Genomic DNA, 71,717 nt, shown 5'->3' with positions numbered 1-71,717 from the left:
CCACAATAGTAAATAGAAAGGCGCTGGTATAAGTTTTGTTTTCTGAGAACAGAAAACCGCCCGGTGGATACTCTGCATCTTCCAGGATGGGTCCCAAGAATGGCTCAGCCAAGGTGTACTGCAGATGCTGCTGCAAAGGAAAGAAAGCAATTAATATTAGAATAACAACTACCCTTGTTCATATCGTCCTGTTCAAGCCTTTATTGGTCCCAGAGGGTTCAATTACAGCTTGCTTATATGAAGCAGGAGGGGGGGGTGTTATTTTCAACAGTTACATAATTTTTTTACCCCTTCATGCCAGAGTATCCTTGTCACGGTTCGGAAGCTGCATTGTATCTTATGTAACGAACATCTAGATGTAAAGGAAAATAGCTACATCTGGGGACTGTCTTTTGAGCATGTTGTCTGCATAGCCCTGGTAATACTTGCACCCTGATTCCTTCGCCGAGGGGCTGAGGGACAATTGTAACACAAAGGCAAATAAAATAACCTAAGTAATACTAGTAATAGCGCATGGCGAAAGCACCAGGGTCATTCCAGGCTGGTGGCAGACGAAGGTGTTCAGCAGTGCTTGGAAAATTCCCTCGCCCAGGGGATAGGCACATGGAGCAGGGGCCAGGGATGATGGGGTGGGGGAGGAGAACCAGGGGGCAGAGTGTTGAGGGCAGCTGGCTGCTTCTGGAGGAAAGCTGAGTTCACAGGTGGTTCCGGCCAGCTGCTCCTTTAAGCAGTTTTCTTTGCAAGTGGGGAAGGAAGGAGCAGGAGCAGGATGACGCAGGTGCTGCGCTTGCTTTCTCCCCATGGAAGGAAGGCGGCTGGGGAGGAGGAGAGCAGCCGGAGGCACTCCTGACTCTGCCGGGCAGGTATTTCCCAGAGCGGCAAGTAGGCGGCTCCTTCGGCTGCTAGGCATTGGGGGATTCCAGTCTGCAGGGAGCCTGGAACACGGGACTTCCTCCTGTGTGGTAGCACAGGCGAGGGAGCCGAGCACTGGGGGGCGGAGGGGCTCTAATAGCCCCGGGCTCCTCAGGAAGGCACATATGCATCCTGGGAGTCCCATTGGGTAGCGTGGGTATGTAAGAGACCTCCCCCCACTCCCTTCTTGGCCCCCGGCCGCGGCCGCCTGGCAGCAGCGAGTTTCTGGCGGCAAAGGCAACTTGGCGTCCAGGGAAAATGTCCCAAGAATAAGCAGCAAAGCTGCTTAATAAGCAGATAAGCTGGCACACCCAGGTGCGGTGCACCAGTACGAAAGTGGCCAACCGGGGCCTTACTCCTACCCCAAGTTGAGGAAGGCAGCTGGGACTCTGGCGTGCAGCCCAGCACCACCGGCAGGTGGGACCCTGGCACAGGGCCAGTGGCAGGAGCGCCCCAGGAGTGCAGGGCCCACGGCTGAGAGCCCCGGGCTCTGGACCAGGATCCCAGGGGTGCTGCAGCAGCCGGCTCACCCATAGCTCTTTTCCCTGCCCATGAGCAAAGCCCCCTTGGCTTCCATTTGGCTCGGAACAGGAGCAGCGCAGGCCAGGCCCAAGCCTCCAGCTTCCCATCCTGCACATCACCCCTCACCCCAGTCCCCTGCCCTGACTCCTGCCCTGACCCCTGCACCGCACCCCACACACACCCAGCCCCCTGCCCTGACCCCTGCACCCCACCCCACACACACCCAGCCCTCTGCCCTGACCCTGGCAACCCCCCAAACCCCCCAGCTCCCTGCCCTGACCCCGGCACCCCACCCCACACCCACCCAGACCCCTGCCCTGACCCCTGCACCCCCCACACCCCCCAACTCACTGCCCTGACCCCGGCACCCCATCTCACACACACCCAGCCCTCTGCCCTGACTCCTGCAACCCACCCCACACACACCCAGCCCCCTGCCCTGACTCCTGCACCTCACCCCCACACACCCAGCCCCCTGCCTTGACCCCTCCACCCCACTCACACACCCCCAGCACCTGCCCTGACTCTTGCACTCCCCAACCTCCTGCCTTACTTCTGTACCCCACACCCCCAGCGCCTGCCCTGACTCCTGCACCCCACCCCACACACCTCCAGCCTCCTCCCTTGAGCCCCCCCCCATACCCAGACCTTGCCTGGGCCCTGCACCCCTCCACATCCCAACTGCCCTGAGCCCTGCACCCCACTCACACCCCAACCCTCTGCACTGAGTGCTCATACACAAAAATCCTGCCCTCCCCCACATACCCCAACTCTCTACCCTGAGCTCCCACCCCCAAGGGAGGGGGTGGGTTGTGATAGGACAATACCTGTAAGAAATGTAAGTTACTTTCACTGCAGATAAGCAGTAACCTAATAGGAATTCCAGAGCAGGGAGGCTGGAACAATTCGTAGATTGGGGGTGCTGAGAGCTCTTGCACCCAACTGGGAACGGCGTATATGAGTCCCCCCTACACCCCCTTACTTCCAGCACCTGTGTCCTGGAGACGTGGGTAAGGAGGAGACACTGGAGGTGCAGTGGCTGATGTTTGCAAGGGGGCGTGGGTGCAGAAAGAGACCAGAATGTAGCACTAGTCAGCAACTCACTGCAGCTCTTACAAGCCAGGCTGTTTCCTGACTTTGCTCTCAGCAGCTTATCCCCATCCCCCATCCCCCTCGCAGCCTTTCCTCTACCTAAAGCCAACAATGCTCTGAACATCAGAGTGCAGAGTCGCTGCGCACAATGTGACTGTTGCCCTGCTCTCGCTCCTCCTGTAGCCAACTGCACACTCCTGTTGACAGAACAGGAGAAGCAGCCCTCGTGCTGCTCACAACAGCAGCAAATTAGCACAGCGCAGAGAACTAGAAGCCGCATTCCTTGATCAGTGTCCCATGAAGGCTGAATTCCACGCATGTCGTCCCTATTCATTAGTCAGAAAAACCTTCTACCCCTTTCAAACATCCTCTTCCTGGACTGGCTCGTCTCAAGTGTTCTGAACCTCAGCCAGCTCTTGTGTAACATTCATCTCTAGGAGCTCTGACTAACCAAACATCAGCTGATTCAACAACTCCCATAACAGACCGGCTACACCCCTACATGGCTTGCCTAAGATTTGCCATAGGCGGTTCCAGCCGCACAGTCCCAGGATCATGTTAAATCGTGCTTTCTGTGTTGCTAGAGTCCTGACTCCACAGCAGTCTGCCTCTTGTTCCAAGTGCTTCCCTGCCAAGACAATAAAGCAGTGAAGTCTGAAGTTTAGAAGAGTGCTGGCACAGGAGATTGGAGACATTACACAAATTAAAGCAGATTTGAAAGAAAATGGAAACCATTAAACTGATTGTTTTTCCAGAGCTTAATTAAAAGTAGGGAGAATGGTCGTGGCAAAGGGAAGCTCCGTACGCATCCTTGATACTGGATTTATTGGTCAGTTCTGGCTGAAAGCCTTCTTCCTTTTACAATCCAGTGGTGTAAGCCCTTAGCAGGGTCTACGTTGATGTATTTAGCGTTCACTTAAATCCCAAACCTTGACCTGCATGTCAATTTGAGTTAAAATATATTAAAAAAATACAGGTTGAACTTTTCCTGTAGGGCATCCTTGGGACCTGATCGGTGCTGAACCAGAGAATTTGCTGAACCCTGGGAGGTCAGTATTGTCTAGCACAGTGTTTCTCAGCCCTTTTTTTTTTTTTTTTTTTTTATAAAGTACCCCTTAAAAAAAAAAAAAAATAAGTGCCCCCTTTAAAAAAAAAATTCTAAGTACCCCCCAGTACCTACAATTTTCAGACACACAATTTTTTTTTCTACCATTGCAACACATTTGTTTAAACAACTTAAACATAGCCGAGTGGACGATGACATTTTGGGGTGTAAAAAGTACAAACATAATAAAGTGCTGTAAAACTTAAAACAAAAATTCAGTTTTCTCCAAATTTCAGTTGTGTTGATGTAGCCCCCAGACTTGTAAGGGTACTCGTACCACTGGTTGAGAAACACTGATCTAGCAGTATTACCAACACATCCACTGATTACTGGGCTCTTAGGAGACATTTAGGGGGGAAATTAGAGCTAAATAACAGCGCACAACACTGACAGCCAGGACTGGTTGTGGTAAACAAACTTTTTGGAACCATGGGAAACTTGGCCACATATCCGGCTAACTAAAATTATTCCAGATCACGGCTGTGCCGGACCAGAGAGTTCTGGACGAGAGAGGTTCAACTTGTACCAGAGATCAGGTTAAAGTGTTTTGTACGAGTAATATGTTTGGGTTTTACTTGCAAGAGCATGATCAAAGAGAACCAACTCCTGCTACATATTATCTCTCTGATGTGTGTAGAAAGCACTGGATGCCCTGAAATGCGTGCAAAGCCCACCAGATAGGCTGGGGCCCAGATCACAGTAATGATATTCCAGCAGATTCCCATGCTTCATGTGTACCACACAGCTTGACTGCTCTCTGCAGCAACCTGGGGAGGGAAGAGGTGGAAATGGAGTGGTGTAACTTGGGCCTGTGCCATGGCCCACTGGAATAAGTCAGGCTTTCATCTGAGTAACAGCCTGAGAGAAGAGTGCAGGATACAGCCCATAGGATGAAATCTTTCTTGGCAAATCAGACTGCTTTCACACTAGTACTTTGCAAATCCAATGCACACCCCTCACCTCCCCAGAATTTGAGCGCTCACGGTGACTCACATTTCTCAAACAAACTCCAGCATTGCAAAATTTGCAAGTGTTCCAGCTGGCGCAGGTATTTTTAGGGCTTGGGGTGGGTGGGTTGTGTGGGAGAAAAGAAGAAGGGACAGATTTTGGAGTGGGAGTGGCAGTTGTGGTGTGTGTGTGAGTGTGTGTGTGTGTAGAAGGACCCGGACTTTCTGTTCTGTGTGTGGCATAGCAAACGAGGTGGAGGGGAGACTAGAGGAGGTGTTTATGTGGGGGACAGGGTGGAAAGGGCAGACATGGAGCCAATGGTTTGAGAGGCCTCCTGTGTGAGCAACAACAAACTCTGGGACGGAATAGGAGAATTATGTAGTCACGTCTGTGCTGCCGAGGTTAGTGAAAAAGCAGTTGGATTTCTAGAGGAAAATGAACTCTAGAACCCTTTTCTTTCTCACCCTCCTCCGCCACTGCTGTGTGGGGGAATAACCAAATGCTTCTAGACAAACTTAGCAAGCTTAGTAAAGTCCATGGGAGAGCTGACAGCCTGCCCTGTGTAGAGGAGTGGGGATGAATGCCAATGAATTGCCAGTGTGCTTGTCGGGTTGAACTTGGAACTTTCCCTCAGAATCAGCTGGCAGAATCCTTTTTGTGAAAGGGTTGCCTGCATGGCTCTGCTGGGGCTAGAAATGGGGCTAACCCCCAGCACAGAATGCAGAGTATGCAGCAGGACACTCTTGCCCCACACTGCCCAGAGAATGAGCCAGGGAGGGGTCACAGCTAGGGCTGAGAAGGGTAGTTCAGTCTCCATGGTTTGTGACCAGGGCTGATGAAAAGACTTTGCTGGAGCCTGGGCAATATAGGGCGGAAGGGGAGCTTGGTTCCAGGACTCCCAGAAGGGATGTGGCCATGGGCAGATGGGGTGGAACGAGGCAGCACATGGACTGTGCCACACAGGGCTCCGGTGGCGATTTAAAGGGGGCCCAGAGCCCTGGGCCCTTTTAAATTGTGGGGCCCAGGGCAACTTTCCTCTTTCTCCTGCTCCCATCAACGGCCCTATTTGTGATGCTTGTCTATTAGGAACTAGATTGAAACCCACAAACTCATCACACCTGAGTCACTGAACAACTGTTGAATGGTAGAAAATGTTTATTATTATCAAGCTACTGGACTAGGGGGAAGAGTCCTGTTAATGGAATTTTTTCCTCTGAATTGCTGGCATGCGGTGTCCTAGGATTGTCCGTGTGCAAATATTTTTCACAGTAATTGCAAAGGGTTCTTGAGATGATTTGCGTGCAGAGCATGACAGAAATGTGGTGTTTTTATGGGAATATGACTGCTTTAACTTCCATGATTGTATCTTAGACACACCACTTGTGACACTGAATAGAGCCCTGCCCAATTCTTCTGATCAGAAAAAAGTGGTTTCAACACAGGGTTGTTCAACAAGGAAGTAAGGTGATAAAATCAGCCTTCCCATAGGTGTCTAGATATAATTCCACCTCCTTTAGCCTACAGATTTGTCTCTACCAGAACAGCAACCATATTAAAGGACTCTGATACAGTATCATTATATTCTTACGCAGTTAAAACACACAGTTTTCTTAGGTAGCGTAGGCAGGATCTAGTAATGCTGTAAGGGTGTTTCTAAATGGTGATTTGCCTTGACTAGAAAAAGCTGCATCATTTTTAAAAACCTTATTGTTAGAGAATGGCCAAACATATACAATAAGGGCCTGATTCTCACACTCGTTTTACCTGATGTGTGGTTTCATAGACTTCTTTGGATTTGAACTTGGGCATCGTCTCCACAGCATGAGGTCAACTCCTGTTAACTTTCCTTACTTCTCATGAGGATTAGGCGTACCATCATTCGATTTAGTGGGTCTTTTCTAGACCCACTTAATCGAATACCAGAAGATCAATCTCCAGAGCACCAATCCATGGCTAAGTATAGACTTGGCTCCATAAAGAAAACAAATTAGGATAGACAGTAAGACATTCTTCAAATACTAAGAACCAAGGCCAGCCCAAGGGTCCAATGCAAGCAGCCAGTCCCAAATTGTGGACACTGGACCATTAATGGCATATAGAAAACAAACTGTCACTGTGCAGACAGCTGCTGATCACATGGCATTGGCTCTTAGTCTCAGCTACCAAACTTTTTCTTAGCATTATTTTTCCAGGTAAGCATTTGCTGTGGTTGCCACAAGGATAGTAGCAGATCCTCAGTGGGAAGGGAGGTGATGTCCCTTAGATAGTCTATTCAGATGTGATCCATATTGTGCATTTACTGGAAAACTCTGGTTTAGTGATAAGGTAACACAGGCTGTGTCTACACAGCGGAGCTATTTTGGAACACATCTGGTTTCCCAAAATAGTTATTCCATGTCTTTAAGTGTGCCTGTTATTTTGAAATATATTTTGAAATAAGAAGCATGCTATTCCGGCATCCCTGTCACCCTTGTTTCACGATGGTTAAGGGATTAGTCGAAACAGCATGTTATTTCGAGGTAAGGGTGCTGTATAGACACAGCCAGGCTTTGTCTAGACTACATCCCTCTTTCAACAGAATGATGTAAATTAGACACTTCGAAATTGCAAATGAAGCGAGGATTTGACTTTCCCATGCTTCATTTGCATATTTGCGTAATGGCGCTCTTTCAAAAAAGCGCCATTTCAAAAGTAGACCGTGGTTTTACTTGGTTTAACCGAAAAGCCATGCAAGAAATCAGGTCGGATTCAGAGACCTGTCGATTTTAAGGCCAGAAGGGATCATCGTGATCATCTAGTCTGACTTCCTGCACGCTTCAGGCCATGGGCCCTCTCCCATGCACTCCTGTGACAGACCCCTAGCCCCCGAATTACTGAAGCCCTCAAATCATGATGTAAAGTCTCCAGGTTACAGAGAACCCACCATTCACACTGGTTTAAACTTGTAAGTGACCCATGCCCCCTGCTGCAGAAGAAGGCCAAAAACAGGGAGTCTGCCAGGGATCCAAGGGAAAATTCTTTCTTGCCCCCAAATATAGTGATCAGTTGGACCCAGAGCACTTCAGCAAGACCCACCTGCCAGACATCAGGAAAGGATTCTCTGAAGAAACTCAGAGCCTCCCCATCTAGTCTAATATCACCAGCCATTGGGGCTATTTGCTCCTCACGGTTGCAGCTCCACTCTATACTATTGTAATACTTACCAAGCTCAATCTTGAAGTCAGTTATTCCCCCCTCCCCCACTGCTCCTTTAGAAAGGCTGTTCCAAACTTCCCTCCTCTCACAAGTAGAAACCTTTGTCCAATTTCAAGCCTGGACTTGCTGAGGGCCAGTTTATACCCGTTTGTTCTTGTGCCAGTGCTGTTACTTAGCTTAAAGAACTCCTCTCCCTCTCTGGCGCTTATCTCTCTGATGGATTCAGGTATGCAAAGCTGGTGAGCAAGAGGATTGATGTTGCTAAGGGAGGGAACGAATCCTTGGCTCAGTATCTAAAACAAAATACGAAGCCCTCTGGAACAGCCAAACTGCACGGAGTTGAGCCTGGTTACAGCCGTGGTCTCTGCAGAGCCTTCTTGACCGGGGCTGGGGATGCAAGGGTTCAGTATGCAGGCTGGCCTGGGGAGAGAGGACTACCCCAGCCCTCTCTCACCATAGCAGCTTGGGGCCAAGTGAGAAGCACCTCTCCATGGCTGTTGTAGCTCCAGCAGGTACAGCTGAGGGAAGGGTGCATGTTCTCTCAGCTGGGGCAGATCCCGGTTCATCTGCCCCCTGCATTCCCCAGCCAAAGTGAGGAATGCAGCAAACTGTGCATTTTCCCCCACTCCCTGATGAAGGGGAACAACCAGCAGTGTTCCCATATGAATCAGGGGGAGGGAGGACAGCTGTGTCAGCTCCCCCTTCCTAAAGGGCACCTGGGGGTGGGAGGCTCGGGGCTGGGACAGTCCCAGAGAGGAGGGGTTAGGGTGTCCCCAACCAGTCCCTTTCACCTGCTTGGTGATTCTGTGTCTGTTCTGTTTGGTTTTATGAGATGCAATCCCATTTCAGGTCATCGCATTTTCCTGGCACAACCAAACCCTGACCTTTCTTTAAGTTATAATAAGAGGAAGCTGCATACTGAATCTGATGGTCCTAGCTCTTACTGTTTAGGAGGTGTTCTTGAAGGCTATGTCTACACTGGCATGATTTTCTGGAAATGCTTTTAACGGAAAAGTTTTCTGTTAAAAGCATTTTCGGAAAAATTGCGTCTAGATTGGCAGGACGCTTTTCAGCAAAAGCACTTTTTGTGGAAAAGCGTCCGTGGCCAATCTAGACGCAGTTTTCCGCAAAAAAGCCGCAATCGCCATTTTCGTGATCGGGCCTTTTTTGCGGAAAATAGTACTGTGCTGTTTACACTGGCCCTCTTGCACAAATGATTTGCGCAAGAGGGCTTTTGCCCGAACGGGAGCAGCATAGTATTTCTGCAAGAACACTGATGATCTTACATGAGCTCGTCAGCATTCTTGCGGAAATTCAAGTGGCCAGTGTAGACAGCTGGCAAGTTTTTCCGCAAAATCATCTGATTTTGCGGAAAAACTTACCAGTCTAGACACAGTCGAACAGAGACAGATGGACACATGGACAGACTCTCAAACTCTCTCAAATATGTAGTCAATTATGGTTAATTATATGAGTTTGGATAGCGTAATACATATTCCAAGGCCTTGGCCTAGCTTTTATCTGGCATGTGTGCTGTCTTGACAATATCTAGCTCTCATATAGACTTGTTCAGATAATAGTTCTTGAGGACAGGCCAAAGGTGATGTTTTCTTTTTGTTTTGGAAGAATCCTGGACCCTTCAAATCGCTATCAGAGCCTCAAGTGGCAAATGTGTAGCACTGCCAAAGCACTGCCTGGAGGAAGCTAGCCCTCAGTCCTGGCCCTTTTGCCCCAGGCCCGGTCCTTGCTGGGGGCCTGGAGTCCAGCCTCCTCCACCTTGCCGAGGGCCCGGCAAAGTCTGCTGGCAGCTGTAAGTGCGGTAGACCTTCCCGGTATCCCAGAACTCAGTAACTTGGACCCTACCTGTTCTACCTTATCTGTTTCTTCTTTGTCATAATTAGATTATAAGAACTGATACCAGATAATAATTCTACCTGAACACTTTAAATAAAGGTGAGAATTGATCCTGTCTAAATTGGGTGGATTTGTGACTCAGTTTTCCACCTTACACTGGGGGCCTCCATTGTGTTAGGTGCTGGGTAAAGGGAACAAAAAGATGGTCCCTGCTCCCAAGAGCTCACAGTATAGGCAAGCTCGGAGGCTGTAGTTGGAGATGATTATTTTATTCTTCCCCCCAGCTCGGGGGGAACAGGGGCCGTGTCTGAACATGGCATCAGAAAATCCACTTCGATGCTGTTTTGGTTCCTGGGGGATGTGGTGTATCTGTGGGAGACTTTCCTCTGAGAACGGTCTCGTTTGATGCGGTCAAAAGTAAACCCAAGCTGGCTTTAATAACAGCCATCAGATTCTCCTTACAACTCTTCAGTTAGAGGACTGGGTCAAAGAGTTTCTCCTGAGCTAGGCAGCAAGGCAAAGATATGGGAGGTTTCGAGGAGGAGGAGGATGGGCGACTTAGTAATGATTTAATTAACACAGAGAGCAGGTTGCAACATCCTTGTCTCTGTATTGTGGGATTGCCTACAAAGGAGGGCTGGAGAATTTTTACCTTTTAAAATCAGTTCTGTATGATCCCAGGATCCCCCCCAAACAAATAGCAAAATGTGAAGGCTGGGTCTAAACGACTTCCATTTCAGATTATGGCAAACATCCCTGCAAGAACCAGTGGAGTGATGTGCATTGAGCACCAGAAATGAAACCCCAAAATGGCAGCTACCTCTATGGTAAAAGAGAGTGTTTTCGCGACATTTTGAGGTACAGAGCACAAAACAGTGAGGGCTCGTCTACACTGGCCCCTTTTCCGGAAGGGGCATGTTAATTTCAGCTATCATAGTAGGGAAATCTGCGGGGGATTTAAATATCCCCCGCGGCATTTAAATAAAAATGTCCGCCACTTTTTTCCGGCTTTTAGAAAAGCCGGAAAAGAGCGTCTACACTGGCCCCGATCCTCCGGAAAAAGCGCCCTACTTTGAAGTAGGAATAAGAGCCTCCGGAAAAGGGCGCTTTTTCTGGAGGATCGGGGCCAGTGTAGACGCTCTTTTCCGGCTTTTCTAAAAGCCGGAAAAAAGCGGCGGACATTTTTATTTAAATGCCGCGGGGGATATTTAAATCCCCCGCGGATTTCCCTACTACGATAGCTGAAATTAACATGCCCCTTCCGGAAAAGGGGCCAGTGTAGACGTAGCCTGACAGTATTTCCTTGAGTCATCGAGCCTTGTGTAATGCAAGATCCCTCCTGATCTTCTGCTGGTCTGCACTCTGGAAACCCAGTCTCTAACAACTAAGCCATCAGTGGTAATGGCTGCTGTTTTCCTAGAAGGCTGGATGCTCCTACCTGTTATCAGGGCTGTTTCCCACTCTGGCACTCCGAGTGCAGAAGATGGGGCCTGGAAGAGACCTTGAAGCCTTTGCCTCTATAGGCTCCACTTACAGAAACTCCCCAGAGTCACAGGTTCACTGACTTTGAGGGGTAGCTGCCACCACCAAGTGAAACAATCCCCTTTCTTCTTGAACCCAGGAAGAAAGTACTTGGACTTCCTTCCCCAGGGGTAGCCCAAGCTTCTTTGCCACAAGAGAGCTTGAAAAAAGAAACAAAAGAAAACAAACTGTGTCTTTGAGAGCTAATCTCTCCGGCTAGGCAGACACACACTCCGACAGACCTCCTGTTTCTTTCCAGGATACAAGAATAAAATTATCACCTTAAAATGGTGATTTTATTAACAAAACAAAAAGATACACTTGATAAAGTATACTTGGTTGCTAGGTGTTATGGAGCAACTGAATAAAATAAATTAAAACACAGAGAACATCTCCAGGTACACTATTAGGGTACGTCTAGACTACAAGCCTCTTTCGAAAGAGAGCGTCTAGACTGCAACCTCTTCTTTCAAAAAAGTGAGCCGCTTTTTTGAAAGAGAACACCCAGGCAGTCTGGATGCTCTCTTTCAAAAAAGTGAGCCGGTTTTTTGAAAGAGAGCACCCAGGCAGTCTGGATGCTCTTTTTCGAAAAAGCCCAGTTTGCATTCAAGAATGCCTTTTTTTGAAAGAGCACTTTTGAAAAAAGGCGTTCTTCCTCGCGAAATGAGGAGTACCGCCATCGAAAGAAAAGCTGCGTACTTTCAATTAAATTTCGAAAGAACGCGGCTGTAGTCTAGACGCAGGTGAAGTTTTATCAAAAAAAGACTACTTTTTTCGAAAAAACCCTGCAGTCTAGACACAGCCTTAGATAGCGAATGGGGGAAAGTAGGCATAGATTCACACAGAGAAGTTTAACCAAACAACCAAAACAAAGAAAAATGCCCTGATGGCGACTAAATACACATTTTCCTTTTATTTACTCATGATCTCATCCTGGTTCAATCTACTTCCATGCCCTGAATTCCTTGTAAGCATGGTAATTCTGATTACTGCATGTTGCTCCCACCAGCCTTTCACTTAGAAGACCCACAAAGAAAGAGCAGGCAAGGTATCTATATGCAATTCAAATTTCAACAGTCTTTCCCATTGGTTTTTCTGGCTTTCTGCCAACACCCCCTGCTAGCTATTTGAGTTTAACTCTTTAGTCACTGGGTATTGACCAGCACTCTTCCTATATATCACACCCGTACTCAAGGTTCCCTCCAGAATGTTGTAGTTTCTATGATTCAAAGCTTGCTAGCTGCATTTCAGCTGCTTCCTTTCCTCAGCCTTTCTCCTCTTCCATTTTGTCATATAAGAAGCCATACGCGCGGCCTGCAGCCCAGAGGGCCGGGATGGAAGTTTCCATCCTTGGAGTACACAGCCTTGAATCCTGCAAATGCAAATACCAGATGGCCCTTATCGGACGCAGCCCATACAGCTGAGCTGGGAATGTAGTGAGGAATAAATCATGTCAACCTTGATTTCACTTCATGAGAATGCTAAGAGTGGCATGGGGCCAGTACGCGCACACCCAGTAAACAACTGTGATATAACTAGTGCAGGGAGTCCTGTGCCTGGTGAGTTTCACCAGGGACCTAGACCTCAGAGGGTGCCCTGGATTCCTCCAGCTGGAGCCACATCGACTGTGGCTCTTGAAGTGAAGATCAGGGACAGGACTCCCCGCGGTAGAAGCATTCCAAGTGTCTTTTACTTATATGCATTGCTCTGTACAGCATGCTGATGTGCACTCTGTAATAGCTGTATAACAACAATTCATCAACATTAACTCTGTAGTAGCAGTAACGTAGTGAGACTCATAAAACAAACTATCGCTAATCGATTCTGTGTTGAAGCGAATCCATAATCCTGTTCGTCCCTGGCCCTGTGAGTTGACACATTTCCGTCTTGTTAGTGCTTTTGATGGCTGGATCAGAAGCAGGTTTTACATGAGCTCTTTTCATTTCTCAAGACCCTTTCAGTCGTGAGCCTGCCTGGGATGGCCACTCAAACTGTATTTGACAACTGCCAGGAAAGGTGTCAGTTGTGGAGTCTTATCTGTTAGGAAGTGGGCTGAGGTGACAGGATGCTGAAGAGCTATTAGACTGCGGTGACTGGCCATTCGAATCAGTGCCACCTCAGGGCAAGGCTGGGAAAACAAGGGTAGTGACACCACATGAAAGGGATTTTCCCAGATTTTTGAGGAAACTGGCCTTTATTTGGCTTTATGTGCCAACCGCTTACTCAGAAGCTGTAGTGGTGCTAGAAAGATCCGTATTATCTTTCCCTGAGCATTAAGGGAGGATTTCTCATCTCAGCACTGCCCTGCCCTGGACCTCTCATTAGCAGGGCCTAGGAGACATGTTGGAGGTGCATCTCTGCTGTTACCATAGCCCTGACGCAGCAATGGCCCCTAGTGAGGGGACGAAGGCAGGGAGGAAACACACAGCGGCAAGGCCTCTAGACCTGCTCTGCCCAGCCTCTCGAATGCCCGTGTCACTGCACATGCGAATGCTCAAATTGCAGTTTGCTTCAGCAGAGCAGAACTCAGGCTCGCTCAGGGGAACTCGTGCAGGTTACATTCCCCTCCCCCAAAATCCTGACCTCCTGCCTTGGGAAAAATAATCACAGGAGCAGGACTTTCCATTGACCTAGAATATTAGATTTTGATCAGGACCCTGTGTGTTACACTATTAAAAACCAGAAGTGCCTTCATTAAGTAAGTCTGGAGGATGGCACATCATATATATAGTAGCCCAATTTCTGTGACTCTGTAACTCTGAAAAGCTGGCTGTTCCCTCTGGACGGCGATGTTGCCTCTTGCCGTGGCACTCGGCTGACTTCTGCGCCACTCAGCCGGGCCGCCGCACAGGAGCAAGTAGGGCAAGCGGCTGTTTGAGGTCCGCACTCCCCATGCAGCACCGGGGTGCTGCATAGGGAGAGCGGAGCCCAAATGGCCACTTGCACCGCTTGCTCCTGCATGGCAGCCCAGCTGAGTGGCGCAGAAGTCAGCCGAGCGCCACAGCGGGAGGCGAAGGGGGCAGGGCAGTGATGTACACGCCTAGGGAGTGGGGCCTGGACAAGCGTGCATCCCCGACGGAGACAGAGGAGAGTGGAGAGAGAGTGAGAGCAGGAGGAGAAGGAGAAGAGAAAGGGAGAGACGGAGAGAGAGGCAAAAGGCAGAGGAGAGCTGAGCGGGGGGGAGGCAGGAGCAGGAGGAGAGACAGAGAGAGAGACAGAGTGAAAGACTGGAGGCTCAGGAGAGAAGACCGATGTGGAGGAGAGACTTGAAAATCCCATCTTATGACAGGCTAATTGGCTAATTATCAATAATACAGTTATTGTTTCTTGCAATACCATGAGCAAATTCATAGATAATAGGAAGCAACCCCCTGCACTCTGCTTGCCGGGCAGTGTGTTCCTAATGAGGTAGAACTCGCAACATCCTGCCACAAACTGCCACATGCTTTCCGGCAGTCATGGTACCAGCTTAAACTAAATATGGCTCACAGGGTAACTACAGCTTGGAAAATGACTTTGCCAGGCTTTGTCTGAAAACAGTAACGATTTAATTAACACAGAGAGCAGATTGCAACATCCTTGGCTCTGTCTTTTGGGATTGCCTAGAAAGGAGGGATGGAGCGTTTCTACCCTTTCAAATCAGTTCAATACAATCCTTTTTGCTGCAATGAATGTGATCGGATGTCGGAATAGTTTAATAGTCATGTGGTTTTTAAATGGTCAGCCTGCCCGTGCTGCAATTGGAAATGATGTCTCTCTGTTACATAGGACTTAGGATAATGGGGTTAGCATGGATGGTGGATGAAGCTACTGCCTGGGGAGCCACTCTCCCCAGCCTGTGTCCTGCCAATCTTCCACCCTTCCTTCCCCACCCACGGCTCTCTCCCCACTGTCTTCTCTCTGCTCAGCCCTTCCAGCCAAATCACTGAACCCAAATGTAGCAAATGACATTTGGGAAAAAATCCCACTCCTTTACAATTTCTTTCTAAAGAAAATGGAGCATGTTTTCCACTGCATGCCAGATGGTGATGACTGGACATGCATAAAATACTTACTGAAAAGCACTACATTTAGAAATAAAAAATGCCAGTCACACATTTTTTTATATACTCTAAAGTTTGTCAAAGATTTATTTGCAAAACTTTGTAATAAGGGCAAGTCAGTTGTCCTGCTGAATACAACATAAAATAATATGGAATAAAAGATGTAACCCTTCCCTGGTTTACATTTTCTTTATCAATATTTCTAAGCTGATTTTATATTTTAAATATACTCTTAAAAGGCTTCATAAAGTAATCATTCCAGATTACTACATATTTAAATTCATTGAAACAAAGACATTATTTTAAATAATCAATCAGGGCAGTTCAGTGTCATAACAAAGTTAATAACAAAGGTCAAGAAAAGGGGAACACTAATTTATCATGTGATTTTCATAAGACATGTTTATGAAATGTCTTTAGATATTAATGTTAAAAAATACAGTTCCAACGATTTTAGGCATAAGAAAGGATGTTATATCTTAGTAAGGTACTGACCTGGGTGGAGGGTTCCTTTAAAATTAGCTCAGTAAATAGTCAGAAGTAAAAAGGAAACTCATTTGTCCAACTCTCTGGAAGAAAACGAATGTTGTCCCTTTAAGGGTTTTCTTCAACAGATGGCATGAAAGGAGAGAAGGGAAGGCTGGGAAGACTTTGGAAGCAAGTTTTTGTACTAAAACTTGTATTAACATTAAAATGTCGATTTTCGATCAGAATGGTCATTTGAAGAATTTACTTAAAAAACTATATATCTGAAGATCCAAGCATTGAAGGCCAAAGCTGAATTCGCAGACTGCGCATCTAAATATTTATGCAAGGATGTTTTAGAGCTGTGATTTTATAATCTTCAGCAACAAACTCATGAAATATTTAAAGCAAATGTTAAACTAAGGCCCTGTAGTCGTAGTAATGCACAACTGTGTCAGTAAATTCAGGGCTGGCACATGCCTTGTAAATGGTTTCATTAGCACTTAATGGCTCTTTCACAGGTTCAGTGTTGCGCTAATAGGTCTGGCAAGCTGGAAGGCTTTTCCCTGTTAAGTGAACAGATCCACTTCGGGGAAAGCGTGGCCAGTCTGCAAGCTGCAGCAGCCTGCTGTGGGAGCGTTCAGAAACGGTCAGAATAGGGATAGGAAGTGGTTGAGCACTAAGACCCCGGGAAAGCACTGCTTCCCCTTGCCTCTTATACCCGCACTCCGGGGTGGTGAGAACTAGATCCTTCCATCCAGTGCCGCATATTGCTTCTTCCCTTCCTATACAAAAAGCAGAGTGAGCTCTTTCCTCAGCTCTCAGAATGATTTGCCATTTGCCAGGCTGGCTGGCACATCAGAGCCTGTAGGGAGTGAGGGAAGCAGTGCAAGAGGTACAGTTAGCACACTCCTGTGTGCCGTACGTGCTAGCCAGGCGTGCACAAGATGCAAAATGTGACCCAGTATAGGATTGTTTGGCTTGCCCCGTGGAATTCTATCCTGGCTGGTGGGCTGTAAGAACTAGAAAAGGAAACCTCAGAAGCCTGCTCCTTAGAAGAGCTGTCAGAGGCAGGACTTAATAGCAAATTCCCACATTGACTGATGATTTGTTACAGTGGGATTGAGCTTTATGGCTCTTATTAATCTGAATGCATGGTAAAGATACAGGTCAAACATGCTCTCTGGGATTTGAATGTGCCATATTTCTAAAACACTAAAAATGTCATTTTGGCCTGTGCAATGAAAACGTAAAGACATCCTCTCCCTTTGGAGTTGCAGTATAAGTAATATTCAGTTTATGGGACGGCTGCAGACAGAAAATGTCTCCTTGTAATGTAAGTGATCATTAATGTAGTGACATTACTCTGCGCATCCAATGGGCCAAATCCAGCCCTGGCATAATGACAGGGAAGTCAATACAATTACACCAGGATGATTTTGGCCTGTTATTTCCAGCTGCCATAAAATGGAGTATGTTTTCCACCCCCGATTAGTCTCTCCCTTTCCCCCGCCCTTCTTCTGTAGGAAGAGAGCTATTTTGTTAAATGACAATACATTATCACCAGCCCATTTTTAGATCTGAAAGCCTCGTTGAACCTTGGTTCCTTTAAATATGATTGTTGCTTAGCAAACATCTTCTCTGCCTCTTGTTTTCCCCATCTCCATTTTTATAGGACAAAAAGAGTATCTGAGGCCAGAGATTATTCTTCATTGTTGGGTGACAAAGGGGAATATCTGATACACAAGTGACTTGAAGCTATTCTTTAGAGATGGAAGATTATTATCATTTTTGTTTGTTTGTTTATTAGTATAGTAGCTAGAGGTTCCAGTTTAGGTTAGGGCTGCATTGTGGTAGGCATTCTACTTAACAAATGACAGGCCCTGCCCAGTAGAACTTAAAAATCTAAATAGGCAAGACAAACAAGGGGCATGAGGAAGGAAGTATTAACTCCATTTTACAAATCGGAAGCTAAGGCACTGAACAGTTATAATGTATCCAGTTTCCAAAGCCATATTCTCATTGTCTGTGTTTGTACCAGTGTAGTGGGGTGGAAGATGACAGCCTTCATGCAGTCCATCCTGTTAAATGGGAAACCACAACTAAGATCATCAAACCAGTGGCTGAACAACCACCATAGTCAAAAGAGCAGCAAAATAAGCCTGTTTTGCTCATCACCATTGTATCGAAATGTGCACCATTCCAGTGCTGCCAACATTCATGATTTTTGGGGAGTCTTATGATAGCTGGTATTTTTCTGAGTTTCCCCAACTCCTAGAGTCTTTTGAATACATGAAACTTTCAGCTTTCTTTAAAAGAAAAGAAAAGAAAAGAAAAGAAAAGAAAAGAAAAGAAAAGAAAAGAAAAGAAAAGAAAAGAAAAGAAGGAGTATTACCCTGGGGTAGCTTGTAGGCTCAAAACCCAGAAGACAGAGAAAGATTCCAAAACGTTGGGTTTTTTTAAACTGTGACATGATGTTTGATTATTAGGGGTAGGTAATGCTGTATTCCTACAGACACAGACAATTGCTTGGTGCAGGTTGGGAACCCTAACCACTTTGGTGTGGCCTACGGAGTTATGGCAATATAAGACTGTTTATGTAGATCCATGATATTGCAGTACAGTGACAATATGAAGCCCCAGCTGGCCATAAATCGCTTACGACTGAATCTGAGCTCCTGTGAACTCCAGGAGCTGTACGATTGGCTTTGTGCAAGGGAGTGGTGATGGTGGTGGTTGGGTACTCCCTCCTAAGAGTGACTGAGCCATCCATCTGCCGTCCGGACCTGGAATCTCGAGATGTGTGCTGCTTACTGGGAGCTCGAATTCAGGATGTGACTGAGAGGCTTACCAAACTGATCAAACCTTCAGATCACTACCCCTTCCTGCTTCTCCACGTGGGAACTAATGATACGCCCAAGAATGACCTTGAGCGGGTTACTGCGGATTATGTAGCGCTGGGAAGAAGGATCCAAGAATTCGGAGTGCAAATGGTGTTCTTGTCCATCCTCCCTGTTGAAGGGAAAGAACTGGGCAGGGATCGTCGAATTGAGAAAGTAAACGCGTGGTTGTGCAGGTGGTGTCGCAGAGAGGGCTTTGGTTTCTTTGACCATGGGACTCTATTCCGGGCACAAGGATTGGTAGGAAGAGATGGGATTCACCTAACCAAGAGAGGAAGGAGCATCTTCACGGGCAGGCTTGCAAACCTAGTGAGGATGGCTTTAAACTAGGTTCGTTGGGGGACGGTGACCAAAACCCTGAGGGGAGTGGGAAAGTTGGATACTAGGAAGAAATGCAAAGAGGAACAAGCAAGAAAGGAGGACCCCTGATTTGGATGGAGAAGATAGGGCGATCAACTGGTTATCTGAGGTGTTTGTACACAAATGCGAGAAGCCTGGGCAATAAACAGGAAGAACTGGAGGCCCTGGCCCAGTCCAAGAAATATGATTTAATTGGGATAACAGAGACTTGGTGTGATGACTCACATGACTGGAGCGCTGTCATGGAAGGGTATAGACTGTTCAGGAACAGGCAGGGAAGAAAAGGAGGAGGAGTTGAACTATACATAAGAGAGCACTATGATTGCTCTGAACTCCAATACATAGAGGGAGAAAAACCTGTTGAGAGTCTATGGGTTAAGTTTAGAGGTGCAAACAACAGCAGTGATGTTGTGGTTGGTGTCTACTACAGGCCACTAAATCAAGTGGATGAGGTAGATGAGGCTTTCTTCAGACAACTGAGAGAAGCTTCCAGATTGCAGGCCCTGGTTCTCGTGGGGGACTTTAATCACCCTGACATCTGTTGGGAGACCAACATGGCAGTACACAGGCAATCTAGGAAGTTTTTGGAGAATGTTGGGGATAACTTCTTGACACAAGTGCTGAAGGATCTGACCAGGGGCCATGCGCAGCTTGACCTTCTGCTTGCAAACAGGATGGAACTAATAGGGGAAGTAGAGGTAGGTGACAACCTGGGAAGCAGTGATCATGAGATGGTAGATTTTAGGATCCTGACCAAAGGAAGAAAAGAGAGTAGTAAAATATACACCTTGGACTTCAAAAAAGCAGATTTTGACTCCCTCAGACACCTGATGGGCAGAATCTCCTGGGATGCTAACATGAAGGGGAAAGGAGTCCAGGATAGCTGGCAGTATTTTAAAGAAGCCTTATTGAAGGCACAGAAAGAAACCATCTCTATGCGTAGCAAGAGAGGCAAACATGGTAGGAGACCAGATTGGCTTACAGGGGAAATCCTTGGTGAACTTAAGCACAGAAAGGAAGCTTACAAAAAGTGGAAACTTGGATGAATGACCAGGGAGGGATTTAAATGTATAGCTCGAGAATGCCGGGGGGTTATCAGGAAGGCGAAAGCGCAATTGGAATTGCGACTGGCGAAGGATGTGAAGGATAGCAAGAAAGATTTCTACAGGCATGTTAACAAGAAGAAGGTGATCAGAGAGGGTGTGGGGCCCCTACTGGATGAAGGAGGTAACCTAGTGACAGATGAAGTACTCAGTGCTTTCTTTGCCTCTGTATTCATGGACAAAGTCGGCTCCCGGACTAATGCGCTAAGTGACGCAAGATGGGATGAAGATGGACAGCCCTTGGTGGGTAAAGAACAGGTTAGGAACTATTTAGAAAAGCTAAATGTACACAAATCCATGGGTCCGGACTTAATGCATCCGAGGGTACTGAGGGAGTTGGCAAATGTTATTGAGGAGCCTTTGGCCATTATCTTTGAAAAGTTGTGGAGATCGAGAGAGATCCAGGATGACTGGAAAAAGGCAAATGTAGTGACCATCTTCAAAAAAGGGAAGAAGGATGATCCAGGGAACTATAGGCTGGTCAGTCTTACCTCGGTTCCTGGAAAAATCATGGAGGGAATCCTTAAGGAATCTATTTTGAGGCACTTGAAAGGAAAGTGGGATTAGGAATAGTCAGCATGGATTCACAAAGGGCAAGTCATGCGTGACTAATCTGATTAGCTTCTATAATGAGGTAACTGGCTCTGTGGACATGGGAAAGTCAGTGGATGCGATATACCTTGACTTTAGCAAGGCTTTTGATACGGTCTCCCACAATATTCTTGCCAGCAAGTTAAGGGAATGTGAATTGGATAAATGGATGGTAAGATGGATAGAAGGTCAGGCCCAGCGGGCAGTGATCAATGGCTCGATGTCAGGACGGCAGTCGGTTTCTAGCGGAGTGCCCCAAGGTTCGGTTCTAGGATCGGTTTTGTTCAATATCTTTATTAATGACCTGGATGAGGGGATGGATTGCACCCTCAGCAAGTTTGCGGATGACACTAAACTAGGGAGAGAGGTAGATATGCTTGAGTGCAGAGATAGGGTCCAGAGTGACTTAGACAAATTGTAGGATTGGGCCACAAGAAATCTGATGAGGTTCTACAAGGACAAGTGCAGAGTCCTGCACTCGGGACGGAAGAATCCTAAGCATTGTTACAGGCTGGGGACCACCCAGCTAAGTAGTAGTTCTGCAGAAAAGGACCTGGGGGTTACAGTGGATGAGAAGCTGGATATGAGTCAACAGTGTGCCCTTGTAGCCAAGAAGCTACATATTAGGTTGCATTAAGAGGAGCGTTGCCAGCAGATCCAGAGATGTCATTATTCCCCTGTATGCGGCTCTGGTGATGCCACATCTGGAGTATTGTGTCCAGTTCTGAGCCTCCCACTACAAAAAGGATGTGGACGCATTGGAGAGGTCCAGCGGAGGGCAACCAAAATGATTAGGGGGCTGGAGCATATGACCTATGAGGAGAGGCTGAGGGAGTTGGGTCTGTTTAGTCTGCAGAAGCAAAGAGTGAGGGGGAATTTGATAGCAGCCTTCAACTTCCTGAAGGGAGGTTCCAAAGAGTATGGAGAGAGGCTGTTCTCAGTAGTGACAGATGGCAGAACAAGGAGCAATGGTCTCAAGTTGTGGTGGGAGAGGTCCAGGTTGGATATTAGGAAAAACTATTTCACTAGGAGAGTGGTGAAGCACTGGAATGGGTTACCTAGGGAAGTAGTGGAGTCTCCATCCCTAGTGGTGTTTAAGTCTCGGCTTGACAAAGCCGTGGCTGGGTTGATTTAGTTGGGATTGGTCCTGCCTAGAGCAGGGGGCTGGACTTGATGACCTTCTAAGGTCTCTTCCAGCTCTATGGTTCTATGATTCTATGATTCTAAGAGTGGAGCATTTGAAATGAAGCGACTTGTGGGTGTGGGTACCACTTCTCTCTGCTCAGTGGGGTCAAAACTGCTCACTTCATCACTGAGCTTGGATGCCAGAACAATTAAAGAAGCTTCTTCTTCCTAGCTCAACAAGTGGCAGAAAGGTGTATTAGTGGCGCAAGGGACTTGAGTGCTAACCTCACTGTCTTTGTGAAGCCTGGAGTGGCCATGGAGTGCTGTGCCAGAAAGTCCTACGTGGCCACGAGGTGCCAGGTGAGAGTCTCCCGCAAATCACTCGGCACTAGCGTGGCTCCTTCTTTGCACCCCGAATCCAGGGGTCACATGTGCTCTGCCTGTGACCACAGTAGCTCCATGTCACAATGAAATCCTGTCAAATAGGAGCATGCTGAGAACAGCTCACTGGCTTTATGCCCGGATTCCAGAAAGCCACTATTGGCAGATGTCACATGGGAGGGTGGAAGGGGATTTCTCATCAAACTGAACCACATCCAGGGCTCAGGCCACAGCTGTACCCAACCCCAGCCCTTGGAGGGAGGACAGACACCTTTCTGGGTCTGACCCAGTCCCCTGCCCTGTGCAAGCTAGAGCAGCCCAGGAGCTCTCCTAAATTGGGCTGATTTATGATGGAGGCCATGTTGCATTGCTCTTGTGGTCTGGGGTGCTCTTTTCACTGCCTTGCTGCTGCAGCCTGCTCACAAACAGCCTCTACCATGTAAGTCACTCCCAGTTATATCTGCATGTGCCACAATCAGCCTGCTCCACGTTGGCTCTTGCCAGCCTTAGTCATGCTGCTGGCGGACCCCAACACTCTGGATCCCCCCCAATCCTGGATCTTCCTCTAGAACTGCACGACCCAGTCCTCTCGCAGACAGTACACATATAGTAAGTCCATTATTCCTTGAAGGGACTAATACACTAGCTTAGTATTTTAAATAGTTACCCAGACACTTGAACTTAAACACACAGGCTTAGATCAAACAATAGAACAAGCTTATTGATGACCCAGTGAGAGATTTTGAAGTGAGTACACATCATGAGGCAGAAATAGTCAGAAATCACTTGAAAAATAAAGATAAAAAGCTCAGCAGTGCCTAACTTAAATGATACTGGATTCAAAGCCATGTTCTCTCAGCATATGCTTTCAGCCCTCTTACTGGCCAAGGTCATGCGCCCCTCCTCCAGAGTCCAAAGGTCTTTGTCTTTTAAGGCACAGAAAATGTGATGGGCCGGCAGAGAGGGGGGCGTATCCTGGGTGTCTGTCCCTTCCTTTTAGAGTCCTGCCCTCCTTTAAGAAGCAATTCCAGCTGGGAGCGCAGCGACAGGCTGTCTGTGTGGAAGGAAACCCCATGCTGTCTTTTGCTCAGATGTAGAGGTTTGCCTCCACCCCTTCTCCTGCCGAAGAATGGCTTCTTAGCAGGTAATGGTCCATCAACCTTGTTTACACGGGGCTGAGAGCGTTGGCTTGCTCTGTCTCTGAGGAACTGGTTTGGCTGCTCCCCAGGCTTATCTGGAAAACATGCTTGTAGTCATGATGTCAGCTTCTGTTTATAGTTGCTCATCTAATGCTGCTTTGTGCTTTTTGCCATGATTTTACTAATCAGCAAATTACCAGTTTTTAAATGACACCCTCAAGATATGCCTTGTACAAACATTGCAGTCATGTATAGGTGTGAACACAGGGACATATGCTGTCACACCTGGGGCTGCTCCCATAAAGTCACTTTCAAATATCTTTTTAGTAGTCTAGCTGTGGGAAGAGACCTCAGTGAGAGTCAGGATCTGGTCCCATATGTGGGGTGAGTGAAAATCCCTCTAGAGCAGTGGTTCTCAAACACGGGGGAGGTGCAGGAATGTATCACGGCTAGGGTTGCCAGATGGTTTCAACAAAAATACTGGACACACCTGATATTACATCACAATCTACATGACATCTTATTTAGAAAATACCAGACTTTTGTATTTTCTCATTTGTATTTTCTCAATTTGTTTCCTGAACAGAAAGCTCAAATACTGGACGGTCCAGTTCAAAACCGGACACCTGGCAACCCTAGTCAAGGGAGATGTGATCTGTGTGCTTTTTTTTTTTAAAAGTGCTCGTGCTGTCAGCCGCACCAGCATCAATGCCCTTAGTGACCAGGGCAGTGGGGCACTAAGTCTGCTGAGGAAAGTTGTAGTGATGAATATCACTTTTCACATTGCCACCCTTCCTTCCGCGCCGGCGCTGCCGTCAGTGCTGTGCGGCAGTATATGTATTTGTCTGGTGGCGCGCAGATGACGACTGACACAAAGAAGGGGGAGCATAGTCAAATAAGTTTGAGAGCTACTGTCCTAGAAAGCAAAAGATGCTAAATGCTCTCACTGACTTTGCTTCTACTGAAACAAGGGCCAAATGTCCCACAGACTTCAAAGGGTGCAGGGTCAAGCCTTTAGTTATCCACAGGGCAGCGTATAAGAGAACTAAATCTTCTAGAACATTCCCAGTATTCATACCACAGGGCTGAGGGAAACAGGTTACACAGGGGAAAGGGAGAGAGACGCACGCCTGCTCTTTTTGACAAGCATCATAAACATGCCCAATGACCGAGGAAGGGAAATTAGCCAAATCCAGCACGAGCTTCTTTCACACCGAGCAGTTAAATCTCTTTGTCTGTGGCTTGTCATAAAAAAACCTGCTGTCCTGTGTACTTCCAGGGCCTGTTCCTGCCGGTGCTGAAGCAGTCACGGGCAAGGCTTAACACCTCCAAGGCTGAGCTTTGCAGTGCTTCTGAATTCTTGTGGCATTCCTGTAACTAAGCAGCCACACACAATTCTCTCCCCCCCCCCCATCTTTTCTTATTAACTTTTTAATGAACTCCCAGCAGAACAGCAGAGGTGCTATGAATGTGCCGCTCTTGGGCAAGAAGGCACAGGTTTTCCTCAGCACGTTTCCCCCCTCACCACCCAGGTCATTCACAGACCATCTTCTTCACGTATCATTCGTCATTTGTGCCTTACAGAGGAAAAGGGGTTAATCCAGAACAAAACCAGCTACTAAAGCAGCCCTTTCCCCCAGAACTGAGAGCCGTGACACAAATTTAAATATCCTGGTTCTGCTCTCACATATAGAGGGGGTAAATCTACCTATCTTGGGTACTTATATGCCCCCTCCATTTCAGTAGCGACTGGGCACCTGACTGTCTTTAATGTATTTTTACCCCTTTTAGACCCAGGCGGTTAGCTAATATTCTGGGTTGTGTTCAGGGAAGATAAATGATGCTAGAATAAGGTGACTCTTTGATGCAATCCTCTGACAGCCCTGCCTCCCCCCACGCACCTTCTCATGCACTGGGGCCCCTCATTCTCTACTCCTCCCCTTTTCCGAGAGCTTGAGCAGCCACAGACAGCTGATTTGCAGCGTTCAAGCTCCGGGAAGGAGGGGACGGAGCGTGAATCAGGCATTCGTGGCCCTCCAAAGTGCCAGGAGGGAGGGAAAGGAGTAGAAAGTGAGGACTGCAGTGCTGCCACGTGGGGGGGGGGGGGCAGCTGGAACTCCAGTGGGTTGGCTGCAGCCCGAGGGCCTTGGGGTTGTCCACCACTGACCTATGCCAAAGGCACTCAAACTTCTTGGTGCTGGGAGAGTGAGGTGAGCTCTGTGTGCCACCCACGTGGGATGCCGTTTACTATGGATCATCAGAACAACTGTGCGGTGGTAAGTATTTTGTTAGTTTGTTGTTTGATTTCCTGAGTTGTGAACTTTGGGCAGTAAACACAGACTGAGCACAGAGGACATGACTAAGCTGTTGGCTGGTGCTCTAATGGGTCAATGCCTCCCTTGGGTCGGACAGGGCATTGCACAGCGTCGGCTCTCTCTTCTTGCTGGAGTCTCTCTGGCAGTCTGATGCTGGACACTCAGTGAAAGCTGTTTGTTTCAGTCCCACTGGTGTGTGCGGGTTTCCCCGCATACTGCATGTGAGCTAGTGGATTCTGGTCCTCAGAGGGTCCTTTGTGGGTCGTAAGTCTCCGGCTGAAAGGATTATTACAGGAACCCCCACCCACTCCACTGGGTTCTGGCTCAGGGCCTTCACCCAAAGCAGGCTGCATCAGTCAACCATTCTCCCTGCACTACTTCCTACCTCGCTTGGTTCTATATGGGCTTCTTCAGCCCATGTTTCTGGATTGTCCCTTCTCTGAGATGCTGCTGTCTCTGAGTGGCTTCTCACCTGGTGAGACTTTCCTTCTCTAGCCGGCTTGCTTCTCTGGCAGTCACCCCACTACGCCCTGATCTTCTCTGCTCTTTTGTCCTCCTCGCTGCTCTGCCAGTCAGTGCTGATGACAGTTGCTGCATTGACTCAGGGGCTGCTGAGCCAGTATGGGAGTCTCTACACCCCATGACACATGTCCAGGAGTTGAAAAGAAAAGAAAAGAAAAGAAAAGAAAAGAAAAGAAAAGAAAAGAAAAGAAAAGAAAAGAAAAGAAATCTCTGTGGGATAGCAGAATTTCTTGTGTGTGAATAGGCTGGCAAGTCTGACAGGGCCCTGCCAGTTTGGCTATGCATCAGCCTTCTTTAACAGCAGCTTGGCAGAAGAGAGACCCATGTGGGACTGGGTGGAGGAGGTGTATGCCAAATGCAACTTGACAAATGTAATGGACGGGGAGCTAGCTTAAGTGACAATCAAAGATAACGATTTTGAAGGGTGTGTAGGCGTTCTAGAAAATCATTCCCTGGGTGAAATCGACCTTGTACGAAGGACCAGCAGTAGTCTTATTTCCTCTGAAACCCTCAACATAAGGCTTAAGCAGGACTTAAATGATACAGAGGCCTTCTGCTCGGGGTGAATTTCTTGCAGTGTGAACTGAGATCAGTTCAGGAAATATCTGAGCAAAATACCAAACCCTTTCTCCCCCTCCTGAAGGGAAGTGTATCAGATAACAGATCAATGTAACCCTGGCATCTAATTTTTAAGAAAAATAACTAATGAAAAACAGGAAAACAGCTTTAAAATCATATTTATCAAACAAATGTGAGAGGAGGGAGGTACCTAAAAGACTATTGATACCAGGGAGGACATAGGAAGTGGTGTCCACCAGGGGAATGAATGGAAACTTGGAAATTTACAAAAGTCTGATTTCTGTTTCATTACTATTGGGAGCATTATTCCTCAATCTACTTCCTAACAAAAGACAGTTCCAATTGGGACAAATACCAGCAGCAATTCTTCAATGGCTATAAGGGGTTGACTTTTCTTTTGTTTACAGCTAAGTAACTCCAGTCAAGGTATAAAGGAGTAAAGAACCAAGCCCAACCTACAGAATCAAGTGACAAGTATTGCTTAAAAAAATCTATTGAGAGGTGGAAATTGATCAAAAATGTTTCTGCAAATATTTACTTGAAGAATCAAGTGAATTTGTTTGGTATTTTTTACTGGCTCTTTTCTATTTGTTTTCTCACATATTTTAGTGAGCTCTTGACCAGCAGGAGTGTTCCGGAAAACAGTAAATTTTACATAACTACTAGAAAACATTCACAGAAAATAAACGTTGAACTTCAAAAATCTCAGTATTCATCCTTGAAGGTGTTCATAGTCATTACAGCAAGGGCACAAAACAAAAACCAAGTTACCTTCTGTCTATGTCAAATCAAAACTAGCACATCGTGAATTTCCAATGTCAAATACTAGCAGTGAGCTGTTCAAGAAACAGGGTTATTGGCAGAAAGTGTTTTGGAATCATTCTGAATATTGAATAAATCTGAGCTGCTTGCTAACAACTTATAAATAGAAAGACGCAAATGTCATCAAATATCCACTAGAAATTATTCAGTCGTTTCTAATGTGCTGCGTTCTTACCCAGTAAACACTGTGGTTCTGATCTTGTAAAACACTTACACATGTGAATAATGTCGATACATTTGAATAGTTCCACTGAAATCAAAAGATTACTCGGGTACGAACATATCTGAAAGATCAGGGCATTTGTACATTTTCTCTGTTATTGACTGCAGTGTTCCTTTAGACCACCAACTGGAATTGTCAGATAATCACACTCATTCTTATGATATCAGGATTTGGGGAATGCACAGAAGATGAGGAGCCAAAACTTTTTTTTAAAATACGAATGCCTGAAATCTGAAAAAGAGAACCCTCAAGTATTGACCAGAAAGGCCTGCTCCAACTGAGAACTGTAAGAGTAACAATGCTTTTGGTCTGAAGGAGCAAATATTTATAGCAGCCTGGGAACCAAAGAAGGCACTGAACATAAATACACATATTATGTTTTTTTCCCCTGAGGTTGTATCCTGCCCCAGGATTCAATGACATATTTTTCTGCCAGAATGACATTTGAAGAAAAATCTCGGAGGCGGTGACTTAATCTTTTATAGCCAAGGTTGAAGTGGCGTGGGAAAATATTGTTTCTTTGGGAACGGGAATGGACTCTTGCAAATAGTTAGCCACAAGCATGCTTATTTATTAAGGTTAATTATTAACAATGGCCTAATATCCTGATAATTGTTTCTGCAACAGTTTGCTCTTTGAACTGTTTGTTTCTCCACACGCTGAGTTCTGCCCATTAAAAAGTACCCATGCTAGTCAACTGTCCCTCAGTATCAGAGATGTCTTACACAGACTTATGAGCAACGTGGACTATAAATCAATAAACGATTTGGCATCTTAAGCTTTCCACTCAGCTGTGTGCATGGTGCCCTTTGGTTTGGGTTAGAGCCCAGTGTTTACCTCTTGGCAGGTTCACACTGACAAATTTGTGAGGGGCACTTTGGTCAGGGTTTCCTTGACTGAACAGTGCAGTTTTAAGGGCTGATCTGATTTCCAGAGAGTAAGAATTCTCCTTCTGGAGACCACTGGAGAATATTTTTCAACATTATTAGGGCCAAGTTTCGCTTTTCTTATTTGATTCACAAATGTATTCCCATTGGTGCAAGGGACTGTTCCTGTAAGGCACGCGCAATCTGCCATCAAGCAACAGAGACTACAGCCGTGCAAAAGGTTAGTGACCGTGCGTCAAGCCACATGCAACTTGTTTTGTTCCAGTCGAAAACGACAAACCATAGCAACTGAAACGGCTCATGAGCTCTTTCACTGAACCTGAGTCAGAGTCAGCCTGAGGCCAGGGCCAATTTAGGGTTGAAATTGCGAATGTTTCAGAGTCACATGATTCCAGCACAAACTGATCCGAAATGCCACTGCTGCATCTTAGCTCCACACCTCTGGCATGAGCGCTCACCCCATGTGAACTCAGGGACATGGTTTACATGACCCCTAGGTGAGCTCTGAGTTCACTGAGTTTGGCATTATCCTAACACAGCCTGAATCTTATTGACCTATGAGGGGATGAGTGAGTTGGAAGGTTTTACATGGTGCCATGCAGCACACCTGGGCTACTGAGGCAGCAGGACAACTGAGCACAGAACAATATTTTATTTTGACAAAAACATGGTGCCAACCAATTACTCCACCTACTGATCAATGGATGAAATCACAGAGAGGCTTTTGCTGAGGACTCACTTGGTCAGTGTGTGCTGTAAGATATGTTACACTGCATGTAGGTACATTACAACTGACAACCTCACACTTCACTGCACTATGACTCTTCTGACAACACAAATTACTACACAGCCCCAGGAGGGGACTGAAGCCTGAGCCCGAGCCCTGCTGGCCTGTTCAGTGGAGAGGAGACAATGCCAAAATCCAAGGCCTTTATCCCTAGGCGGAGGGGCTTGGACTTAGGTCCCGGGCAGTGCAGTTCAAGCCACAGCAAGTCTAATGCCAGCCCTCGTATCCCCATTAAATTGGGATCCCGACACATTTTCAAGCCTTCACCAAGAATCTGAAAATCTGCTGGTTTAGCTTGAGGGAGATATCAGGGGAGAGCACAGTGTGTGTTTCTCCTTTATTACTGACTAGAAGCAACTGTCGAAAACAAAACAACTGCTGCATTCTGTGCACAGGCTCGTCCTGAGATGTGTAAAGGTGCAGTACACAACACCCAAAAGCCAGCGCCATTTCTTAGCTCTCTCTATACCACTGCTACTAAGAAGTTTTAGGCAAAGTGGGTTCAGCTGGTGAATATGAACATTTGGTCGTCAGAGTTCTTATGAAAGCCACAGGGTTAGTTAAAGAGTTATCCAGCTCCTCAACCACAATATCCAATTGTACCGGAGTCAGACCCCACAAAAGTGCCATTATTAGGTTTTATTTTGTAAAGCAAGGCCACTGTGAGATCTCAGCAGAGATGACTAGGTCCCAGCTACGTTATTCTACCTTCCTGGCAAACCCTGCTTTGGAGCAAGGAGAATTCCTATCTGTCAAGCTCTCCCAAAGCTTTTGCCTTTTGTCGATTGGCTTTTTCAGGTCTCCTTTCTTGAGGGATGTATGAACTGGAGGGGAGACAGAGAGTGACTGCTGCAAAACCTGAGGCTACCACAGTAGCCATTTTCCTGCTGCTGGACAATGAGGAGATTTATCCTTTTTCTTCTGCCTCCTCAGCAGAGCTCCCCCATGCCCAGTGGGGCTATTTGGAACAATCTGAACCATTTAGTGGAGGAATTTTCCTCTGCTGCTCTGGCTCATATTTTCCCCAGAGGAGGGAGAGATCTGGCTCAGTGTTACCAGAGTCACATTTCCTACATGTCTGTTATAATGAAAGTAAAAAACAACAACAAATGGTCTGGTAGCACTTTATAGACTAACAAAACATGTCAGTGGTATCATGAGCTTTCGTGGGCACAGCCCACTTCTTCAGATGAGTCCTTCATCGTGCATGGAGGGGGTTGGAGAAGGAGGGACAGGTGTCAGGAGGGACCTAGCTGTTTGTGACACCAGAAGCTCAGGAATGCAAGGTGGGGGCCAGGCTGCTACCAGACTAACACAGACCCCTCAGCATGCTCAGAAAAAACCTCTGACCTACAACTCTGCCTGCTGGTATACCCCCCTGATGAAGCAGTACAAATGAATGACAGTGCTACAGGTCTGTAAGGTTGGCTCCGATTCCAGCCATCGTTAGCCAGTCACTGGCGTGCACTATTCAGACCCACATTATGAAGAAGAGAAAGCTGCTCCGTGCACTGGTGATGTTTTTCCCTGCAGGAAAGTTGTGGCGTATCCCGGTTTACTCTGTTAATGGGCTTCTCTTTATTGCAAAGTTAGCTCAAGGTGTAACTTGCTCGTTGACTCTCGCTCCAAACCCATCCGAACACAGTGGGTGGGGCCTTTAACTTGCACTGGCTGGCCTGTTTGGGAGCACAGGTTCATGCTCCTCAGCTGCTCGCTTAGGCTATGTCTAGACTGCAGGCTTCTTTCGAAAGATGCTCTTTCGAAAGCATCTTTCGAAAGAGCATCTTTCGAAAGATCGCGTCTAGACTGCAGGCGGATCTTTCGAAAGAAAAATCCGCTTTTTCGAAAGAGAGCACCCAGCGAGTCTGGATGCTCTCTTTCGAAGACGGCCTCTTTACATTGAAGAACGCCTTCCTTCGAAAGAGGAGCTTTCGAAGGAAGGCGTTCTTCCTCGTGAAACGAGGTTTACCGCCATCGAAAGAAAAGCCGCGTTCTTTCGAAATAATTTCGAAAGAATGCGGCTTGAGTCTGGACGCAGGGGAAGTTTTTTCGGGAAAAGGCTACTTTTCCCGAAAAAAACCCTGAGTCTGGACACGGCCTTAATTGCTCTGTGCAGCTCAGGTGCTGCTTTGCAGTGTGGCCACTCTCCTTGGAGCCAGGCTAACTTCAGAGGGGTTACTGAAGTGGAGGGGACTGGAGGTCACTCTGCAGTGCAGACACAGCATGGAGGGGGGGCTGCAGTGGTACATCTGCACTAAGGACTGGACACAAATTGCTCTAATCAAAGCAACCAGGGCAGAATGTAAGTCATGGTAGTTTTCTTGGTCAGCATATTACAGTCAATCATTAGCTGTTCCCTGCTGCTAGCCTGACCCTGAGGCCACCGAACCTCAGGCAATCGCACTTGTTGCCAACAGAAGCAGGTCAGTCTGACATCATGAAGTGCCCAACAAAAAGTTTAGTCACTGTGATAGCAGCATCCCGGCGCACCCTGAGCAGGGCAGCTGGAATAATTTGAATAAGGGGGATGGGGAGAGGCACTGAACTGTGAGCCCTGTTAATGATGGCAGTCACTTCAATCCTCCCCCTTCCCCTCCCTCTCCCTCAGCTCTAGTCCAGCACCGAAGTCCCTGACCAACTGTGCTAGCTGAGGCCCCTAGTGTAGACTGGAGTGGGGTGAGATGACTGACTTGCTGGGATCCTGGGCAAGAGGAAGGGAAGTGACTCCGTGCCCAGAAGGGGCGTGGCCTCAGGCAGAGAGGGTGGGGCTGGGGTTTGCCTCCCTCAGGCAGCCCAGAGTGCACCACACCAGGCTCCAGTGAGCTTTGGCTGCCGCCATTGCTCCAGTGACAGCCAGGAGCCCGGGCCCTTTTGAATCACTGAGCCCTGGGGCAGTTGCCTCCTTTGCCCAATCCCTCCTTCTCCCTCTCCCCACAGTCGGTGGGCTTGGTGCAGATGCCATTATACTGGCAAAATTGTGCTTTTCTCCGGTAGTTGGAAGCTGGCTCCCTCCCCAAAGTTATGCACCTAGAATGGTACCTGTCCAACTTTCATATGCAAACAGACAGTTTGGGGACAGCTTCCTGGTTTAAATTGTAAGCACTTGGGGGCCAGGGCTTGGCTCTTCCTGCCTGGATGCACAGAACCTAATGTAGTCGAGACTTGGGGAGCGATTGTAATAGGAGCAATAAAAAGGGAAATTGGTCTTTAGGAATTGTCTGCTTTGCATTTTGCCCATCTCCACTGGCAGGTGTTTTTAAGCATTTGTAGGAAGCCACATTTCAGAGCTACACTTTTAGTGCTGTGATAACAGCCCACTACAATAATTAGGGAAGTGGGTGTTATTTTTTCCTTTGGGAGAAAGTGATTCCTCCAGGGTTTAGAGTGGGGGGACAGACATGGGTTGAAAACTCCAGGGCTGAAAACCCAGAGTTTCTCAATCCTGTCAGGAGCGGGCCAAATCAAGCCCAAAATCGAAGCATTCTCAAACTCTGTCCCAGTTGTATCTAGCTTTTGGTCTGACCTTTGCTGTTCAGATTGGTCTCTAGTCACTTAAGAGTATTGCAAGTTTCCCCTTATTTCCCTAATGCCAGATTTACATTAGGGGTGTGTCTAGACTACATGGCTCCATCAATGGAGCCATGTAAACTAGTTTACCCGGCATAGTCAATGAAGCGGGGATTTAAATAAACCCCGCTTCATTAAAATAAACATGGCCGCCGCACTGTGCCGACGATCAGCTGATCTGGCACAGTGCAGCAGTCTAGACGCTGATCTGGCAGCTGGGGAAGCCTTTGCCGACCGATCCCTTATAGCTCGTGGAACGAGGTTTACAGGCCTGGTCGACAAAGGCTTCCCCTGTCGACCGATCTGCGTCTTGACTCGTGTGCTGTGCCAACGATCAGCTGAGCTGGCACAGCGTGGTGGCCATTTTTATTTCAATGAAGCTGGGGATATTTAAATCCCGGCTTCATTGACTATGTTGGGTAGCCTATTTTACATGCCTTTGTCCACAGAGGCATGTAATCTAGACATACCCTAGGAGACAAAGTCGAATTAAGATGCACAAACCCAGATATATGAATAGCGTAGCTGGAGTCGACGTATCTTAGGTCAAATTTCTGCAGCATCCCAGGAGGGAGTGCAGGAGGTTGATAAGAAACTCTCCCGTCGACTTCCCTTTCTCCTCACAACCTGGTGAAGTATGAGAGTCGAAGGGAGTGCTATCAGTGGTCAATTTAGCAGACCCACTAAACCCACTAGACCCACTAAATCGACCCCTGGGAGATCGATTGTCACAGCATCGGTCTCCTGGTAAGTGGAGACAAGGGCTTAGAGGCTGAGAGTGCCGCCTTGAAAAATCCTCCTGACTCTGAAGGTTAATGTCTAGCTGAGTCTCAGCCTGAGCAACAGGAGGGTTTTTGTTGTTGTTTCTTTGTACATTTGTTTGTGAAAACTAGTGGAGCTTTTTCTTTAGGTGCAAAAAGATGGCTTGGGCTGGTTTCCTCACTGATCAGAAAAAAGGCTTTTCACTGTCTCCTGGGACTGAGTCCTGTGACTCCTCAGAATGCACTCACGCTGATTTAGAGGTGGCGTTAGAGCGCTGTTCTCGGGATGTGAATTCCACTGCTGAATAACAAACAGCCTTGCCCCGTGGCTAATGCGTCATCAAAGAGAGGAGGATAAAGAGTCCAAGTGCTCAGGATGTTTTTAAAAAGATTTATTTTTATTTTTATTTTTTAATCTCATTCCATATCAGTTTATTTCAGAGAACTTGGATGTTGGTCTTCCAGCACCTGGAAACACTCCGACATACCATGTCCCAGCAGCTGACCCGTTTCCACTGATCATTCAGGATAGGAAATGAGGCTGTTCAACGTAAGGAGAATGGAGACACTCACCAAAGGTTTCTATTGGTCCAGTCACTGAACCTTCCGTTCCCTTATTTCCAGAGGCAGTTAGCGGAATTGATACTAAAATATGCGCTGATTGCATTTCATTGATAAGTGAGCCTTCCACTGAAAGATTATCGGCAGCATGACTGCCTCCATTAAATTAGTGCCCTATTTCTGCTGTAATTACACCCATCTTGGGGTGTATGGCCACAACCCCAAATTCACTTGGCTCAGAAATTCCAAGACAGCCAGTGGGGCTGTTTCTGTCTCCACCATCCTGAAACCACAGCAGCAGTTCCTGCTTGGGGCCAGTGGAGTCACAGCAATAATTTCCCAGGGGTTCACCATGACATATCTAGGTGAGACCTGGTAGGTAACAGTGTTTTAGGGGCCAGATGGTGATTGGTCCTTGCAAGGGTTCCCAGGGAACTTTTTTGACCTCACCGATCATGACCCCTGCAAGAGCCATGTGGGGCACAGCCTCCTCAAAGAGGCAAGGAGAAGGCGGGATGAGGACCCTGGCTCTCTTCCGTACCACCTATGAGCTGATCAGCTGCACAACGGAGCGTTTGTAATAATAACGGCGTCCCTACTTTGCTGTCCTATATCACAGTTCAGCCTCAGAGCTCTTTGCAGCCATCTGTCAGCCAATTCATCCCTACAACACCCTGGGAGGCAAGTAAACTGAATTTGTCTCTAGTGTTGGCATTCAACCAGCTAGGAGCTTCCTTTCACACTGTTTCCTACTTATTCCCTTATCTGCACCCCAGAGTAACGGAAACTTTCCAGGGAAGGAATACAAACCACAGATACAAAATGCAGAAAAATATGTTAATCATTTCCCATTAAGCATTGAGTCATCATTTGACTTCTCCACTCTGCTGTCTGAGATCAAAGTCCTGCAACCATACACCAAGTAGCGCAGAGGTGAATTGGGCCGATAGTCTCTAAGGCTATGTCTACTCTACACTGTTCTTCTGGAAAAAGCTACGCAAATTACGAACCACAGTTTTGCTTAGCTTTTTCCGCTTCTTTTTTTGGAAGAGGCTTTTCCTACATTTGGCCCGTCTACACTGGGCCAAATGTGAAAAAAACCCTTTTTTGGAACATCCCCTCTTCCTCGTGAAATGAGGTTTACAGGGATGCTGAAAAAGTGCATCTGCTCTTCCAAAAAAAAAAAAAAAATTTCGGAAGAGCAGACACGTTCCCTGGATGTGGCAGAGTTTTTCCAGTATCCCGGAAAAACTCGGCAGTGTAGACATAGCCTAAGACAGCCACTGAAAATGAGGGCATTTGCATTTTCCTTATGACACCTGATTGGATTTTAATGTGAACGGGCAGATCATTGATGCACCCACTGTTGTGCCCCAAATTTAGTGCAAAATGGGCCATGTGAGATGTTGAACACAAGCTTATGCTATGCTGACCCTGTCTATGCTACTCATATACTTCTATGATATTTGTGTGTAGAGTTACGTATATGGGCTTTGTATTTATATTCAAAATGTTTTCTGTCTGGGAGACAGCAGTAGGCATTGACCATGGACTGGGAGGGGCCCTTGCTCAGTGCTGTATGAACAATGGCTCTTAAGGGTTGCCAATTGACACATGACTAGCACACCTGGGGTGTGTCTAGACTACAGAGTTTTGTCGACAAAAGTGGACTTTTGTCGACAAAACTATACCTGCGTCTACACTACCGCTGAGTTCTGTCGACATAACGTCGACAGAACTCAGCAGTTTTGTCGACGCTGGTAAACCTCATTTTACGAGGCATAACGCCTTCTGTCGACAGAGTTTCTGTCAACAGAAGGTGTTATTGAATGTAAACTGTCCTTTGCGTCTACACTACCATGTCGACAAAGCAGCTTGCTTTGTCGACAGAACTCAATGTAGTCTAGATGCTCTTTGTCGACAGAAGTTTTGTCAACAGTATCTGTCGACAAAACTTCTGTCGACAGAAGCCTGTAGTCTAGACGTACCCCTGGATACCTCATGTCTCCTTGCCTAGAAAGGACATAGACTGGTTTGGTGGTCATGTGATAGGCCCCATTTTGGGAAGCACCAGCGCCCAGGCAAACAATGGATTTTCCCTCCACGTGGGCAAGGTTATAAAAGTATCCTGAGGGTGCCTCCATCTTGTTTTCACTCCTGCCCTCCACTCCAGAAGCACCTTTGCTAGGGACAGGGAGCCAGGAAGGAGCGTCAACCCATCCTGACATAGGATGTACACCAGAGAATTTTAAGCTAGCAGTTTGTTACATCTCTGCTAAAAGCCTGCATCACGAACTTAGTAATTGGTGTATGTGTTGTGTTTCTTTAACAATCTTGCTCTCAACCTTTTCTTTCTTTTATTAATAAACCTTTAGGCTGTGTCTAGAGTGGCAAGTTTTTCCGCGAAATCAGATGATTTTGCGGAAAAACTTGCCAGCTATCTACACTGGCCGCTTGAATTTCCGGAAAAGCACGGACGATCTCATGTAAGATCGTCAATGCTTTTCCGGAAATACTATGCTGCTCCCGTTCGGGCAAAAGTCTTTTTCCGAAAGACTTTTGTACAAAAGGGCCAGTGTAGACAGCACAGTAGTGTTTTCCGCAAAAAAGCCCCGATCGCGAAAATGGCGATCAGGGCTTTTTTGCGGAAAACCGCGTCTAGATTGGCCACTGACGCTTTTCCGTAAAAAGTGCTTTTGCGGAAAAGCATCCCTGCCAATCTAGACGTGCTTTTCTGAAAATGCTTTTAACGGAAAACTTTTCCGTTCAAAGCATTTTTGGAAAATCATGCCAGTGTAGACTTAGCCTTAGATTTTAGTTTCTAAAGGATTGGCCCAGTGTGCTTTTTTGGGGAAAGATCTGAGGTATAAATTGACCTGGGACTGTGGCTAGTCCTTTTGGTCTGGGAGAACCAGTTCAGAGTTGGTGAGAATGGTTTTCATACCTTCTCATCTGTGTAAGGTGTGGGGCTGGGTTGTGGCACAGGTAAAGATGGGGTGTCTAAGTTGCTTGTGAAACTTTTTGCTGGCCTGGACTGGCAGCTGAAGTGCGGTGTGTGACTGGTTTGGTATCTGATAGAGAGGACCCCAGTCTTGGGCTGTAAGTAGTCCTGGTTCTAAGCAGTTCACTCTGATTAGACTCAGTGGTGCCCCAGACCGCCCCCCCCCCCATTTTATACACCTTAATAACATGAAAACAAGTGACATAACAAAGAAGTTTTTCCTCCTGACTCTCTAAGCCCTTAGAAGGGCATTGGACAAACACTAAACCCTGTCTGAGATCCACAAAGCAAAGCAACTAGTTTCCAACAGTGACACCTTGTGCTAGACTGTAGAAGCTACATGCAATTCTGTTCGAATGCTGCGCTGTGGTAGCAGGGCTCTTATATTAGGACAGGGGTGGGAAATAATTTTTGACTGGTGACCACTTCAGAAATTTTTGAAGTGGCCTCAGGCCACCTCAGAAGGGGCGGATCCTCAGGCAGAAGGGGCGGGGCCAGGACACTTCCCTACTTCCCTGCCCACAGACCGTGATTGGTCTGGAGGTGGGGGAGTGCACAAAGTCTTTTCCCCCTTCTCCCCCCCCCGAGAGAACAGCCAGATGTTCTGAACAGCTGGCGGTTCCCTTTGGGCACCCATGCCCCTGGCGGTGGGAGGAGACTTTGCATGCTCCCTTCTGCCTCCAGGTCAATGAGTTGGCATTTGACTCTTAAGTACAGAGCCCCTTGCAGGGGGGGAGGAGACTTTGTGTGCTCTTCCCATCCCAGGCCAATCCGGGCTTTGAGGCGAGGGGAACATGCGAAGTCTCCTCCCATCCTGCCGCCGCTGCGCACTCCTTGCAGGGCAGGGGCAGGGCAGGAGGAAACTTTGCAGGCTTCCCCCTGCCACCAGGGTTGACTTTAAACACTGCATGGTCCCCCATCCCTAGGCCCTAATTGGCCAGGGAGTGGGGGAGCAGCAGGACCTCCGCAGGTGGGATCAACCTACTTGGCGGGCCAGATCCGGCCCGTGGTGGCCCTTTTGCCCGCCCCTGTATTAGGAACTGTGCTCTGTTGCTGAAGGGTCCATGAAATAAAGGCAGCTCTTACAGGAGACTGACAAGGCCTTTGCCTGCCATGCCTTGATCTCCAAATACTGTGTATCTCCATCACAGAATATCCCTGGTGTCTAGAACGGCACAGGCGCCAACTCTCCTATGTATTTGAATCTGCTTTAAATGTTAGTAAAAGCATCAAATTCAAAGGGAGAAAAAAGTCACCCAGCAAAAATAAAGACATCAACTGGAGTTTGTGTCTTAACAGAGAGACTTAGCAAGCACCTTCCAGCCAACGATATTTATGTGTCTGTAGTGGCCCATCTTCCTTTAGTAACAGAGACAATAGTTCCTTGTTGGTAGTGCAGGACCACCAGTTCTCTGGAAGGGAAGTGTTATAGCTCAGCTATGGGTTTTGTTATGTGCAGGGAAGTTGTAGTGGGGGTTGTTTCTGGAATAGGAAGCTAAGTTTGCTACTCTGTTTCTCTGTGCCTCTTCCAGATTCCGTCTTGCTGTATATTGCGCTGGCTTTGACTCTGTGGATACAATTTAAATGTTTAGGCCAGGGGTGTCCAAACTTTTTTCAAAGAGGGCCAGATTTGATGAAGTGAACATGCGTGAGGGCCGACCATTTTGCCTGACATTCTTTGAACCATTAAAATGAAATGCAAATTAACTATTTTATGCAAAGTTTATTGCAAACGGCATACTTTTCATTTCGTCACATGGATGACAAATCTAAACAGGTGTTAAATCACTCTGCCTTTCATATCTGAAGGCCAGATGAAAAAAAAATCCAAGAAGCTGAAATATGTGTCAGGAACATTGTAAAGTACATTACATATTATTGGTAATAAAGGTTGTCTGTCAACTTTTAAGTTCAAAAATATGAACAGGAACATAAAACCAAGTATACATGTTGTGTCCAAATATATTTATAACTGATTTAGACCAACTGACATTAACTGAGATTTTACAATGTATTCATCTCAATACATATGGATTCATTGGGGGCCATAAAAGATAGATATTGCCAAATTACCTGTGGGGCCATATTAAACCGGAACACGGGCCGCAATTGGCCCGCGGGCCGGACTTTGGACATGCCTGGTTTAGGCTGAAGATCAGTGCTGTACCCATGTCTTTATAAACACTGACTGTCAATTGTTCTCTTTCCCTTTGCTCTGTATTCATTCCAGGGGGAGAACATCAGGGCAATTAACAGATACTTCCTGGGATCCTCAAGGAAATCTGGAAATGTGGATCATCTGATGCAACATGACAGCAAGATTTGTGATCTACCAGTCTAAACACAGGACTGGGAGAAAAAGGGGGAGCTTCTCATACCCTTCTGGACCCCTGACATCTTGTACATTTTCTGGAGCAGTCTCAAGGGGCACTGAGAGGCCTAGTTATGGCTGGGAGAGAGTTCTCCAACACAAACACTATGGAAGACTGCTTTAAGGCTGCCCTCTGAGGATCCACTCACTGGCTCTTGAGTAGGGAGAAAGCGGAGTGGGGAGGGATAGCGGGGGCAAGTGGAGCTATAACATGCAGCACTGTAGCTCATAGGGCAGTCCCAGGGAGGATGCTGTAAATTAGGCCAGGTCTACAGTAAAGGGGAAGGTCAAATCAAGATACGCAACTCCAGCTACATTAATTAGTTCACATACCTTGATTCAAGTTTCCCCACTATCCACTATCCCCTCAGTGGGAGGCCAACAGGAGCAAACACTCCTGTCAGCTTCCCTTACTCCACATAGGTGCAGGAGTACCGGCCACCAACAGGGGCACCCTGTGAGTTCGATTTAGCAGGTCTTAACTAGACCTGCTAAATCAAACTCTGGTAAATGGATCATGGCAGCGTCGATCTTCCCCTGGCGTGGAAACCTGGCGTCAGGCTATGGCTACGCTAGAGAGCTTATGCCCACGCAACTGTGTCACTGTAAGCACTCTATTGTAGCCGTTCTCTGCTAACATAACGTTGTCACACAGATGCTTATGTTAGTAACTTATGTTGCTCAGGTGAAGGGGTTATTCACTGAGGCTATGTCTACGCTACGAGTTTTTTTGGCAAAAAATATGCTAATGAGGGACTTTCATTTGCATATTTTCTGTTGATCTGTTTTTTGAACTCTGACCTTTCATTGTATAGTAAGACACTGTTTTGTATTTAACAGTTTCTAGGAACCAGACAGAGATCTAGCAAAGAAGGTTGTTTATCATCAACAAGACCCTAAGATTTATTTATATTCACATTTTAAAAGTGAATGGTAAAGACAAAAATATATAATTCACCAACTTCCGAATATGAGCGTGGCCCAGTGTTCACAGAAGTCAATGGAAGCATTTCAAGTGACTTTAATGAGCCTCAAGTCAGGTCTTATATGGATACCCTTATTAAGAAGATGAAGAATGGGCAATGAAATGGCCGATGCATGTTAATGTTGATAAATGCAAAGTAATGCATATTGGAAAACATAATCTCAACTATATGTATAAAATGATGGGGACTAAATTAGCTATTACCACTCGAGAGAGATTTTGGAATATTGTGGATAGTTTTCTGAAAACACCCACTCAATGTTCAGCAGCAGTTAAAAAGGCAAACAGAATGTTATGAATAATTAGCAAAGGGATAGAGAATAAGATTGAGAATATCTTATTGCCTCTATATAAATCAATGGTACGCCCACATCTTGAATACTGTGTGCAGATGTGGTCCGCTCATCCCTCAAAAAATATCTTGGCAATGAAAAAAGTTCAGAAAAGGGCAACAAAAATGATTAGGGGGTTTGGAATGGGTATCATACGAGGAGAAATTAATGATACTGGGACTTTTCAGCTTAGAAAAGAGGAGACTAAGGGGAGGAGTATATGATAGAGGTCTATGAAATCATGACCAGTGTGGAAAAAGTAAATTAAAAAAAGTTATTTACTTGTTCCCATAACATAAGAACTAGGGATCACCACATGAAATTAATAGGTAGCAGGTTTAAAACAAAGAAAAGGAAGTATTTCTTCACACCATGCACAGTCAACCTATGGAACTCCTTGACAGTGGATATTGTGAAGACCAGGACTTTAATGGGGTTTAAAAGAGAACTAGATAAATACATGGAGGATAGCTCCATCAATGGCTATGAGCCAAGATGGATAGAAATGATGTCCCTAGCCTCTGTTTTTCAGAAGCTGGGAATGGGTGGCAGGGGACGGATCACTTGATTATTACCTGTTCTGTTTATTTCTTTTGGGCACCTGGTTTTGGCCACTGTCAGCAGACAGGATACTGGGCTAGCTGGATCTTTGGTCTGAGCCAGTATGGCCGTTCTTATGTTAATGTATTCAAAAGAGCAACTTATTTATTTATTTTAAAAACTTCATTATATGGCCTCATCATTCTACAGCCATTAGATCTGTAATGAACGATCAGTGCTCCTCTTTCAGGCTCTCTCCCAATAAGGTTTTAAAAAGTTTCTTCACTTAGCCATTTGTACTTTACCCTAGCAGTACCTTCTTGGGCCATACTTAATGCCTCTGCGCCACTTAGCATTGGAATTGCTTCTCAGAGCAATAAGCGTAGGAAGGGGCCATGGGATCACCAGCTACTCCCTTTGCTTTATTGCACAATAGCCTGGCTACTGCACAATAGTTGCTGTTCCCATGGTTTAGCCAATTAGCCCCACGACCCACAAACAAGCACAAGGGGACACACCAGCAGCTCCCACACTATTCTCTGTAAATAGCCTGTTTGTGGGTTGGCATCAGTGAACTGCATGGACTCATTTAGCGAGTTTTTGGGAAAGGCTGGCAGATCAGCAGTTTTCCCGCTACAGTTAGGGCTCTCGTCTCATTCATGACATTGCAGGACACGTGATGGTATAAAACAGATGATGTTTATGAAGTAGACCAAATTTGATCCACTAGTTTAAATGTGAGAACTTTGGATTATGGTTCAAACCTCAATAAGCAATTCAGTCCTCCCTATACTGCAGACTATTATCCGGTGTATACTTTTGGACTGGTGAGTTGTGAATTGGAACAAATTAAATTACAGTTGTATTATTAGTTGGAATTATTAGCATTTAGCTCTACTTTAATGGATAGCTGATCTTATATAATTAAAAAAAACAGATTTCTATAAAATCCATAGTTCTCCTACCTTGTAAGGCCTGGACCCACTTTGCTTAAGTTGGAGAAATGCCTACCCTCATGGAAAATCCCCCTTTAAAAATATCCTACTACTACTAACAAATGCTTGAATCAGGATGCTATTATAAGACTGTGTCACTAGTCACATGCAACTCACCCATTTCACAACTTCTGGAACTTCTCCACCTTGGGCACTGCAGTTGTAGCTGCTCTGTAAACTATTTCTTTGCTTGCATTAACTGTCTTCAGTTCAGACTAATCTTGCAAATAGATCAGAGCTGCAAAGAAACAGTTATTCCACCTAGCAAGGAACAAAAACTTTAAATAATCCACTGTATACCAGTCTCGGTTCTATTTTGGAGCCAAGTGCTTGTTCGCTGGCACTATGTATTTATTTGGTTTGCTAACAGCTAATTGGTTATTGCCCTTACTGTCCTCTTCAAGAACTTGCATTCTGTCTCATTTTAATAGAGAAATCATACCAGGGTTAAGCTTCTTACTTGCCATTAAAAATGATTCAGCATGTAAATAGGATGAATTTCAGGAGATTACTAGAGCTAATCTTTAAGCAAGACTCTGACTTGCCACAATTCTGTGATTTCCTCTCATTTAAATTAGATAATGAGAACCCTGGTCTTCCAGCTCTGGAAAAATAAACAATACACTATTGAGGAACAATTGCTTGAAATTATCGGAAGGCCCTGAGAAAACAGGTTCAATGTAGATTTCCGTTTCGTAAAACATCATGTTTGCTTTATATATTTATGTGGCAGAAGGAACTAAAGTACTGGTTCTGGAATCTGAAGACTGGAAAATGTGACCAGGCTTTATTTAGTGACATTACAAAAGATATTAAACAAAGTAGATAAAGGTATGGCATGTGCATGAAACATAAGCCTCATTCCTTTAGTAAGTTAAAACTACTCTATACATAGCAAAATGACTATATTGCTAGAACAATTCAGGAGAATGGTATTTAGGTCCTAAGTTCTGGGCCAAGGTGTCCAAGATTTGTTACATCTAATATCCCCAAACTTTGCAAACCTAAAACAATTCCCTCTGACCAATGGAGCAAAGAAATGGGAGTTGGTGCTGATGCTTAACTCCGGGTAGGTAATACAAAGGTCTCATGAGAGGAAATAATTTTGCATACATGTATAAGAGAGGAACTACTATAGCCACAAAATAATCAACTAAAAAATTGAGAGCCAAATGTCTGTTGAGTGTAAATGAGCATAGCTCTTTTGTGTCCGTTTACAGTACGACAACATAGACATTGCCCCAACATGTTAGTTTTAGCTTCCACTTGTAGCAGGCTGAAATTTTTTCAGTGAAAACTCTGCCTTACAATGTCTCCCTCCAAGGTCTGTGAACAAACCTGCTGCAAAGCCTAACTTGTAACCATGTAACTCTGTCTAATCAACCTTGAATTTAGTTATAGATAGCAAGTGTCAACTTGAAAGAGCCATATTTAAGCCAGCAATTTTTAAAAAAATCAGTATTTTTGATCTCATGGAAACTATTGACTTTTGACTCCCCAAAATATCAACATTAGACACAAAAAAGACCACTCTTGAGCAAACTGAGGCCATGTTTCCACTTGTCATGCTGGAGATTGATCTTCTGGATTCTATTAAGCAGGTCTAATACAGACATGTTAAATTCAACACCGAGGGTCTCCCTGATTGGCACCAGTACTCCTAGCAGTTGTGAGGAATAAGGGAAGCTCATGGGAGCATTTGCTCCCGTTGGCCTCTCACTGTGATGATGGTGCCAAGCTTGACGTAAGGTATGTCGACTCCAACTATGTTATTTATGTAGATCAAGTTGCGTATTTTAAGCTGACCCTCAGTGTCTAGTATAGACCTGGTCTGACATGCTCTTATTTTTATTGGGGACAAATTCCTAAAAACACATATGCATGGTTGACTTATCTATATTGGTCCAAGGATATTAAAGACAAGATGGGAGAGGTAAAATCTTTAATTGGATCAAACTATGTTGCATAGAGAAAAAAGCTTAAAAGCTTCTCTCTCTCTTCATCAGAAGTTGGTCTAATAAAAGATATTACCTCCTTCACCTTGTCTCTCTCTCAGACATTGTCACTTGTTTATGGAAAATTCAAATAAAACCCTTCTAAAAATAACCAGTGGGAAAAGACCCAGCAAAACTAACCACACAAACTATTGCTCAAACATTTATTCATCAGTAAAATAAAAATAAACTCAGACGTATGATACATTTCATCATCTCCACTTTCTCATTTACTAAGCTAGAAAGACAATTACAGAAACCTTCCTATCTTTTAAACTGGGCTATAGGTCACACATAACTTATCTTATGAAATCTAACTTGATAGGGGAAAAAAAGTAGCTTTAAAGCTCATCAAGATGAAAGCCATTTATAAAATAAATTTTAACATTTTATTTTGGGTCATTGCACCCATACAAACTACTGTCCACAAAACCAGGAGTTACCTATACATGGACACACACATACAGAAGCACAAGAGATGAGACACTTAATATTTTCACGAGATGATTAGGGATGGAGAAATCTCTCTGACAGAAAATATCCAGATACCAATGGAAGATTTAGCTGAAAGAGGCAGAAATATTGTATCCGCCAACAGCCACCAGAAATATGAAAACAGAAGAGGTACGACAGACTGCAAAGTATATTTGTCTATAAAAGAGGAATAGCCTGGATGATTGCAACTCCTCCTTTCTGGCTTTGACAAATGTCATCACGTATCCTCCTGTCCTTACGTCTATTCCAAACTCTGCTGCAAAGACCATCACCTGGCTCGTAGTTTCAACCTTGTCACTCCCCAGTGCTTTGTATCTCTCAGTTGACAGCATGAAACACACATTATTTCTCAGTATTGTTCAAGTGCGTCATGTACACCCACGCCCTGCCTATCACCTCTAGCATTCTGCTCGGTTGTTGGCACTGAACAATACCTTTGTCAACCATCACCCTGCTATTCCTATAAGCTCCTTGGTGCTTTTGGCTACGCTGCCCCTTTTGAATGGGAGAAGCAGCATGTAAAAATCTACCAGACCTTCAAATCTCCTCTTAAGACTTACTTCTGTTGTGAGGCCTATAAAAGCTTGTTAATGATTAGACAGCTAGTGTACCTTTGATCATTGCTATAACCTCAGTGTTACCATGTACTCCCCCCTCCCCTTCTATCTGTTGTCTCTTGTCATGTACTGAGATGGTTCACTCTTTGGGGGGCAGGGGCTATTTTTTGTTGTATGTATGTACTGCCCCCAGCACAATGGGGAGCTATTGTAATAGAAATAATAGCCTTAATACTTCAACATTAGGAAACTGAGCTATGGTGGGCTGAACTCCTTAGTCATGAAAAAAAACAAAACCTTTAGCTCTTCTGATTACACTGGGCTGAGTTCATCCCTCGTCTTCAGCAGAGCACACAGACCCTGAGTGAGACTTGCTCACAGGCGGAGCCGTATACCCCGGGAATAAGCCCATTTTAGTAGGGGCATGCACAAGGTGCACAGTTAAGCACATGACTAAGTCTTCTCAGGATCTGGGGCTTAGCATCCATTCCTGTATGGGGAGGAGGGCTGGATTTATTGGCAAAATAAGAACGTCAATCCTGACCTTGGTTGTCCCTAAAGTTTTCCCTAATCCAATGGTTTTCAAACTATGGGTCACGACCCAGTACTGCGTCGTGGAATGTCAGGCACTGGGTCTCATAGCAGCAGTGGGGGTGCTAAGGCAGCTACTTGCCTGTTCCGGCACCACAGACTGTGCTGCACCCCAGAATCGGTTGGTAAGAGGCCCAGCTTCTAGGTGGGGAAGAAGCGCACAGATCTCTGTGCACTGTCCCTGTCACAAGTGCTAGCTCTGTACTCTCATTGGCTGGGAACCTGCTGCTGGCCACTTCTGGGATGGTCTGCAGTGCCAGGAGAGGCAGGAAGCTGCCTTAGCACCCCCACTGCACTGCTGACAGGAGTCGCTCGAGGTAAGCCCCTCCTGTCCCAGCCTTAATCTCCCCCCAAGGCCAGAGCCCCCTCCTATACGTAAGAACATAAGAATGGCCATACTGGGTCAGACCAAAAGTCCATCTAGCCCAGTAGCCTGTCTGCTGACAGTGGCCAACAGCAGGTGCCCCCGGAGGGACTGGACCGAAGACAATGATCAAGCGATTTGTCTTGTGCCATCCATCTCCAGCCTCTGACAAACAGAGGCCAGGGACACCATTTCTATCCCCTGGCTAATAGCCTTTTATGGACCTAACCTCCATGAAATTATCTAGCTTCTCTTTAAACTCTGTTATAGTCCTAGCCTTCACAGCCTCCTCTGGCAAGGAGTTCCACAGGTTGACTACATGCTGTGTGAAGAAGAACTTTCTTTTATTAGTTTTAAACCTTCTACCCATTAATTTATTTTGGTGTCCTCTACCCCAAAGCTCTCCTCCTCAGCCCCACTCCAGAGCCGACACTTTAGTCAAATTACGTTGGGTCAGGGCATCAACAATTTTCTTCAGCTGGGTCATGAGGAAAAAAGTTTGAAAACCACTAGAACCCAGAGAATTGAGACCTTACAAAGTTTAGGCCCAAGCAAGGGGGCATGGGGGCATCATTTGAGCTCCCTGCCTCAGGTGCCAAAATGTTTTGTGCCGGCCCTGTACATCTGTCAGCAGCTGTATCCAACCCAACAGCTGCCAACGAGTCGGGCCACACAAGAGTCCTGTTTATACTCATTTTGGGAGAAATGACATTGGGTAAGAACTAAGATACCAAAGAAGGGGGCATTATGACAATACTGTTTAGATGTTACCTATAGAGTAACAGTCTGGAAAATTTGAATGTGCAGCCTAGGAAACTGAAAACCCTCAGCAGCCTGATTGGGAACTTTGCTTCGGACTAGAGCTGTTTGCTTCCTTCAGTGGCATAATGTATCCAGGGGTCTGTAGCCTCATTTCCTTTTTGTGGATTTTCTACAGGCATTGATTTTTACACAATTTCTTGCTGTTTGTAACTGATGAACAGCTCATCAGAACAGGTCTCAGCCTTTGTGCTATGAGCGAGCTATTTGCTTTGCCTCAATCTTCAGCCATACGGAATTCATGATTATTGGTGGTGTGCCTGGTCAACTGAGCCATATGCTTCTTCCTTGGCGACCCACTGTTATTTACAGAGGAGTGGGGAGAATACCAATTGCTATATTTACACACATAAATCCTGTCTCCTACAATTCCTGAAATCCTTGCCTGGACTTTATTCTCATGCAAAACTTCCGGTCAGCCAGTGACTGACATCCTCAACTGGGCAAAATCTTTAAAAAAAATTGCTCAGGTTGGAATGTCAGTTTTGGGGCCCTGATTCAAAGTGTATTCAGATCAATGGAACTTTTTCTATTCATGTCAGTGGATCATTGGCCATTTGGCCAGTTCAGTTTGGCTACACTACATGTCCTACACTACATGTTTTAGCGGCAGAAAATATGCTAATGAGGGACTCATTAGCATGAGTCGTGACATCATTAGCATATTTTTTGCTGTTTCTTTTTGCCCAAGGGGTTTTTGCGCAAGAAGAAGCAGTGTAGCCACTTCTGTTTTGCACAAAACCGCTATTTTGCCCAGGATCCTTATGCCTGTCCTGGAAAAGCATAAAGATCTTGTACAAAACAAGGTTTTTGCACAGAACAGAAGTGGCTACACTGCTTGTCCTTGCACAAAAACCCCTTGCGCAAAAAGAAACAGCAGAAAATATGCTAATGATGTTGTGACTCATGCTAATGAGTCTCTCATTAGCATATTTTCTGCCACAGAAACTTGTAGTGTAGACAAAGTCTTTGTGTTTGTCCCCCTCCCCCCATGTGCATTTGTGCTGTTGCCATTTACTGACTAGAATGACAGATTTGCTCCAGAGTGTGTGGTCTAGTCACTTTCTAGTGGCTACCTTGAAAGTGTGACTCATTTAATGGCTCACCAGTGGCTCCAGAGAATATAAAGTAGAAGCCTTAATAGTGCTTCACAAGTGTGTCTCTTTGTCTCCTCTACTGACAAAACATGTACAGAAGGACATCTACTGTGCTCAAGAAAATGGGCCTCACCTTTCAGCTTCTGCACTAGGGCCCAGGACCACAAAGCTGCCTAACAGCCTACTGATTTCACCTTTGTGGCTATGAATCTTGAGGCTTATATAGTTAGACCCAGATGTCCTGGATTTGATCCCTGCAGATGAATTGGCCAGAGGCACCACTGCACCCCCATGAATGTTATGAAGGCTATTTCTAAGTACCTGTTATGATCGTTATGAGTACCTTTCATTTCAAATGAACCAAGTGCACCTGAGAAATTGCAATAAGCCGGAACCACTTTGCCTACAGATGCCATATGACCACCTCTGATCTAAAGCACAACTGCTTAGCCCCGGATCCTGCCCTGTCCCCCTCCCCATAGGGAGTCCCACTGAAGTCAATGGAGCTGTGTGCAGGTGCAGAGGTCTGTCCAGATGGAGCAATATGCAGAATAAGAGCCTAAATAAGTTAAACCCTGAGCTGTGCATAAGGGCAGGGATCCACCCACACAGAGCTCATTGCAAGAGCAGAGCCTCACCTTCTAAGAACTGGGTCCTGCTATATAGAAAACCAAATGGAACATTGTTTTTGCCACCACCCTGGATTTTTAGTTGTGAGCCTTCTGATTAGAACAGAGAGATGTGCATGTCACTGAGCCTCAGCTGTGACAATCTCAAAGAAGATTTAAAAAAAAAAGATTGACATTTTAAATGGAGACTATCAATCAAGTTAAATACGCTAATTGCCTTGTCTGTGTTACCAATGACATGTTGAGAGTCATGTTGGAGAAAGAATTTCAAACATCTAATTTACACGTCACTATTAATGCTGTTTGCTTTTTGTGCTTCAGTCAGAGATTGGATTCACTTGTGTTTCTCATCCACCAGCATAAGGCTGCCATGCCTGGGCTACAAACACAGTAAGGCAAAGGCGTCCATCTCAGCTTTCACATGTTATTGAAAACAATGGTGGTTTTATAAAAACTTAAACTTAATTGTTTTCTTTTTCTAATTTTGGCCCCAAGCCTGTAAGGATGCAAATAGGCCCTGTTATCTACTCAGGTGTATAGAGAGAAGCCTATACCAAAAATGTTTATAAGGTTAATGTTTTTGTTTGGGATAACCCTCCCGGCAGCATCCCTTTAAATGTTCCATTGAAACACCAGCAGAATCCTCCCGCACCAGGAGAGAATCCTTGAGAAGGTATTAAGCGTTCATTCCATGAATGAGAGAGCTCGCCTCTGCTTAATGATTGCTACTTGGCAGTGCTGATTAGATAATAGATAACACCTGAGTAGCTGGCCAGTGTATAAGTTAGTTACCGCTCTCCCTACCCTTTCTATAATAAGGGGCTATTTGTTAGAAGGATGGGGGAGTGGATGAGCTGAGGAAACCCAGAACAGCAGAGTTTGTCATGCTGATTATGTCTGGGAGAGCCTAGTTGATTATTCTTTAGTTTGTTTTCTTTCTCATGTAGGTCCTCAGTCAAGTTTTGCCATGAAACCTTTGTTTTTCTCCATATTTCCACCCCTCTTATTGTTTTCTTCCCTGCTGGGACAGGTGATTAATGCACAGGTTCACTGGGACCTGGCAAAGTCCACCCCCAATGTGATTAAACCTGAGGAGGGGGTGAGTATGAGAAAGCAGTATTATTAGGCTGAATATCAACATGTAGATGCCCCCGTGATGTAGTAAACTATGCTCTTAGGTATCCTGTCTCTGTTCCTTTATAAATCCCACTTTCCTCTCTTTCTCATGCACAAGAGCTGGAAACCCTCATAGCTAGTTTTCTATAACCCTGAAAGAGGCAATGCTTGCCAGCTACAAGTTTTAGATTTAAAGTGACCATGAGTAAGAAGAAAACTGTGAACGTATTCAGTGCTTCTTTCCTGTAATGAACACTAACTCTGTTTTCTTTACAGGCAAACAGGTCCCAGGAGGTGAAACCAGGTAAGAATTAAACTTTAACAAGATCATTACTGTTTAGATCAAATAAGGTTTCAGTTAAATCTAAACGTGGCTCATTCCCTCAGCCTTTGGTATAAAGGTCAGCAGCACTAAAGATTGTTGAAGAACTTGTATATTGCAGAGTGGACTTTGGGGTACTTTATATCAAGAATTGGTGAAAAGTCCTTTCTCCCTGCCAAACAACAATCAGTGATCTCGGTCAGAAAACTAATACTTTAAGGAAGCAACATTAACTGTAGCTAATCACTATTAGCCCCCAAATAATCCTTACATCAGGTGGCAGCACCAGACTGAAAAACCTAATCCTATGTCTCTAAATTGGGCTTCTATTAAGCCTTATGGGCCCTTCTCTTTCCTCAAAATATTTTTATAGTACATGCTGAAACCCAAGAGATGGGTTTTCTAGTTCACTGAGTTAGCATCTTTCTACCACTTCTAGCTTAATTCTCCTTTTCCTTAATAAAATCAAATGTCTTTCTAGCTAGATTATCCATCCCCTCTTAAAATGATGGGGACTAAGAGTAGGAAGCAGCTTCCCAAAACTCTGAACTGCTGTTACTGGGCCATCTGCTCCAAAAAGTCCCCTCTCTTGGAATATTCTTTCAGCTTAAGTAAAGAGCTACAATTCTTTTAATAGCCCCTGTGTTCTGTTTCTGCACATAAACCAGAATTCATGAGCAAATCCCCCATGTTTTCACTTTATGGCAGGCATCACTGGGTTTCAAGTATTTTGTCTTGCAGTGCAAGCTAGTTCTAACACCTGAGGAAGAACTGCTGTGGTGTCACTACTTGTTATGCAAGGCTCTGTGTAGAGGCAGGGTCCCTGAATAAGAAACTGTGCAAGAAGCAGGAGAATCTGCTTTATGCTACTGCTTAAACCAAAGCTGCTTGCAAGGCATCCGGTATAGATGTTGGGCTGAGATCCCTTGAACAGATTTCCCTGTATGCTGTTTGAGCATCTCTTTCAGGACTCGTGTATGTAAACAAAACAAATTACTTAGATGCTACCCAGACTCTGTCATTAGTTTCTCCTCCTCTGGGAAGCTGCTACCCCTTGTTAGAGGGGAGATACCCATGTCAGAAGGGGCAAAAATATGATTTGCCATCTCTAGCTCTCTGTGCAGAACGGCAGCACTGCATTCACCTTAATAAATTTGGAAAAAGCTCTGAAAAATACTGTGGAATGCAGGGTATGTTGGGAGGTTTTATGCCAGCATAACATGGGAGAGGAGTGCAATTAGATATGGTGAGGTTTTTAATCAAACAGGAGTCAATGTCCCAGTTGCAGGGAGGAAAGAAAGTTGCTTTCCAAATGCCCGAGTACATTTGTCAAGCAGCCCTTTGACAGCAAGGTCGCTCAATAAAATGGTGCTTTTAATAGAACTCCCCTCCCTTTGGTGGCTGTTTGCATGGAAGTGTTTGCGTAAGCACAATGTGGCTGACCCCTTCACCTAGTGGATTGTGTTTGCCTCCATGACACTTTTGAATCCAGGTGAAACTGTGCTTCTGTGACTGGGTAATGCTGACGATGCAAGGGGCAGTTCACCAAGACTTGCTTTGTTTTGAATAGTTTCTCTTGAAAGCAGAAGTGTGTCAAGATTAGGCAATCTCCCCAAAAAGCTGCTTAATGGGAGCATGTGACAAAAAGCTGCTTAACGGGAGCATGTGACAAAAAGCACAGCGCCCTTAAATGTGTGATGCAGCCATGTGGATTCCAGTGGGGCTGTGTGCATGCGTGACAGTCCCATAGAGCTCAGGAAGGGGGTAAATTTGGATGCACCGGTAACCTGCAAATCGCAGCCTCCTCTCCAGGCAGTTAAGCAGCTTTACCTGCTCTTCAAACACTGGTTCATATTACAAAACCACTGCATAACTTGTCAGAAGTGGCAATGGGATGGGTCACTTGATGGTTACCTGTTCTGTTCATTCCCTCTTTGGGCACCTGGCATTGGCCACTGTCAGAAGACAGGATACTGGGCTAGATGGACCGTTGATCTAACCCGCTATGGCCATTCTTAACTTGGCTCTTGAATGGGGAAGAGACACCTGTGGTTTAGTCTTCTACTGCTAGAGGGAGGCGGGGGGACATGTTTTCTCAGTACCTGCTTCTAGATGCTGTTAGCTCCTGCCACCACTGTACAAATCCCTTATCCCTTAAGGGTATGTCTAAACTACAGAGTTATTTCAAAGTAACTCCCATTATTTCAAAATAAGAAGGCGAGTGTCCATACAGCAAGCCCAATGCTTCAAAATAGTTTTGAAATTATGAGCTTGTTTTGAAATAACCCCTGGATTTGAGGAATAATGTCTATTTTGAAATTGCTATTTCAAAAAAGGTTAGTTGGGATTCTCAGCTTCTGTCATTTTGAAATAACTATTCCCCAGTGTCACTTAAACTAATTCAGCCCTACCGCTTCCTGGGGCTCTAAGTTGAGGTAGCACGTCCACATTAAGGGAGTCTGCCTCAGATTAGTTTTGAGGCTTCTCTGTAGAGTGGATGTGCCATTTTGAAATAGTTATTTCAGGAGCTATTTTGGAATAACGTTGTAGTGTAGACATAGCCAAAGAGAATATCTGGCTCATACTTACCTGACAAGCACTAAACTGTGTGGAGTGCTGCTGAACTGATGCCATTTCTAGCCCAACTGACCTCAAAATACCCGACTAGCTTTTAAAGTTTTGTTGTCTTCAGTACAGCTGGGAAACGAGTAACTTTTAAACTACCTGCTGTCCTGGGATGGCTCTTTCCTTACGTGACACTAACCCTACCTGTGGATTGTCTATCTCTTTTCCTACTCGCAGAGGAAGAGCCACACTCTAGGGTAACTGAAGCCCTGTCCATGTCTTACTCAGGCCTGTAGATTTGGGTGGAAGGGAGGGGGCCAAGGAGCAGCTGCCTCTGGGCTTGGCAATTCAAAAGGTCTGGGGGCTCTGGCTACTGCTACTGCAGGAGCAGTGGCAGCCTGGGCTCTTTAAACTGATGCTGGAGCGCCATGTGATAGGCTCTGGGTGGTGGCTTGGGGCTGGAGGGGAGGTAGAGAGGTCTGCACAGTGCACTCTGGATGGTGCTGAGGGCTGGCTGGCCTGGCCCAGTCCCACCCCTTGCATCTGCCCCTTCAGGAAGTGCAGAGCTGCCCCTGATGTTGCCTGGGGAGCACTTTCTCATTGGCATAGTGTGGCAACATCTACAGTAGCACAGCTGCATCAATACAACTGTGCCGCTGTAAGCGCTCTAGTGTAGACATGGCCTTATTTTCACCTCTGGACTCTTCTCAAATCACAGCAGGTGAGCCTAGATTCTCAAAGGCTTTTGAGGTGCTTGCTACACTGCTTTCAATGGCTGTTAAGCACTTAAATATGCCTGAGAATCTGGTTCCTATGTTGAGGGCTGACTTATTTAATTGCATGGTTCCTTTTAGTGTACTAGAGCCTTATATACACCTGGCCACTGAGGAGAAAGGTGCAGGAGATTGGAGACTTCTTGTATGAAACAGCAGAGTGAAAATCTGAGATGTCAGGAAAAGCTTTCTAATCTTTCTGGGAAGGCTTCAGCTTGTATCTGTATCTCTCATTTGTTTTCCAGAGCTGGGGCTCCCTTGGATGTTGGTATATGTACCCGTGAGAAATTGCCATAGAGTCTTGAAGGAAAAGCTAGGGGAGTTTTCTCCTCCAACGTATAACAGTTTTCAGCTAAATATTTGGTGCAATTGGACTATCTGGGCTGGTTCCAGAAAACACATAGTCATTTATATCAAAGGATTTATGACGGATGAGGACTGTGTCAAAAATGAAGATAAAATCTTATTTCAAGGAGTCTCTTCCTTAGTAGAAAACACTGTGATCTATGCTTGTCGGAACAAGAAGATATATGTCTTTGCCACCTATGCCCGGGCTGTCCATGTAGTGTTCCTGATGAAGTATTCTGCAAATGCTAGGCACAAATATTTTAAAGGGAAGTATTATATATTCAAGCACCGTGACATTAACACCTCTTCTGAAGATATTTTAGTTTCTCAAGCCTCTAGGGAAACTGCTGATGGCACTCCCAGATCTAACAAAGTATCAGTAATATACCAAGGAGAGAGTTCCGATTATACAAACATTAACACAGCTTCAAGTGCTAAGAATCTTAATAAAAACCTTAAGACAATTGTCACTAGTAACACAGGGTTATTACAGGTAGAGGGTAGAGGTCAAAATGTCACAGTTCTTGAAAGTTCTCTTCAGCATGTTGCAAGGACTCGCCTTCTAAAAACAGAAGCCCATAGCATGCAGGAGTGTCTTGATTTGTCTACAACATCAACGGACAAAGAAAATAGTACTGGCATAAGGAAATCTTCTGGAAGTCAACCCCAAACTGTGTCACCTGAGACGAGAACATCAGAGAGTGAAGTCCTTGTGGACTTGAGCCAGGTGTACAGGCCAAAAAGTCTTCTAGGTATTTTTTCTGAGATTCCTTTAAGTGTTTCTCCTCAAATTGAACCTTTGAAACCTATTAAGTTAGAAGGAACAGCGAGTGAATTGTCCCTTTGCCTCCCTAGTTTGAGCCAAACTAATATGGGAGATTTACAACTGAATATAAATCCAACACCTCTGAGTTACTCTGTCCTGGCCTCATATTCACATTCCATAGCTCATGACCAAGTGGAAACCAAAGGAGACCAGAACATTGACTCTATCCCTTCCCAAAGTCTCAACAAGGTAGCCTTAGTGAGTGATCTGCAATCCAACACCTTGGCTTATGAGGTGATAAGCAGTCATAGGGATAGTCTCATGAAGGGTTCACTGCTTAGCCTCAGAGTGACCAGTAAGGATCAAGTGGCACTTGGTGATCCGTCACAGTTGGAGATGAAAGGAATGGATAAAGTAGGAAGTTACCAAACAAGCTCTACTCAGATGGACAGTGGAGACAAGCCTGTAACAGAACTGGATCTGAGAACATCCTCCCTCAAAAACATGAACCCTCATAATGTTTCTGTTCTGGAAAGTTCCATGGAAGTCATTGACCAGTTGAAAGTCAAGTTGTTCACCACAGCTCAATATGGCATGTCAGAGGATGAGTACCACTTGAGGCTCCAAAGCAGTAAACGCGTGGATTTAGCTGCTACGGAACTAGAAAGTATCCTGCCAAGTACAGCAGTGTCCCTGCATCTAGCTGCTAAAAAGGTGAATGTGTCGGAGGTGCTCTCTGTGGACATGACAGCCAGTCAGCAGGTGGGCCTCGTTATGGAACGGGGGCCTCTTCCGAGTACAGAAGTTTATCTTCTTCCAACTGCCTCTGAACTGAAGCTCCACCCAAGTACAGAAACCTCCTTTCCTGTCCTTCTCTCAGAACTGGAGGCAGTCATCTCCTTCCCACGTACAACAGCATCCCTTCCTCCAGCTTCCTCGGAACTGGGCCCTGTCCTTTTCCCCAGCACAGAAATGTCCATTCCTGTTCTTCCCCCAGTAAGGGAGCTTGTCACCCCTTTCCCCAGAACAGAACCATCCCTTCCTCCAGCTGCCTCAGAACTTGTCCCCTTCCTGGGTACAGAGGTGACTTTTCTTCTGGCTGCTGTGGAATTGGAGCCTGTCAGCCCAAGTAGAGAAGCAGCCCTTCCTCAGACAAGTGATGAACATAGAAATGAGCTCCACTTGAGAACAGAAGGTAGTCACTACATTGACACTGACGCAGAGCTACATCAGCTCCACCTGAGCACCACAGCCCTGCTTCAGCCAACTGTTCCCGTGGAGGGCCTGTTGGAAGGTGAACATCATGAGAAGCCATACACGGACTGCCATGGTGCTCTGGGTGCTACGGAACATAATCCTGTCCTCCCAAGTACAACGCAAGCTCTTCATTTCTCTCAAGAAATGAAAATAGGTGTCCAACGACCAATGGATGAAAGGAATTTCACCACCAACTTCGTCACTGCCAATGTCGTCTTGGATACAACTGAGCTGCAGGCCTTAAGGCCAGAACGTGAGCTTGGACTTCTTAAATCTGAGGCCCATACAAGCAAACTTTCTCCAGTAACTGAGAACCTGGCTAAAATGCCCTTACTTGTTACAAGGCTCAACAGAGTAAAGCAAAATGAGCTAATCCTTAAAAATGCTCCTACGACCTTTAGCACAAGGGCTGCTTTTCTACTGCAGCACATAGAGACGAATACTAACGTTGAACTGACTCAGTCTGTAAAAGAGATGGGTAACACAACATTGAAACCAGTATTTCCAGATACCACACAATACCCCAAAGCGTGGGAAACCTCTGAGTGGTCCATTGCTTCTCAGAGCTCTGCTATGGATTATAGTGATGCTCTAACTCCATCTAAGAAACTAGCACTGAAAGAGAATGTAGCTTCACCTCCTGCCAGAACCTCTTCAGGTCATGCACCTGAGAATACAACAACTTCAAAAGCAAGAGTCCTCAGCCGCATTGGTATGTTTAGCACTTACTGTGTGTCTATATCAACGGTTCCCAAACTATGGGTGGGGACCCCAAAGTGGATTATTAATGGAGTCACCAGGGCTGGCTTGGACTTTCTGGGGCCCAAGTCCTACAACCCAGGGTTGAAGCTGAAACCAGAGGGAGGTGGGCTGAGGCTACATGGGTGTTTGGTCCTCCGCCTGGAATTATCTAGGTTTTTTGTTATCAGAATGGGCTCCCTGTGTAATGAAGTTTGAGAGCCCCTGTTCTGGGCAAATCTTGTCTCATGGTTCCTCACAATGACTGAAACCAAGTAGTTGGCTTGAGGAGTAGGGGAGGGCACTGTGTATGCTCTAGCGCTCTGCTGTAATAACTACATTAGCAGCACTACAACGTGCTATTTGACGCTGCACTAGAAGTCTTTGTGCATGGTCCTCTGATGCTAAGCACTTGCAGCTGCTGTGCAAAGGAAGCAATTACCAGCTTCCAATTGTTAATGGAGATAAATTCAAAGCAGATGAGTCCAACAGAAATTTGAAATAGAGGCTTCTTTACAAGGAACACGCCATATAGCTTAGGAATTCTAATGGCTGGAATTGTGGAACTTGCTTTCTAGCTCTGCTCTAAAGGGGACTGTCAGGGGACTGTGGACTGCCTGGTTATTACAAAATGAAACTTTAGACCACATGCCAAAATTACCCTTTGGACTAGTGGGTGGGAGGAAGAACGTGTCCTCTTTGATTGCCAGTCTTGACTAGTTCTAATAGAATAATAGCCTCATTGCAGAGTGAGAGAAATAATAACAGTGTAGTCCAAAATTAGATTAAATTGTTTATTAGAACCAGTCTAATCTAATTTTTGGACTACAGTGTTCCTATGGCTTGTGACAAGCATTAGTGGAGTGGGATCATTTATGCCCTGTTGTGATCAAACACAAGGGTGCTCAATAAACTCAATTTTTCTTCCTGCCTCTATGCAGACTTCTCATCTTCCCACCAATCCTGGGAGAGAGAGACTCATCATATTCATCTCTGGTCCTGTCTTAGGTGCCACTGTCAGTTTCTTACACTAAACCTTTTCACTGCTGCCAGATCCTGATGACCCGAGGGACAGAATCTTGTTATCTAGCTAGCATAGTGCTTGGCAGGTATTGCCAATATTAAGTGGACTGTCTGAAGAGCAAATATTCATGAATAACTCAATTGATTGTTTTATTTAAGAAAATGATTTACCCAACAGTCTGCCCAACTATTTAGGTTAGTTTCACCAGCTCTAACAATTATTGATACAATTTGTCACTAGTTGTAATAGAGCTGGACAAATTATTAATAACTAACCGTAAGAATTTTCCTCAATTATGAGGGGATAACTGGAAAAAATGTGGAGAACTAGCAGAGCCAAATAGGTTGCATAGCTAACCAAGGCTATGTCCACACTGCAGGCATTTGCTGGCAGAGTATGCTAATGAGGACTCATTAGTATTTGTCATGCTGTCACTTACTTACTCTCTGCTGATGCTTTTTGTGCAAGAGGCTTTTGCGCAAAAACAAGCCGTGCAGATGGGTCTGTTTTGCTCAAAAAATCCCTTTTGCACAAGATCCTTATGCCTCCTTTTTTGAGGCATAAGGATCTTGCGCAAAACGGCCTAGTCTACACGGCTTGTTTTTGTGCAAAAACCTCTTGCACAAAAAGCATCAGCAGAGAATAGGCAAATGACAGTGCGATAAATGCTAATGAGTGCTTCATTAGCATACACTCTGCTGGCAAAAGCTTGCAGTGTAGACGTAGCCCAAAAGCCCCAGTAATAGTTTCACTCACTCCTTAAATTTTTTTTTTAAGCAAAGCGAGAGAAGGTATTAAAACAGCCGAGCAGTAGGAATGCATTCAGACAGGTCTCTTCTATGATGAAAGGAATCTGCTTTTCTTGTAAATGTGGAGTGTTTGGGGGGGTTTTTTGGTTTTTGTTTTTGTTATAAAGCTTCAAGAATGAAGACTGACCTTCAACACTTTTTTTCCCCCCTTCTCCTTCCATGCATCCTCCTTTCTCCTCAGAACCAGAGCTGCCTTGGTTGTTGGTGTATTTTCCTATAAGAAGTTGCCATGTCACTTTGAAGGATGAAATGGGGACATTTACCCCACCTGCACACAGTGGTATTCAAACCAACATCTGGTGCAACTGGACCATCTGGGCAGGCCCTCAAAAACACATCCTGATTTACATAAAAGGATTTCAGGGGAAGGAAGATTGTGATGAGAACCCTGATAAAATAATTTTTCAAGGGGTCTTGTCAAGTGTGGAAAGAAAAGTAGTCTATGCGTGTAGGAGCCAAGGTACTCTGATCTTTGCTACCCAAGCTTTGGCTGTACATGTTGTGTTTCTGTCAAAGGGCAATTCCTTAAACCACAAACACCAATACTTTAAAGGCCAGTATTATGTATTCAAAGACTATGAAACTTCACAATCTACAAATGATGATGCAGTTTCTCAAGAGACTGTTCAGAATACTATGAAAACAAAGTATGGCAGTATCCGATTCTATCCTAAATCACCCAAAAAACACTACAGAGGTCTTCTGGGTTTTGTAAAGACCAGCACAGCTAATAATGAAAACCAACTGCTTAACAAGCTACCTATGATAGACACAGAAGTCCAGGCCAAAAATGGAAGCTCAACGACGTTAGAAGCTTTTTTAAGGCTTGTTTTTGGGAACAACACCCTCATCCCTCTTTTGAAAGCTGTGGGCAACATGACCTTCAGCACTCATGATCTGAAGTGGAAGCAGCCAATGAAATCTTTGGGTAATGAAACCAGTAGCAGCGAAGAAAAACCTTCTGACTTTCTAATAAAACCAGCATTAGATGTATTGAGGCCAAACATCCAGGACAAAAAAGAACAAACTATTGCTTTTGGTAAACTTATTCAAAGGCCAACAATCCACTCAAACCTGCTCTTTGAGACTCTAGGTTTCAGAGAGCCTTTGAAATATGTGAAAAAGCAAAGTGTCAAAACAACCCCGTCATCAGAGTCACCGCACAGACCAGCTAGTATGAAAGACCTACAGCCAGATGCAAGGCCATCTGTACGTAGAAATTTTACACCTCCTCATGGCTTGCAATCTCTGCAGAGATTATGGAAAGAGCAGGTCATTCAAACAAACTCTTCTCAAGGCTTCAGAGTTGCACTGATCAAAGATGAAGAGATGCCCCAGTCAAGCCATGTGAATGATGAAAGAGTAGCCAGTCATCCTGCTGCTTTTGAGGAAGACTCCCAGTCTAACACCAGGCTAACTGGGGATGATCAAGAAGAAACTGATCAGTTAGCGCATATGATGAACTTGGAGAGAAGCATTAAAGAAAGTCCTGTTGAGCGTCAGATGCACAGAAAGGGAAACCACAAAGGTGATCTACACTTGATGCCAGCTTCTGCCCTCAAAAACAAACTCGCTGTTGAGCCGAAGGGAACACCTAAGAGAGCTGTCAAAATGGAGTCTACCCAGGTTTCTGTAGCCCTAGATGCCTCTCGCATTCACCGTGCTGAGAATACTGCTACTGAATTCAAACCTGTCTTCCTGAGCAGCTCCAGAAGCAGCCCATTGGTAAAAGCAGCTACTGCTCCTCCACACCTTGGCATTCCAGGAACCCAAGACACACAACCTCCATGGACTGTGAGCACAAAATCGCATCCTCCTTCTGATGAGGTGTCAGACACTGCATCCTTGGAAATAGACCATGAACAAGACTCCTTTGGTAAGTAGGTAGCTGGGGTGAATCTAAGTAAACTTTATAGTTAGATTATCTACTTGGATTGGCAGATATATGGTCATGTTAAGGCACTAGCCAAGACAGTGTTCCTACTGTCGATGGGTATGGCTTTTTATTACTTCTGAAAGATACTTTGTCAGAAATTACTTTGGGAGAAGTGTTGAATGACTAGATATGAAAATGTTCACCATCCCCAATGCTCTGAATGTATATAGCACGTCTCCTTATACTACTTCAGTAGTAGAAAAGCATCTAAAGCTTAGTCTGCACTAACCCCCACTGTCGAGTTAATCTATGTAACTTCAGCTAGGCAAATAACGTAACGGAGGTTGACCTACTCACCATGGTATCTTATGTGCGGTCGGGTCAGTGGGGCTGCTCTCCCATCGACGCTGATTGCTCTTGTTCTGATGGAGTATCAGCATCGAGGGAGTGCTCAGATCAATTTATCGTGTCTCAGAAGATAGTGGAGACAAGCCCTAAGGCTGGAAAGTTATCTACTGAATGTTTAGTTCCATGTTCTTCTCTCAGCATTTACAGAGTGTCCCTGGACTTGGGCCTACATTCCTGCCCTACTTGTTGAGTATGCAGTTTTAATTGTGGAATGTGCCTTTGTCAGCTTGTTTTTGCCTCTCCTCTAAAACCCACGCTTTCACTTGCTTCACAATTGACAGGTGATCAGTTTGTACTAAGCTTTTCCTACTGAACTTTATAACTGGTGCATTAAGTGGAGGTTCATTTAGAGTCCAAAGTCTTTGGAAATGTCTGCCACTTGAGATGAGAAGAACATTGGGGCATGCCCATGCAGTTGGCAGTAAGGGAGTGTGTATAACTGAGCACCGAAGTGCTATGCTGTAGCTCCCCCTTGTGCATGCTGCAGGTATGAATGTAAAGGTTTTGAGTTTGCACTACTAACTCATTCACCCCCAAACAATGGGACAGTGTAGACATGCCCAATTTGTTTACTGACCTCTCATTGTGACGCTACCGTGCCCTGTACCAGAACTTGCGTTAAGTAGAACTTGGAGCAGTTGTTCTAGTAACTACAAAGGAATGTTGAAAAACTGATTTAGGCTCTTGGTGTGTAACTTAGAGGTTTTTTAAGACTGTCTTAGCACCATTTGTTGCAGAACCCCTCAGATTGTAACTTGATCATTAGGCCTATTTATGTAGTAGTAGTAGTAGTAGCACAAATGGCATAAGGTGTAATTGAATTATAAAACTTTGTTCTTCCCTTTCAGCCTTACTCAAAGGCTACCACACTGGCCTCTCTCTTTTTCACCCTGACAGATTTGGCTTCCATTCTCGCTTCTCTTGAAAATGATACTCTACTGGAATCACAGCACAATCCTGGAGGTAACAGATGTGGGAAGGGGAAGCTTTTATCCTGGATGAGGTTCTGAAACCTGCGAGCGTTTAACTTTTTTGACCAGCAACCAGACTAATGGCGGGGAAATTATAGTCACAAATAGCTGAAGAGACTGGTCGGGGTTTTGAATGACTAAATATGAATAATAAAATTGTATGGTGTATAAAAGTACCTGATGTCCGTGGGGATGGAGGAGGGGTGCCTGTATGTGACATTACCACTGATCTTATTCCTCTCTCCTTCTTGATCCCTGGAGAACTCTCTTCTCTCCCTCCCCTCTTTTGAGAGTTTGTCTCCAGATGAGGAATAAGCAACAGGAGCAGATAATTGTCCCTAGAGCTCCCCATGTAGTTAAATTTAGGAAGATGACTCCCTTTGGAGTCAGCTTCCTAAATCCCTGAACTCCAGAAGAACAGGGGCCCAATAAGGAGGGCATAAGCATGGATAGTAGGGGTGCTGCAACACCCTCAGGTTTTCCACCTGGCTTCCCTGCACCTAGGGGCCAGCTGTGCTGCTGATTCCACCAGTCCAATGTTCTGGCCTCTGCGCAGCTCTTCTGGGGTCCTGCTGGCCCTGTGGGCTTCAGCATCCCCGGGGGTTCCACTGCCTGCCATCCCTGCAGGCTCTGCAGCCTACCGTCCATTAATGTGGCTGTAGGGGGAGGGGATTGATAGCTCTAAGCACCAAGCTGAGATGTTTTTTTTTTTTTTTTAAACTTGCACCCCCAGAAAGAGGCTGTTGGTCAGTAATTATTTTTGTGCAATGTGCCAATGGATATTCATTCAATGTGCTTTAATTTCTAAGTTGTTGGAGATATGTCGAAGGGAGCTAGATTGGGTGAAAGATGTTTATTATTTTATCTGTGCTTCTTAAGCAACCATGACTCCTTTTTATGTTAGATCCCAGGGCATGATTCCTAAAAGCAGGTGTGTTAACTAGAACTGGGTGGCTGGTACAAAAATCTTCCCCGGATACTTAAGAAGTTGCCTTAGTTGTGTTGAGGCACTTGTTACCAGCCTATGAATGGTGAGGTTTTACTTGCTTGGCTGTTGGAAGACAGCTGACGAATTGCTTGTGCACAAATGCTCTTGGTCAACTTGCTTTCCATGACCACTTGAGCCAAAACCCAGTAAAATAATGCTCATTTAATTGGGGGGGAGGGCAGGGACAGAGAACTCTTCTCCCCCTGTGCCTTGCATGATCGAAAGCAGCTAAGAAACGCAACTAGGTCAGATTGTGAGCAGGAAGACCAAGAACCAACTTGAAACAGTCAATCCTATTTTTTCCAATATTTAAATGTATCTGAAGGGGATAAATGTCATAGACTATGATTCGTGTATCTTATTCTTTCGCATCCTAGCCACATCACATTTTACCTATTTAATGCACCTTCTGAATGGCATTACTTGAAAAGAGGCATTTTCCTTTTCTGTCCAAAAGTATCCGTGTTAAATTACTTGTTATCCCAAAGCTGACTGCATTGTTGGTAGCGAATGGAAGGAGCCCGATGGACTAAGCTATGCAGAATGTTTCTCCTTTCCGGTGGAAGGTGCAATGGTTGCATAATGCCAATTAATTAAGGAGCTAAACTTGTTTAATGTGTGAGTGTCTCCAACATTTTGTTCTGCCTGTGACACAAATTCTAAAAGTATCAAAATAACTCTAATATGGCCCTGACTTTTACAAAATGTTCTTGGCTTAGCTGGTCTTGCTGTGTTCTATCCCCCTGCTGTGTTGGCAATGACAAAACTGAGCAGTTCCTTAAATCATCATTACATAGCTAAATTGAAGCTGCTGGCTAAGGTCTTTTGTTTTGTTTTTTATTTCTTTTGACAGATATCTTATTTGAAGTAACTAGTGAAATTGAACACCAGGGATGGATCCCAAGTAGTGGGAATGAGCTGAAAAAGGCTGTCCTGGACTCCATTAAGCTTCATGTAAGACTGGAGAAATGGTACTAGATACTATAGATTTGCCTTGAGAAAAGACCATTCCCGTTCGGTGTCCCTCTGTGGCTCTCTGACATCCCAGCTTTCACATCCAGAGACCTTCTAAATGCCCCTTCCTCTGCATCTTGCTACCATATGCTAATGGTGTTCCCAAACAAACACTGAATATCTAGTCCATTGTCTTGCCTCTTTCTGACACTGCTTCATCGACGGTGAATTTTCAAAGTACTATAAATTTTACGAGTTAATAGACTGGAATATGATACCAAGATGAACATTCAGACAACTTAAATTCAGCTTATGGCCTTAATTTCTTCTAATAAATGAGCATTAGATGCTCCCCAACCCTACATAACTTGTAGGGATGGACCTGCGAGCATTCACCTTTAAGGCTACTGCATGTGGCTGTTTGAGGAGAAACCCCTAACGGGTCTGTTCTGTGGAGCACAGGGCTGGTGCCTGAGTCTTAGCCAAAAGTCATATACTCTTGGCTGGGTAAACTGGCTCCATTGAGGGTTTACACTGGCATTTGCTACTAGCATAGCTGTACTAGTTTAAATTCCTAATGTAGGCAGGCAAAGCTGCTGTCTTCAGGAGTAGTTTATTCCGTATCCAGCACCAATAAGCTCCATCCATGCAAATAGAAGCTTTGCTTGTCTACCCTACAGACTTGCACCACCGTGGCTGGTTGGGAATTTGCCCAGTTCCACTGACGAGACAACCTCAGTATTCTGCATTCACACAGCTAGTCTAACAGCATTCACCTCCTAGTATGACTTGCTGTAAGGAAGAAGCAGGTATAGAATACTGGCCTACCTGCAGTCAAAACCGCTATCATATTCATTGCCAAACTGAATATTTTTCTGGTATATGTTACTCACGAGAAGGGGAGGTTGCAGTTCCCCCAGCTCTTCCCATATAGCCAAACACGAGTATGGGATCCCAAGCTAAATGGGGGGTGGTAGGAAAAGGCTGAACTGCCCTAGGAGAAAGGGTCCTATCCTTTTTGGAAGACTCCTTTTAAATTGGTGACAAACTTTTCTTAGTCAGGCAGCCACCCCAACAACACAACCGCTAAAATAGACCTCTATCTTTCCACAGGTGTCTGTTAAGAGTATGCTTGACAGCTGTACTTGGCTAAGCATTTGCCATCCCCTTATGAAAATAAACATTCTTCATTTTTTGTTACTTTTCAGGTACAAAAGAACTTGAAACTCTTGGTAAGCGAAGTCAATGAAATCAAGCTAAAGGAAATCAAAAGGTATGGCTGGCTGACTAAATAGTCCAGTAGTGGGTGATACGTGTGCATTCTCAAAATCAATTGATGGAGAATATGATCTTATTATATATTTTAGAAACGTGCCTCTGTCCATCTGTTTGTCCATATAGTTCAAGAACTCTTCCTAAGCTATAAGAGCTAGGACTTCCAAATATGGTACACAGCTTCCTCTTATCATAACTTCAAAGCAAGGTCAGGGCTTGATCCTGCCAGGAATTGGGATGTGCCTGGAAAACAGGGGCTGATATGCTCTGCAATGGCCAAAGAGGAGCAGCGAGTGTGGAGGGCCGTTATACTGCAGAGTGACCACAGATGGGTGGCTGCACCGGCCTCTGCATGTTGCAGGCTACTGGCCTGCGTAAGTGGTGCCTCTGCCCAAAAGCCTTAGGCTAAACCCTTCCTCATACCTGGCGCTGGGGCCAAGGAGGCAGAATAATCAGGCAGATGAAAAGGACTGGCTGGGGAGTGCACCCTCCATCTGGGACTGGTTCAGCCCCAAGCAGCACCCCCAGTGTCCCTAAATGGTACCTGGGAGTGGGGAGAAGCTTCCACACACCCCTGATGCATATGAGGACGTTGCTGGTTATGAGAAGAAGGCCTCTGAGGGTAAGTTGTGGGTTTTTTTCCCCATTAAGGACCTTAGCTGTCAATTTCAACCAACCTTGCCTTAGTTTACCTGTTGTCTGTGGCCTAGTGTAAATGAGTCTGATAGTTTCGATCCACATGGAGGGATCGTAGGTCACCAAGAAGTGAAAGGGGGAAATGAAATTTGTGTATCTCCTTTTTAGAAGTAGTTCCTATGGGGATGACACACGAGGAAGAACTTAGTCCCTGGTCTGTGTAAATGGAGACTGATTTCCTGCTATGGAACCTGGTTCAATAATACATGGATACTTTTCTTAGCTTTGCTGATGTTACTTTTGCTTTAATGCAGAACAAATGACCTAAAACCAACATTGACTTTCTGGTTACACTTAAAACCGGAGGAAAGGAACATGTCTGTCTTACTCCATTCTCAACTGAATGATCTCATTGGCAAGTCTGTGGGAGCTGAGAAATTGCAGCTGGGTTTGTTGTCTGTTAGAGGTATGAACTGCTTCTGCTGCCCCTTGTCATAGGTTTAACAATTGTACACTATAGACTTGGGGAAAGGAGACTTTGAGTAGAGTTGGCTTGAAGCGCTACATGTATGTATCACTTGATTCTTAGGTAACCTGTCAACTAATTATTTTTAATTGGATTGGGGTGGGAATAACCCATTACTTTGTTCAAGGTGATATTTCAAGGGAATCTTTTAGAAGAAGCACAGAGTAACTCTACAACAGACCTGCTGCCCCTGTTCTATCCCCTACAGATGTGAATGAGTGCAACTCTGGAATTGGACTGTGTGGTGATGAGGCAGACTGCCTCAATGAAGATGGCACTTACTTATGTCGCTGTAAGAAGGAGTATGACGATCGTTCTCCAACAAAATCTGGCACATTGTGTGTCCGCATCCCACAGTCAGGTAGACAAGACAATTCTACTTCTCTGTTCTTTGACTAGTGCCAGAACTAGATAGATATACAGATATATATATATTGGAGCCGCACAAGTGAAGTAAATTAATTGCTTTTAATGTTGATACAACATGTGCCAAAGGAACTTTGAGACACACATTTAGGGTGCATCTACGCTCAACTGTAGGTCAAAATAAGATATGCAATTTGAGCTACACAAACTGTGTATCTTATTTCAAAATTTGGCGCTGTCTATCCAGCACTTATTTTGAAATAAATCGCTATTCTGAAACGTTCCTTACTCCTTATGGAATGATGTTTACAGGGACGTCGGAATAGTGAGCCCATTATAGTTTGAAATAGTGGGTACACTCAAGATGTGGAATAGCTATTTCAGGATACCTCTGGTATCCCAAAATACTCTACACTGCAGCACGTAGCCCTACTGTGAAATACTCAACCGGGCATAAGTAGCAAAAACTGTTAACACGCTTAGCTCACAAGTAAGTGGCAAACAGTGCAACTTCAGTCCTTTGTAACAAATCACTGACTCTTCATGTTAAATGTGAATTGTTTGAAAAATAACTGTTGCTGAGGGTATGGTTACACTACCACTTTTTTCTTGGGATGAGCCTTCTCCCACATTTGGCCCATCTAGACTGGGCCAAATGTTGGGGGGGGGGAAAATACTTTCAGAAGCCCCCCTTATTCCTTGTGGAACAAGGAATACAGGGGCTTCTGAAAGCATAAGAGCAAACGCCTCCCTGGATGCAGAAGAGTTTTTCTGGTTTCCTGGAAAAATTCTTGTAGGCTAGCTGTACACAGATAGAATTCAGTTTTGTGCCTAGTGTGGGATGAGAAGCCTTTCCCATTTCTTTGCAAGGACCATCAATGCTGGCCATATCAGACATACACTAACTTCTCAGAGTAGAACTCCTGCTTTTAGATCTAAAGTTAATAAGCTGCTCTTCAACTGAGGATGGGAGCCAACAGAGGGGTTTGTAACCCTTCCCAAAAAAGGCTTTTAGTTTGCTGCTATTCAGAGCAAGATTCTCTAGTGGTAAATCAAGTCAGGAATAACCCTTCTCCCCCATCCCCCGCTCCCTCTTGAGCTGTTTGAAAACCAGATTTACTCTAACATTCTATTAAATTTTCAATATATGCTCTCCTGAGCCGGTAGAAGAACAAAACTGCTCTGAGATTCTGGTTGGGTACAGTGATGTGAGGCAGTAGTTGGAACATGAAAATAGTGTTCCAACATATCTCAGTGAAAATCTAACTAAAGCCCTGTTTCACATGTGTCCTATGCTGACTAGCTTCACTCAAGGGATATAAATTCCAGTTTACACTTATTTAACCAGTTAACTTTTTAATCAGTTAACCCTGAGGGCTGAGGTCCTGGGAGGCGGGGGTGGGGGGCTTCTCAGGCAGAGATGGCTGAGTCACACTGCCAGTGGCTGAGTCACTTCAGCCAGGCCACTGGTTAACCCTTTACATTGCTACTTCACTCCATTAATTGACAAGTACATTCCTAATCCTTTTTTTCCTTTAATCTGCTGTAGATACCCAATGGCTACGACTCTTGCTAGATTCTTAGTTACAACTTGAATTTGTCATATGAGTTTGCAAAAGAATTAACCCACGGGACTGGGAAACCCTAATCACTACCCCACATTGTCTTGGCATTGTTCATACCTTGGTGGAACTCTGCAGAAGACAGCAAGGAAGGGATTAAAATTCTTCCAATACGTACACTGCTCTTTCTTTGGCATGGTAGCATAAAGCAAAACAGTTGGCACAAATTGTGGATCAGAGAACTAGAGTCGGTTAGTCTAGTCAGTTTGAATAATTGTATATTAATTTAGCTGCTTCCTTTCCTAGCTAACTAGTCACAAATTGACTTCTGAGATGTTCATAAACATCTGTGAAACAGGTTTACAGAACATCTCGCCAGATCCAGGTGCCTTTGCCAGAAACAAACAGCAAATAAAATTGTGCCCCATTCAAATATTTATGAATCCATTTATTCAGCCAGTTCTAATAACCAAGCAACCTTCTTTATTTATATTGAATTTTTCCCCCAAACTAATGGTAAGACAAAATGCATTGTAAACATTTCAGTGTGATTTGTAAGGAAGAAATGGACAGTGGAAATCAATGCCTATGCTCCCATTTTCCCCTGATAAGAGCTAAACTGGGTTCCACCTTGTAATGGATCGTAGATATTGCTGGTGACTTTCTGCCACTGGGCCACCTGTATTAAGATAATCAGAGTAAAATATTATGCTGGGTCTGGATACCATTATTGGGTCTCAATTCTTCTGCCACAGAAGATTGAAATGAGGAGACAGCTGCTTCTCTGCCTCCTCACTAACCTTCTACAGCGTATATCTCTGCAATTGGACTTCCATGTAGCTATAGAAAAGCATAGACTGCCTGCTTCAAAAGTATCTGAGTAAACATACAGTTAAAGGGTAGAATTCAGGCAGCTAATGGACATAGAAGCCAAAGTCCCATTCATATTTTTTTCCCATGTCTCCAAAGGGAGACAAGGTGGGTGGACTTTTTTTTTATATTGAACCAACTTCTATCTCCTCCACCTTCTCACTAATATACTGGGAGTAGCACAACTCCCACAACACTGCATACAATAGCACCAATGTCGCTGTTGAAAATGGAATGTGAGCTATTGAAAGTCAATAGGACTTTTGGCTCCTAAGTCACCCTGCTTTTGAAGGTCTTATCTGGTGTGACTACAGGATAGTCATTCTGAACGTGATTCTCCTTCAGGCAAAAAAAAAAAGCCCCGCCTGCAGTTATCTGCTCAACACAAGACCCATAGACAGTGGTCGGAGGCTGACTCTATAGACTGGCATCTTTTTTTCTTTTTAGGCATTGGTGGCCTCTTCAGCTACATGGAAATTCTGGTAGGCACTACTGTATTCTTCATCTTCATCCTGGTGGTGGTGGCAAGCAGTCTGTGCACAATACTCAGGAGGAGACCCACAAAGAAGGACCCTTGTATTGAGGAGCCTGTTCCAAGTGGAACACCTTCAGCACAGTCCCAGCTGCCTGCACAGTCTATTGATCTGAGTAACCTTGGTGATCACCTGACCCTAGACCCCTTCCAGCCAAAGCTTCGAGCCAAGCCCCCAGCATGGACATCACAAGTACGAGCCAACCCCAGTGAGACTTACAGAATCTTTGTTGAACAATCTGAACGTTTGTAAGGCAAATCTACGCTGAAAGTTTGAGGAATCTTTTTCTACTGATAGCCTCTTATTTTACCACTAATGAGCTGAAATGGCCTATTAAAAATGTCAACAGAATGTGAACAATCCTAATTGTCCTACACATGTCAGTGGGCAGAAATGAACAGTACTGTGGCTCAAATAACTTATTTTGGTTCTTGATCCCTGTACTGTCTGCTAGTTTCAGATGTCTGATTGTTTGTAACTTGGAAGAGTTGCTTCTGTAGACATCTGGCATGTAAATAAAGCTGATCTTTCCATGCATGGAAAATGTACACCTTGCTTGCTATTGGTGTTTGGAGGCAAAGAGCGGGGAAGGCTGGAAGGCCTCAGGTAGAGGGAAACCTCAAAAGGATTATGGTTTCAGCAAGTAACTATCTCTTGTTAGGCAAATAATTCAATTGAGAAGCAGAAATAAATAAGCAGTATCTGGGTAACTCTCAACTGCATTGCCTTTGGTCTTCTGGCCACCCTATTCCTCTTTTCTTGCTACCGAGGCAATCTGAACACCACTCAACCTAGTCCTCATGCATGCATGCATGCTCATATAACAGATGGTTTTGCACAAACTTGGGACATCTGTTATCAAGACACTATCTTGTCTTACCTCTAGCATGTAGTTCTACAGAATTCTAGCTTTATAACTTTTAAAATTAGAACTTCATTGTTTTCTCACTAGCTATTTCCATGATTTGCTGTGCAGGAATCTTCATGGGTTTTTGGGGGCCTGGGATCCTGCTTAGTGAGGATGGATCTGTGTTATGTCTCCCCCTTGTCATTGCATTGGAATAAAATAGATTTTTAATATGACTGCAGCGTAATTGGAGGATCTGAAGGGAATGAAAGAGTTGTGTATCTTGCCTCTACTTTTTCTGCCCGTATAAATCTCCCTCTACTGCTGTCCCACCAAGAAAAATCAGCTGGGAGAGGTGGGGCAGCACAAAAGTGGGTTTGGGGTATTTTTTTGCTTCTCAATCTCACTGACTGTGGGAGCAGAAAGACACCCTCCCATTTGCCTTTGCACTCCAGAGTCTGAGCCCAAGCTTGTAGATTTTGTGGGTCCCTTTGGGGTGGACTCAGAAATGAGGGGTTCAGTGTGTGACAGGCGAGGCTGCTGGGAAGCAAGTTTGGGGTCTGGGCAAGAGGGAGAATGCAGGAGTGGGTTGGGGTCAGTGGGCCTGGGAGGGGTATAGGGATGTAATATTGTGGTCAATTAACTGATAAAGCAAAAGCTTATAGGTTAATGCTATAGACTACATGCATTTTCTCTCCCCTCCCCACAGAGTAAAAAAAAAATTTAAAGCAGACTGGCCAGCAGCCTGTCTGTCCTGGCTTGCAATGATTCTAGGACCAACCCCTCCTGCAGTTCTCTATTTGAAGTGTTATTAGGAGGTAGGTGGGCAAGCAGCCTGTCTCAGTTCCAGCTCATGCTGAGTCCAGGAGGTCAGGCACCCCCTGCCCCACACAAGGGCTGCTGCCACTCTTATATCAGAGGCAGAGCAGGAGGTGACAGGCAGCCAGTCTGTGGGGGGAGCTGGCTTTTTAAATGGCTCCCCTCGCAGATAAGCTCCTGCCTGGCACCCTGTGCAGCAGTGTGGAGTGACAGGCCTCCTGTCCAAATCTCACTGGCTGCTGACCCCACCCCCAAGCACTATGGAATAGTCGATTAACCGATAAGAATTTGTGAGGTTACTCGACTATTCAATTCGCT

General features: G+C 45.3%; 1 protein-coding gene across 6 annotated transcripts; it reads left to right on the top strand.

Moving 5' to 3' along the window:
- Nucleotides 1-22,818: 22,818 nt before the first annotated feature.
- On the top strand, nucleotides 22,819-70,955 carry LOC102460964 (uncharacterized). 6 transcript variants are annotated; one of them, XM_075925612.2, is made up of 11 exons: nucleotides 22,819-23,261; nucleotides 39,512-45,122; nucleotides 50,443-50,470; nucleotides 54,072-56,909; nucleotides 58,950-60,644; nucleotides 61,950-62,015; nucleotides 63,865-63,965; nucleotides 65,174-65,238; nucleotides 66,191-66,342; nucleotides 66,611-66,763; nucleotides 69,648-70,955. In XM_075925612.2, the coding sequence occupies exons 2-11, from the start codon at nucleotides 45,108-45,110 to the stop codon at nucleotides 69,983-69,985; spliced, it is 5,451 nt and encodes a 1,816-aa protein (XP_075781727.2). In that variant the 5' UTR covers nucleotides 22,819-23,261; nucleotides 39,512-45,107; the 3' UTR covers nucleotides 69,986-70,955. The 6 variants fall into 6 exon arrangements, with proteins under 6 accessions (XP_075781727.2, XP_006114126.3, XP_075781730.2 ...); XM_075925614.2 differs by lacking the exon at nucleotides 22,819-23,261 and adding an exon at nucleotides 23,315-25,532; XM_006114064.5 differs by lacking the exon at nucleotides 39,512-45,122 and having other exon boundaries at nucleotides 22,821-23,261.
- The last annotated feature ends 762 nt before the right edge of the window (nucleotides 70,956-71,717 follow it).

The sequence above is a fragment of the Pelodiscus sinensis genome, chromosome 3 (genome assembly GCF_052426305.1).
Source record: "Pelodiscus sinensis isolate ZL-2025 chromosome 3, ASM5242630v1, whole genome shotgun sequence".
Lineage (NCBI taxonomy): Eukaryota > Metazoa > Chordata > Testudines > Trionychidae > Pelodiscus > Pelodiscus sinensis.
This window is presented reverse-complemented; position numbering and strand designations above follow the sequence as displayed.

Coding starts and splice junctions, on each gene's coding strand:
- LOC102460964 (XM_025180182.3), top strand. CDS start 25,164: ATGCACTGGGGCCCCTCATTCTCTACTCCTCCCCTTTTCCGAGAGCTT. Junction 65,239..66,190: donor AAGCTAAAGGAAATCAAAAG/GTATGGCTGGCT, acceptor GCTTTAATGCAG/AACAAATGACCTAAAACCAA. Junction 66,343..66,610: donor GGGTTTGTTGTCTGTTAGAG/GTATGAACTGCT, acceptor TATCCCCTACAG/ATGTGAATGAGTGCAACTCT.